Genomic DNA, 50,961 nt, shown 5'->3' with positions numbered 1-50,961 from the left:
TGGGCAACATAGTCTATCTCTACAAAAAAAAAAAAAAAAAAAAATTTTTAATTAATAAAACACAAGATTGGTTTGTGTGGTGAGACAGTATTGAATCCAACAAATGGGAACTGGATAGTGTGGCCCAAGATGCAATGGTGGCTGCACCATGAGACCCTTATCCATGTAATATTTAGTGGATGAGGTGCCAGGCACTGTTCTGGGTGCTGAGAATAAAGCTGTGCATAAGACTAAGGTTCTGTCGACAGAGACCGTGTTACACCAGTGGAAAAGACAGTCATCAAACTTATATCCTTGAGTCAGTGATGAGTTCTAGAAGGAAAGAAAAGGCTGATGTGACGGTGAGGAAGGGGTAAGTGGAGACTTCTCTGAGACTTGAGTGATTCCTCTTCCTCTGAGCTGAACCAAGCTGAGAAGAGTAAGATAGGGCCGGGAACTCAGGTCCGTTAGTCCGTCCTCCGAGGTGGGGCGGGCCAGCAGATTGGATTTCCGATCTGCTCTGTGAGAGCCTCGCCCAAGAAAGCCCAGAGCCACTTCCAAGATCCGCGCTCCCACGGCGGTGAGAAGCGTTTTCCCCCGGGACTGCTTGGCTTAGGACTGGGGACCCACTGGCTTTGGAGTAAGCCCTGGGACGGGCCTCGAGGGAAGAAAGAACTCCCGCGCTCCCCACACTCTACAGGGCCTGCGATCATCTCAGACGTTCCGGTTCCACGTGCAGAAACCCCGTCGGTCCGAGGCCCGGGTTCTAAACCGGCCCTAAGAGTCAAGGCTTCCACAGCTCGCCTCTGAGGCTGGCAAAGAGGCCCCGGGGGCGGTGCCTCGCAAGACCCAAACAAGCCCACGTGGCAGGGGCGGGACTCCGCGAGGGCGTCACGGCGCGCTCGTGCGTGGCTGAGGTCACGCGCCGGCCGTACCCTTGCCCGGGGGCCGTAAAGCGCGGAAGGTCGCGGTCTAGGCTTCCCCGGAACTTTTTGCTCGCTTCGCCCCGCCCCTTTCCCATCCCCGAACCCCGCTTTCCGGCCCGCGGCGACCCCCGGCAACCGTTGTGGCTGCCGCATTGCTCCCGCCGGGCTGTAGCTGAGCGCGGAGCCCGTGGGGGCCGGTGAGGTAAGGATATAGCTGCGGGGCGACTCTGGCCTCCCCGTCCGCGCGGGCCTAAGCGCCCTGGGACCCCTGGGTTCCCCTCTTTCTCCTTTGGTTTCGCCCGGGGGTGGTAGCCCCCGCTTCCAGTCGGTTCCGCCTGGCCTCTCGCGAAGGCGAGTCCAGGCGCCAGTACTCGTCCCCGTAAGGTTGTCCGCTCGTGCCTTGGCTTGTGTCCTCGGCTACCCCTGGGCCTGCGCACCACTCCTCCAGGCGCCTGCACCTCAGCCCCGATGCCAGAACGGCCGGGGTGACCTCGGGCTCCCCCCTCTCGGGCTTGCACACCCCTGCGGCGCAGAGCCAACTCCACCTCGTCTAGCCCGGTCCTCCATCCCTGCAGGTGGAACTGTTTTCCCGCGTTGAGACGTGCGGTCCGCTTGTGCTTTTAGAACTAGTAAGACTGCTGCAGAGTCCGGAGGAAGAAAGTCACCTAGAAAAGTCTGGGACAGGGCAGTGAGCTTCCTTCTTAATGTTTGACCTTTGGGGCCGATGTGTGATACCTCGGATTTGAATCAAGAAATCTCCAAGCCCATTTTCCGCATGCATGTAAACGTGATGTACGGGGATGGGAGCTGGTGGTGGAGAAGGAGCCAGCCCGACGGGTATGCTTTTCCAGTGGCAGGGACTTGTGTTAATTTTTTTTTTTTCTTTTTTCTGAGACGGAGTCTCACTCTGTCGCCCAGGCGGGAGTGCAGTGGCGCGATCTCAGCTCACTGCAACCTCTGCCTCCTAGGTTCAAGCAGTTCTCCTGCCTCAGCCTCCCAAGTAGCTGGAATTACAGGTGTGCACCACCACGCCCGGCTAATTTGTGTATTTTTAGTGGAGACGGGGTTTCACTATGTTGGCCAGGCTGGTCTCGGACTCCTGACCTCGTGATTCGCCTGCCTCGGCCTCCCAAAGTGCTGGGATTACAGGCCTGAGCCACCGCGCCCGGCCAACTTGTGTTAATTTCTTAAACTCGCGTGATCACCTGGTGTACTTGTTGAAAAATACAGCTCCCTGGAGTGGCAGGATCAGAATCTGCAGAGGTGGACCCTGGGAATCTGTCGTTTTTAAACAAGTGTCCCAGGTGGTTCTTTTGCTGAGGCAAGTGTGGGAAATGTTGCGTGAACCCAACCATGCTCATCCAGTCTTCCTTGTGACTGGCAGTCCACTGTGCACAACGTTGAAGCCATACAGAAGGACAACTCGAAGTTAGAACTAGCACCTTGGTCTTGGAATAAGCAGATCTGAGTAGAGCCAGCCGCAGTCTTATGGTTGTTTAGCAGAAGTTATTCTTCTTAGCAGAGAATATTATACGGTCATTTTCCAGAATTGTAAAAAATATATCATTTGTTTTAAACCAGATGATGTGCTTCATTTCTGTCTTTGACGTCTTCAGTTTCTTCTCCCCTGGCTTTACGTCCTTTGCTATCAAGCTTTGCTTTGGTTTTGCTGGCCAACCTTAGAGGCTTAGGTTTGGCAGCAAAGGCACTAGACTCTGGTGCCTTCTTTTCCTTGGTTGTCTTAAGCCCTTCTTTTCCTCTACCCTCATGCCCTCACCACTTCACTCTTTTGAAGGTCATCGTGAGCACGAGGTCAGAAATCCCTTTTTTGGCGCCAAGCGCCCTGAGCTTTTTTGAAATGGAGTCTCACTGTGTCACCCAGGCAGTGGCACGACTCTGCCCACTGCAGCCTCCATCTCCCTGGTTGAAGCAATTCTCCTGTCTCAGCCTCCTGAGTAGCTGGGACTACAGGTGCAAGCCACAACACCCGGCTAATTTTTCTGTTTTTAGTAGAGATGGGGTTTCACCATGCTGATCAGGCTGGTCTCGAACTCCTGACCTCAAGTGATCCACCCACCTTGGCCTCCCAAAGTGCTAGGATTACAGGTGTGAGCCACTGTGCCTGGCCTTTTTTTGTTTTGTTTTGTTTAAGACAGAGTCTCACTCTGTCACCCAGGCAGGAGTGCAGTAGCATAATCTCGGCTCACTGCAACCTCTGTCTCCCAGGCTCAAGCGATCCTCCTACCTCAGGAGTTCAGGACCAGCCTGGGCAACATAGCCCATCTCTACAAAAAAAAAAATTTAAAAATTAATAAAACACAAGATTGGCCTGTGTGGTGAGACAGTATTGAATCCAGCAAACGGGAACTGGATAGTGAGGCCCAAGATGCAATGGTGGCCACACCATGAGTACCTGGGACCACAGGTGCGTGCCACCACACCCAGCTAATTTTTTGTATTTTTGGTAGAGATGGGGTTTCACCATGTTTGCCAGGCTGGTCTCCAACTTCCGACCTCAAATGATCTACCCGCCTCGGCCTCCCAAAGTGCTGAGATTACAGGCGTGAGACACCGCGCCCAGCCTAAAGTTTTTTTTAATTCCACTAATGCCAAATTGGCAGGGTTCTGCTACTCAACAGTTTGGTAGGACCTTGGGTGAGTCACTTCCACTTATCTGTGCCTGTGTCCTCAAGTGTAGAATAGAAATGCTAGTATCTACCTCATAAGGTTATGAGGATTAAATTAGTTATATACATAGGCAGTATCTGGTGCATTGTAACTACATATAAAAAATATTAGCTTTAAAAATAATTCTTGGCCGGTCACAGTGGCTCATGCCTGTAATCCCAGCACTTTGGGAGGCCGAGGTGGGTGGATCACCTGAGGTCAGGAGTTTGAGACCAGCCTGGCCAACGTGGTGAAAATCCATCTCTACTAAAAATACAAAAAATTAGTCAGGCACGGTGATGTGCGCCTGTAATCCCAGCTACTCGGGAGGCTGAGGCAGGAGAAACACTTGAACCTGGGAGACAGAGGTTGCAGTGAGGTGAGATCATGCCACTGCACTTCAGCCTGGGAGACAGAGTGAGACTGTCTCACAATAAATAAAAATAAAAATAATTCTCTCAGGTATTCAGATATCTCCTCAAATCTGGGGGCCTACCTTTGATTTTCCCCCCGTCTTCTTTGTTCTCTGTTCTCATTCATGCATCAACATGTATTTCCTAGGTACCTATGCTGAATGCTGGGAAAACTGAGCAATTTATAAGGTTTCTGCTCTTAGTTCCATTATAATAGGGAAATAATAGGCCAGGTGTGGTGGCTTAGCCTGTAATTCCAGCACTTTGGAAGGCCAAGGTGGGCAGATCACTTGAGGTCAGGAGCTGGAGACCATCCTGGGCAACGTAGTGAGACCTCACCTCTACAAATATTCATAATTTTAAAATTAGCTGAGTGTGATGGCGCACACCTGTGGTCCCAACTACTCTGGAGGTTGAGGTGGGAGGATCACCTGAGTCTGGGTGGTTGAGACTGCAGTGAGCCGTGATCATGCCGCTGTACTCCAGCCTGCATGACAGACCTCGTCTCAAAAAATAATAAAAAATAACTACCATTTACTGAGTGCTTCTTAGGTGCTTGTACCATGTTCTTCCTGCCTTGTCTGATTTAGTCTTTGCAGCAACCATGTGAGTAGGTGTTCGTAGCCCGTGTTACAGATGAGGAGCTCAAAGCCTAGAGATTTAGTAACTTGCTGAAAGTCATAAAGCTAGTGAGAGGTGGGGATATTTTCAAACCCAGACCTGTCCGCCCCCAAAGCCCGGATTCCCTGCTATGCTGGCGTGTTGCTTCTCTGATTGGCAAACAGACCATTGTGCAGTGTGGTAAGTTCTGTGCTGGGAGAAGTGTAGTGTGTTATAGGAGAACAGAAGAGCCACCTAACCAAGTGTTGGAGAAGGAGGAGGAGAGTGTCAGATAAGATGTCAAAGATGGGGCTGGGCATGGTGGCTCACACCTGTAATCCCAGCACTTTGGGAGGCCAAGGCAGGTGGATCACGAGGTTGGGAGATCGATACCATCCTGGCTAACATGGTGAAACCCCGTCTCTACTAAAAATTAAAAAATAAAATTAGCCAGGCATGGTGGCGGGCGCCTGTAGTCCCAGCTACTCAGGAGGCTGAAGCAGGAGAATGGCATGAACCCAGGAGGCAGAGCTTGCAGTGAGCCGAGATCGCACCACTGCACTCCAGCCTGGGCGACAGAGCGAGACTCCATCTCAAAAAAAAAAAAAAAAAAAGAAGATGTCAAAGAGGCTGTGACCTGAGGAGATTACCTGTATTTGGGGGAGGGGTGGCAGGAACCCTGCCAGGAGGGAACGGCATGCACAGAATCTGGAGCCAAATAGAACATTCATGCCTCACCTGATATGTTTGAGGAATTACAGGTTGTTCAGTCTGGCTTGGTCAGAGTGTGAGGAGAGGAGAAATGAGACCACAGATAAGAACCAGACTGTGAAGGATCTTGCCCTTGATATGAAAAGTTTTGCCTTTTTCTTGAGGACATCAGAAAGTCATTAAGGTGAATGCGGTGGCTCACGCCTGTAATCCCAGCGCTTTGGGAGGCCAAGGCCAGTGGATCACCTGAGGTCAGGAGTTCGAGACCAGCCTAGTCAACATGGTGAAATCCTGTCTCTACTAAAAATACAAAAAGTAGCTGGGCATGGTGGCACACACCTGTAGTGCCAGCTGCTCAGGAGGCCGAGGCAGGAGAATTGCTTGAACCTGGAATTTAGAGGTTGCAGTGAGCCAAGATCACACCGCTGCACTCCCAGCTGGGCGACAGAGCGAGACTCTGTCTCAAAAAAAAAAAAAAAATTGCTGAGGAAAAGGAGCAAAAAGGGAGGGAAACATTGCAGGTACATGAAAGAGAGAGCAGTTGATGGAGCTAGGGTCAAGAGAAGAGAGGAGGAAGTGGGATCCAGGGCCCTTGGGGGAGATTAACTTTCCAGTGGATAAAGGAAGAGATGGTTGCAGATGCAAGTGGGTCTATAGGAAGGGTTTCAGGGATTGAGATGAGACAGGTTATCTGCTTAGAATGAGGGAAGAAAGGAGATGAAGTTGAAGGTTGAGAGAGGGGCAGCTGCGCTCCGAACCTGAATACAGACAGAGGTCTGCCTGTGGCTTAACATGTACTAGCCTAAGCCACCAAGGGGCAGGACAGTTTTCAAGTATAACCAAGTGGTCACGGGTCAGAAGCCAGGAGGTTGACAGTGAGGTCAATGGAACAGGGCTGGCCATTTGGCAGCGGCAGTTCCCCAGGAGAGCTGTGTTGCCAATGGGATAGAGGGTAGAGAGAATGTCAGCAAAGGGGTGGGTGTTTACCTTTGGGAAAGGTATTCTAGAGGGTGCAGTAGAGGGGCTTGAAGGAGAGGAAAGCAAAGAGCTTGGGTCACGGGAAATAAATTGGTCACGTGGAGATGAGATTGTGGAAACACTAGTCGGGTAGAGAAGCTTCTGTCTTGAGATGGTGCTTAACAGGGACCAGGAATGAGAGGCATGGTGGCAACCACAGGGCGGCCAAGACGATTTGTCTCCAGTTGGATGGGATGTCTGCCTGGACACAGTCTGTGCTTGCATTGGTTGCAATTCTGAGAGTCATCTCTGATGGATGGACATAGATGCCTTGGACAATTTGGGCTGACTGTGGAGCGTCTGTGGGTCCTGTGGCTGGCAGTGGAGGCGGTAAGGAGATGACTAGCAGTGAGCTGCCCTGAAGCTCCCTTGTCTATCGCCTCTCATCTCAAAGTCCTCATCCTCCTGTACACATGACTGCATGGACAGCCAGTAGGTGCTTTCTTCTTCAGTTTCTTGAAACTTGAACAGTCATCTGCTTTGCTGATAGATTAAGTTTGTTAAAACCCTGCCTTGGCCAAGGGCAGTGGTTCATGCCTGTAATCTCAATACTTTGGGAGACCAAGGTGGGAGGATCACTTGAGCCTAGGAAGTCGACTCTGTTTTTCTTATAATTCTACCATCCGCCCTCCACCATGGAGTCAGACTGACCTTTGGAAAACATTCCCCCACCCCCCACCACCAAAAAAAACAAAGAAAAGAAAAACATCCCAGATCATTTCATTCCCCTGCTAGTGATTCCCCTGCATTAGTGATTTTCCTTTGTACTTTGAATAAAATTCCAACTCCTGCTGATGGCACCCAAGGGCTGTATGTAACTGGCTTCCGCCTGCCTCTCCAGCATTGTCTTAGATCATCTCCCCACACTCCCTGTGTCGTGTACATGCCGGCCTCCTTTTTGTTCTTGGTCTGTCTTACCTCAGGGCTTTTGCACATGCTCATCTCAGTGTCTGCCAAATGTATAGCTCGTTCCTTATCCTTCAGGTCTGTTTCCAAATGTCACTTCCTTGGAGGCTATTTCTGACCATGCTATTTTAAATATGCCCCTAGATACTCTATCAAATTAGCTTTATTTACTGTTTTATTTGTATATTTATTTATATATTGATTGGTGCTCTCCTCATTCACACACGCAAACTCTCAAATGTAAATTTCATAAAGACAGGGACTTCCCCATTCTTGTTCACTGCTAGCAGAATGTCTGAAACTCAGTATGCCCTCAAATATTTGTTTTTTGTTTTTGGTTTAGTTTTTTTTTTTTTTTTTTTTTTTTTGGAGACGGAGTCTCGCTCTGTCGCCCAGGCTGGAGTGCAGTGGTGCGATCTCTGCTCACTGCAACCTCCGCCTCCCAGGTTCAAGCAATTCTCCTGCCTCAGCCTCCTGAGTAGCTGGGATTACAGGCACCCACCACCATGCCCAGCTAATTTTTGTATTTTTAGTAGAGACAGGGTTTCATCATGTTGGTCAGGCTGGTCTCGAACCCCTGACCTCGTGATCCACTCGCCACGGCCTCCCAAAGTGCTGGGATTACAGATGTGAGCCACTGCGCCTGGCCTAATTTTTTGTATTTTTAGTAGAGACAGGGTTTCGCTGTGTTAGCCAGGATGGTCTCGATCTCCTGACCTCGTGATCCGCCCGCCTCGGCCTCCCAGAGTGCTGGGATTACAGGTGTGAGGCACTGCGCCCAGCCACCCTCAAATATTTGCTGAATGAATGACTATCATTCTTTGTCAAATCCCTTTCTCATTAATCCCATGCACTGAGTTGAATGGCATGAAATATGTTTGGTTTCTCTGTCTAGTTTGAATTCCTGAGCTCTAGTCGGTGAGAGACGTGATGTTCTACCGGTTGCTGTCGATTGTTGGAAGACAAAGAGCCAGCCCAGGATGGCAGAACTGGTTCTCTGCAAGAAACAGCGCATCAGCTGCCGAGGCACGTTCCATGGCCCTGCCCACCCAGGCACAGGTGGTCATCTGTGGAGGTGGAATCATGGGCACATCTGTGGCCTATCACCTCTCCAAAATGGGGTGGAAGGATATTGTCCTTTTGGAGCAGGGCAGGTAAGGATCAGACTGCAGTTGGCTCATGGCTGTGCTGCACTAATCGTATAAGATTCCCTCTCCTTTCAGAGATACTGCCCCACCAGTAGCTAATCTAAATGTTGCTAAGTAGCATGAGAAGAAGCAAGGTGGAATCTCCTGAATTTTGTTTAATGGCTAATAATGCTCATGTTCTCTGGTTTTTAGAGAGTTGGCACATTTCCTTTTCCTTTGTTTTTTTTGGGGGTGTTGTTTTGGTAGAGAGGATCTCGCTTTCTTACCCAGGCTGAGCTTGAATTCCTGGCCTCAAGCAGTCCTCCCACCTTGGCCTCCCAAAGTGCTGGGACTACAGGCGTGACCCACTGTACCCAGCAACATTTTAGACTTTGACAAAAATTTGTGTTTGCAAATAATGTGGATTGCATTTAAGCAAACTAGACAACTGCTTGTGTTCACTTAATTGCTAGGTTCTTAATATTGTTCTCATTCCCCAAGAGAAATATGCTCTATAGGCTTAGTTTCTGTGTGCCTGCCTTCTTTTAGGTCAAGTATTTTCTGCTCTACTGGCTTGTAAGCTAAGTCCCCTTATATTGATTTGTAATAGTTACAGAGATTACAGAATGGATTCTTATAATCCATCATTAATTAATATTATACCACTATACAAGTAATGTTAGATTCATATAACAATATTGGCCAGGCATGGTGGCTCACGCCTGTAATCCTAACACTCTGGGAGGCTGAGGTGGGCAGATCACCTCAGGTCAGGAGTTCGAGACCAGCCTGGCCAACATGGTGAAACCCTATCTCTACTAAAAATACAAAAATTAGCTGGGCATAGTGGTGTGTACCTGTAATCCCAGCTACTCGGCAGGCTGAGGCAGGAGAATCGCTTGAATCCCTGAGGCGGAGGTGGCAGTGAGCGGAGATCATGCCACTGCACTCTAGCCTGGGTGACAGAGCGAGACTGTCTCAAAAAAAAAAAAAAAAAAAAAAGAATACAGGTCTTTCACTCTGATAATTCTCAACCTGTGTTTGGCTAATGTTTTCTTCTTCCCTTTTTTTTTTTTTTTTTTTAAAGATGGGGTCTTGGTCTGTCACCCAAGCTGGAGTGCAGTCACACTGTCACAGCTGACTGTAGCCTTGACCTCGTGGGTTCAAGCAATCCTTCTGCCATAGCCTCCCAAGTAGCTGGGACTGCTGACATGCACCACCATGTCTGGCTGATTTTTGTATTTTTCTGTAGAGATGGGATCTCCCTGTGTTGCCTAGGCTGTTTTCTTTTCTTTTTTTTTTTTTTTTGAGATGGAGTCTCGCTCTGTCACCCAGCCTGGAGTGCAGTGGTACAATTTCTGCTCACTGCAACCCCCACCTCCTGGGTTCAAGCGATTCTCCTGCCTCAACCTCCCAAGTAGCTGGGATTACAGGAACCCACCACCATGCTCGGCTAATTTCTATTTTTTTAGTAGAGACAGGATTTCACTGTGTTAGCCAGGCTGGTCTTGGACTCCGGACCTCAGGTGATCCACCCACTTTGGCCTCCCAAAGTACTGAGATTACCGGCGTGAGCCACCGCACCTGGGCTAGGCTGTTGTCTAATGATCAGACTTGGGTTAGAGACTTTTATAAACATCACTGTATTGAGATACAATTTGCATACCATGCCACTCATCCTTGTTAAGTGCCGAAATCTGTTCACACAGTTGTGCATGCACCATCATAACCAGGTCATACATTTTTGGCAGTAAGACCACAGAAATTAGGCTGGACTCTCAGCAGTGCACCACATCAGGAGGTGTATGGCTGTCCTGTCTCACCTCTGGTGGTGATAACCCTGGTCACTCAGTTACATTGGTGTCCTCCAAGCATCTCTAGCAGAGACCCTGTTTTCTCCCCTTGTAACGGGCCAGTGCCCTATGAGGTGAGATGGATTCTGAGATTATGCCAATATCCTGTTCATATCAGACCTCCACCTACCGGGCTTAGCATCCATTGACAACTGTTGCCTGAGTCAGCCACCACCATGATGGTTGACAAATGGTGGTTTTTTGATCATCCTTCTACATTTATTATAGTTGGCATATTGCTGTCAGGAAGAGATTTCCTTCTCCCCCATTTATTTACTCAGTTATATATCTGTACACACACACACACACACCCACCCACACACACACACACACACACTCCCCCACCCACCCACCCACCCACCCACACACACACACACCCACCCACACACACACACACCAGTTTAGACTCATGGATTTCTGTTTTATGCAGTGGATAGTTTTTTTTTTTTTTTTTTGAGACAGAATCTTGCTCTGTCGCCCAGGCTGGAGTGCAGTGACGTGATCTCGGCTCACTACAACCTGTGCCTCCCAGATTCCAGCGATTCTCCTGCCCCAGGCTCCCAAGTAGCTGGGATTAATAGGTGCGTGCCACCACACCTGGCTAATTTTTGTATTTTTAGTATAGATGGGGTTTCACCATGTTGGCCAGGCAGGTCTTGAACTCCTGACCTCAGCTGATCCACCCGCCTCAGGCTCCCAAAGTGCTGGGATTACAGGCATGAGCCACTGTGCCCGGCCTGCAGTGGATACTTTTAAGAGCAAAAGTGGGTTTTGTTTTTGTTAATGTTTTTGAGACAGGGTCTCACGCTGTCACTCAGGCTGGAGTGCAGTGGTTCAGTCTCAGCTCACTACAACCTCTGCCTCCTGGGCTCAAGTGATCCTCCCACCGCAGCCTCCTGAGTAACTGGGACCACAGGCATGCACTACCACACCTGGCTAATTTTTTGTATTTTTGGTAGAGACATGATTTCGCCATGTTGTCCAGGCTGGCCTCAAACTCCTGGGCTCTAGTGATCCGCCCACCTCAACCTTCCACAGTACTGGGGTTACAGGTGTGGGCCACCAGACCTGGCCTCATAATGCTTCCTTAATGTCAAAGTCTTTCTCCTATTTTTTGAAATCCTTTTTAATTTAATTATCAGGTATTTCCACAAAAAGTGATAAACTAATTTCAGTGTAAATGTTTCTAAGTGGGAGACCCTAGGGAGGTTCATTTTTGCTTTAATTTGTTGCTTCAAGATTATATAATACCTTAGAATTGATATAAGGCAGGCTATTTAAACCTCACACTTAAAAATAATTACACCAGCCAGGCACGGTCGCTCACATCTGTAATCCCAGCACTTCAGGAGACCAAGGCGAGTGGATCGCCGGAGGTCAGGAGTTCGAGACCAGCTTGGCCAACATGGTGAAACGCCGTCTCTACTAAAAATACAGAAATTAACTGGGAGTGGTTATGTGCACCTGTAATCTCAGCTACTCGGGAGGCTGAGGTAGGAGAATCGCTTGAATCCAGGAGGCGGAGGATGCAGTGAGCCAAGATCACGCCATTGCACCCCAGCCTGGGCGACAGAGCAAGACTCAGTCTCAAAAAAAAAAAAATTATGCCTCGGCCAAGTGCAGTGGCTCATGCCTGTTATCCCAGGACTTTGGGAGGCCAAGGTGGGTGGATCACCTGAGGTCAGGAGTTCAAGACCAGCCTGCCCAACATGGTGAAACCCTGTCTCTACTAAAAATGCAAAAATTAGCTGGGCGTGGTGGTATGAGCCTGTAATCTCAGCTACTCAGGAGGCTGAGGCAGGAGAATTGCTTGAACCTGGGAGGCGGAGATTGCAGTGAGCCAAGTTTGTGCCACTGCCCTCCAGCCTGGGCAACAGAGTGAGACTGTCTCAAAAAATAATAGCTATTATTATGCCTTATCCGTGGCTTGTGAAATGGTTTTACACTCCCCTTTATAATTGTTCCTCTTCTCCATCTTCACTATTATTCTCATAGATTAATGGTTCTTAAATCTGTCTGCACATTAGAATCAGCTGGGGAGCTTTTAACCATTACCAATGCCCAGACCTCTCCCCAGAACAAACCAGAATCTCTAGGGGTGAGGCCAGGCATCAATATTTTTAAAAGCTTCCCGGGGAACTCTAATGTACCCCCAAGGGCAAGAGCCACTGTCAAAGCTGCTCAAGGAGTGCTATCCTCAGCAGAGGCAGGAGAATTGCTTGAACCTGGGAGGTGGAGGTTGCGGCAAGCCGAGACTGTGCCATTGCACTCCAACCTGCGCGACGAGCAAAACTCCGTCTCTAAAAAAACAAAAAACACACAAAAATTAGCTGGGCGTGGTAGCACACACCTGTAATCTCTGCTACTCGGGAGACTGAGGCAGGAGAATAGCTTGAACCCAGGAGGCAGAGGTTGCAGTAAGCCGAGATTGTGCCATTGCACTCCAGCCTGGGTGACGAGCGAAACTGTGTCTTAAAAAAAAAAAAAAAAAAATATATATATATATATATATATATATATGTATATGTAAAAGAGTACACAGGAAAAAGACTGCTTCTCAATCTTCTTTTCTTTACTTTTTTTTTCAAGATGGAGTCTTGCTCTGTCACCCAGGCTGAAGTGCAGTGGTGCAGCCTCAACTCCTGCAACCTCTGCCTCCTGGGTTCAGGCGATCCTCCTGCCTCAGCCTTCTGAATAGCTGGGATTACAGACGCCTGCCACCATGCCCGGCTAATTTTTGTTTTTTTAGTAGAGATGGGGTTTCTCCATGTTGGCCGGGCTGGTCTCGAATGCCTGACCTCAAGTGATCTGCCTGCCTCGGCCTCCCAAAGTGCTGGGATTATAGGCGTGAGCCACTGCACCCAGCCCTCAATCTTCACTTCTAACAAAAAGCTTTCCTCTCTGGAGGGAAGTTAAGTTCTAGTTATATTCTCTGCTTCTGTAAGCAATTATGTGTTGGTAGGTTTGTGTATGTGTGTATGGATATTCATTTATTATATTTTTTCCCTTTTTTATATGAGTGGGAGCATACCTTACACACTGTTCTTCACCTTGCTTTTTCATTATGATTGTTCCATATTGGTACATAAAGACCTTTTCATTCTTTTTTTATAGCTGCATAATATTCCATTGTATAGATGAATTCCAAAATTTTATTTTATTTTAGAGATGGGGTCTTGCTCTATTGCTTAGTCTGAAGTGCAGTGGCACAATGCTAGCTCACTGCAGCCACAAACTTTTGGGATCAAGGGATCTTCCTGCCTCAGCCTCCCAAGTAGCATGGCTAACTTTTATCTCTATTTTTTTTACTTTTTTTTTTTTTGAGGCGGAGTCTCGCTCTGTCACCAGGCAGGAGCGCAGTGGCACAATCTCGACTCACTGCAAGCTCCGCCTCCCGGGTTCACGCCATTCTCCTTCCTCAGCCTCCCGAGTAGCTGGGACTACAGGCTCCCGCCACGATGCCCGGCTAATTTTTTGTATTTTTTGTAGAGATAGAGACAGTATTTCACTGTGTTAGCCAAGATGGTTTCGATCTCATGACCTTGTGATCCGCCTGCCTCGGCCTCCCAAAGTGCTGGGATTATAGGCGTGAGCCACCACACCCGGGCTTTATTTTTATTTATTTATTTTTATTTTTTATTTTTTTGGTAGAGATACGGTCTGGCTATGTTGCCCAGGCCAGTCTTGAACTCCTGGCCCCAAGTGATCCTCCTACCTCAGCCCCTCAAAGTGCTGGGATTACAGGCATGAGCCACTGTGCCTGGCCTAAACTATCCAAAATTTTAAATCTGTCCCATGTCATTGAACATTTTTCTCACCCTGTTGCCCAAGCTGGAGTGCAGAGATGTGATCATAGCTCACTGCAACCTCTACCTTCTGAACTCAAGGGCTCCTCTGGCCTTAGCCTCCCAAGTAGCTGGGACTGCAGGCATGTGCTACCATGCCTGGCTAATTTTGTTGTTGTTGTTGTTGGTAGAGATGGGTTCTCCCTATGTTGACCAGGCTGGTCGTAAACCCCTGTACTCAAGCAGTCCTCAGTCCTCCTACCTTGGCCTCCTAAAGTGCTGTGATTATAAGTGTGAGCCATTGTGCCCAGCTTGTTTCCATCTTTTGGTATTAGAAACAGTATTAAATGAGAAACCTTGACTTCGTATTCACAGATGACATCAATCTACCTAATAGCATTTTGCATCTATCCTGCAGGCTGGCTGCTGGCTCTACCAGGTTCTGTGCTGGCATCCTGAGCACTGCCAGGCACTTGACCATTGAGCAGAAGATGGCAGACTACTCAAACAAACTCTACCATCAGTTAGAGCAAGAAACAGGGATCCAAACAGGTAAGCAAGTATCTTCCATTTACTGCTTTGCCTGTCCCCGAGATTTATATTCCGTTCTGTATTTGGTCCTCTGCCAGGTGTGCCTGCTGCTTTGGTAATTAAAACTTGGGTTGGCCGGGCATGGTGGTTCACGCCTGTAATCCCAGCACTTTGGGAGGCCGAGGTGGGCGGATCACGTGGTCAGGAGATCGAGACCATCCTGGCTAACATGGTGAAACCCCGTCTCTACTAAGAAATTAAGAAAATATGTAAATTATCCTTACTGTACTTCTTTTGAAAATAAGATACCAAATTGCTTCAACTTTTTCTTCATAAGAATTAAGAGTCATTGCATTTTAGGAGGATTGTCATTGGCCCAAGTGTAATTATGGTTCTATATCAGATGTGTTGATTACAGACAACAGGAATTGACTCTGGCCAACTTGGAGCTTGTTGGGAGGAGCTTGGGGCCTGTGGAGATGGCAGGAGGCTGCCAGCTGGAGGCAGCCTGGAAGCCAGGATGTGGGGACTGCACTGCAGGCAGTCCCTCAGCCAGAACAGGAGCAGCCTGGCCTGGATGATGCTGCCCTTGAGATGGTGACCTCTAGCCATTCACCTACGTGCTGAAGACTGACTATCGCAGGAGGGTCTGATTGAATAAGCTTAGGTCACATGCCCACTGTTTGCCTATACTGGGGAAGGAGAAGGGAGAATCCGACCCTTGGTAGCTGATGTTATTGTGAGTGGCCTTTGCCAAGGATTACACTCCCCTAAGACTAGGAGGAGAAAGGGTGAAATTGCCTAAAAGGAGGGAAGAATAGGGGTGGTCGAATTCCTGCCCAAAACCGTCTTTTTTTTTTTTGAAGACAAAGTCTTGCTCTGTCGCCCAGGCTAGAGTGCAGTGGTGCAATTTTGACCCACTGCAACCTCTACCTCCTGGGTTCAAGCAATTCTCCTGCCTCAGCCTCTCCAGTAGCTGGGATTACAGGCGTACACCACCACGCCTGGCTAATTTTTATATTTTTAGTAGAGACAGGGTTTCACCATGCTGGCCAGGCTGGTCTCAAACTACTGACCTCAGATGATCCGCCCCCCTCAGCCTCCCAAAGTGCTGGGATTACAAGCGTGAACCACTACACCTGGCCTAGAATCTCATTTGATCCTCACAACCTCACAAAACTGTGAGCTGAGAATGTTTGGTTAGGGCATGGAGCCTTAGTGCAGCTGAAGTTCTTAAAATTTTGTGTAGAAGCTCAGAGAAGCTGATTTACCTGCCCAAGGATATTGAGTGGCAGTCCCAGGGTTCATCACAGGTCTTCTAACCTATAATCTAGTGGATTTTCCACTCTCCTATCCTACATTTGGTCTGATCTGTCTTATTTGGGCTCATTTTTCTTACAGGTTACACAAGGACAGGCTCAATCTTTCTGGCCCAAACTCAGGACCGACTGATCTCCCTGAAGCGCATCAATGCAGGGCTGAAGTACGTAAGAGTCTAGAAGCGTGTCCTGACTTTACCACACTGGCCTCTGCCAAAGAGCCTGTGAATGTCATTGTCCCTTGTGTTCTGTGGCAGTGTTATAGGTATCCCTTCTGAGATCATCTCCCCCAAGAAAGTGGCCGAGCTTCACCATCTCCTCAACGTGCACGACCTGGTGGGGGCCATGCATGTTCCTGAGGATGCAGTGGTATCTTCCGCTGACGTGGCTCTTGCCCTGGCAAGTGCTGCCTCCCAAAATGGTGAGCAGGTCTTTGCATTTTCTTAAGATAGGTTAGCAGGGAAGACATGACCTAAGGAAGTGTCTCACAGTAGGCAGTGACACCAACTCAAGTTTGGAAAGATTATCCTCTTTGGGATACTCAGCCTCCATTTTGAACACTTATAATTTTATTTATCTGTTAATGAGTGTTTTCCCTCAGGGCCACATTTTTAAAGTTCCAAAGAACTGCTTTTAGTGCTACTTAATGCCCCTTTTTTGGAGATGGAGCTTCACTCTTTTCACCCAGGCTAGAGTGCAATGGCACAATCTTGGCTCACTGCAACCTTTGCCTCTTGGGTTCATGTGATCCTCCTGCTTCAGCCTCCCGAGTAGGTGAGACTACAGGCGTGTGCCACTACACCTGGCTAATTTTTTTGTGTATTTTTAGTAAAGATGGGGTTTTGCCATATTGGCCAGGCTGGTCTTGAACTCCTGACCTCAGATGATCCACCTGCCTCAGCCTCCCTAAGTGCTGGGATTACAGGTGTGAGCCACTGTGCCCTGCCAATTAATGCCGTTTGGACTCAAGGTAATATTTTCCCCCACAGGACTTGAGAAGCTCAAGGTGAAAACACACCTTGGAAGTTTAATCCACACCTGAAATCATGAGCCCATGTTGCATTGAATGAGGGAAAGACTTAACTGGTGTCCAGGGTATCATATCCATGGTATGAGTAGGTTAGCACTTAAGGCGCACTATTTACATCCTCTCCTCTCTGCTCCATAGTTTATGATTCCAGGAATTTAATTATTGTGTTCCAAAGTCTGTTTTTAAACTGACTTGCTATTTTCAATCTTGGGCAAGGCCCATTTACATAGTCTCAGGATGTGATTCTAGGGTTTTTGTTTTTAAATGAAAGCATTGAGCCGGGCGTGGTGTCTCATGCCTGTAATCCCAGCACTTTGGGAGGCCTAGGCGGGCGGATCACCTGAGGCCAGGAGTTCAAGACCAGCCTGACCAACGTGATAAAACCCCATCTCTATTAAAAATACAAAAATTAGCCGAGCATGGTGGTGCATGCCTGTAATCCCAGTTACTTGAGAGGCTGAGGCAGGAGAATTGCTTGAACCCAGGAGGCAGAGAGCGAGCCAAGATCGCACCACTACACTCCACCCTTGGCGACAAAGCAAGACTCCGTCTCAAAAATAAAATAAAAAAATAAAGCATTGACTTGACTTTGTCAGTGTTTCTTCTGGGTGGAGAACCTGCTGCGCATGCCTTCATTCTGGAACATCAGATGAAGCACCAACTCTTTCTTTACCTTGGAACAGGTGTTCAGATCTATGACCGGACATCTGTTCTTCATGTAATGGTCAAAAAAGGTCAAGTTACTGGAGTGGAGACAGATAAAGGACAGATCGAATGCCAGTATTTTGTCAACTGTGCTGGCCAGGTAGGTCAGCACCAAACACTGATTTTCTTATTTAACGTTTGTCTCCAAGATTTTTTTGGTGTAGAGAAGTAAGATTAGTATTGTGATTGGTTATACAGATATCAGTAACTATGCTGTTTCTTGTAGGGTATTCTAAATCAGAAACCTATACTTAGTCTGCAAATAGAAGCATGTGTGACCTTGTCCTTTCTCCACACTGGGTTGATGGGTGCTGTCCTGGTCAGGAAGGCCAGCAAATGGTCAGGCATTGATGTGAATCCTTGGCGCTGGGTCTTGGTGTTACATTTCATTCTACAACCTAGCAAATAACATATTAGGCTGTTTTCTTGTGTCAGGAATGTGGACACTAATTTCCAGGACACTGCTGCTTTTAAAGCAGATTGGCTCTTGCCTTCCATGCTATGATCCTGAAGTGAACTGAGAAATACTTTGGCCATGTGAAGTTCATTTAGTGATTGCTATTTGGAGTTTGTAGTTGAGCCCAGGCATTTTATCAAAAGGACCTCCTTTGGTTCCCATGAGCTCCTTTGACTAGCTGGTAAATGTCTCTTCCTTTGATCTCAAAGTAATTTTTATGGCTTAAAAAATGTAGTATTGCTCCCCATCCAAATAATTGAACTAAAGCAGGCTGACTTCCCACACCTGACACTGTAGCAAGAGCACACATAAGCCACTTGGAATTAATCTCAAGAGGCTGAACTTGCTCATTTTTATTTCTGTTCCTCTTCCCACCCACAAATCAACCTGTCCATTTGTAGTGGGCATACGAGCTGGGTCTGTCCAACGAGGAGCCGGTTAGTATCCCGCTACATGCCTGCGAACACTTCTACCTCCTGACTCGCCCCTTGGAGACCCCTCTGCAGAGCAGCACACCAAGTGAGGACTTGCACTTTTTTAAAAAATCTTGTTTCTTTGCCAGTATCCTGTCCTCTGAAAAGGAAAACTTTCTGCTAAGGACAGACTGTGTCTGAAAGAGTCTTTCATTTCTAGAGCATGTTACAGGGAGGTGGACCCAATTCTGACTTTTCTTTATTAACTCTTTATGAAAGGATGGCCAAAATTTCCATTAATACATTTTTTTGTTTTTGTTTTTTGTTTTGCAAGCTAATTTTAGTCCTAAACAGAGGCCATTGAGAATATTTGGACTGTCTTGTTGACTTTTTAACTTGAATGCTATAGATTGTAGAAATGTCATAGGTAAATGATAGACTTAGGTGGGTTCGTGGTTCCAAGCACTATAGGAGAGGGTTCTCACATCCTTTTGACGGTCTTCATGCCTAGAATGGGCTCTGCAGTCCCCCTTTCTGTTAAACTTTCGCTTGGCACAGTGGGAGTTATGTGGTTTGCTTGCGGGGACTAGTCAAAGCTTCTAGGTAAGGGATGATCAGAGAAACAGTCTCCACTGAAAGGCTAAATGGGAGGATCTTCCCCCGTGACCTCAGAAGGTATTTTAAAGCTAATGAATGCCTGTGTTCATTGAATGTGTTCATTAATAAAGCCATTAATGGGTGTTTTTGTTTGTTTTTTCTGTCCATTTGGAAAGCTGACTTGCCTCTAAACCCTTGTTTTTTCTTCCACTCCCCACTCCATGTCATTTCTCCACCTCAGCTATTGTGGATGCTGATGGAAGAATTTATATTCGGAACTGGCAGGGTGGCATCTTGTCTGGGGGCTTTGAGAAGAACCCGAAACCAATTTTCACTGAGGGCAAGAACCAGCTGGAGATTCAGAATCTACAGGAAGACTGGGATCACTTTGGTATGTGAACTGCATTATAACAGTAGTGCCTTACATTTGTTTAAGATGTTATGTTTTTCAAAGTATTTTGAAGAATAGTTCCTTGTTTAATGTTTATAACATCGCCATGAGGTACAACAGTGGTTACAGAGGGTGAGTTTGCCTGGTCTAAGGATGAAGTTACTAGGTAGCGGATTCAGGGGACTAAAATCTTAGTTAATGGACATTTGCCTTATTCTTTTTTAATTTTATTCTTAGTTTTACTTTTTTTTTTTAAATTTCTTGAGACAGAGCCTTGCTCTGTGCTCAGACTGGAGTGCAGTTGCACAATATAGCTCACTGCAGCCCCAAACTCCTGGTCTCATAGCTTTTTTTTTTCTTTTTGGTAGAGACATGGTCTCGCCATGTTGCCCAGGTTGATCTCAAACTCCGAGGCTCAAGTGATCCTTTCACCTTGGCCTCCCAAAGTGCTAAGATTACACTTAGCACTTTGCCTAGCCCTTTGTGTGTGTGTGAGCCACTGTGCCTAGCCCTTTGTGTGTGTGTGTGTTTAGTCATCTCTATCATTTTGTGTGTGTGTGAGATGGGGTCTTGCCCTGTCACCTAGGCTGGAGTGCAGTGGCATGATCATAGCTCACTGTAGCCTCAAATTCGTGAGCTCAAGCGATCCTGCCACATCAGCCTCCCAAGCAGCTGGGACTACAGGTGCTTGCCACCATGCCTAGCTAATGTTTAAATTTGTTGTTGAGATGGGGTCGCGCTGTGTTGCCCAGGCTGGTCTCGAACTCTTGGGCTCAGTCAGTCCTCCTGCCTCAGCTTCCCAAAGTGCTGTGATTATGGGCATGAGCCATGATACCCAGCTGCTCTTTTTTTTTTTTTTTTTTTTGAGATGGAGTCTTCGCTCTGTTGCCCAGGCTGGAGTGCAGTGGCGTGATCTTGGCTCACTGCAACTTCTGTCTCCCTGGTTCAAGCGATTCTCCTGCCTCAGCCTCCAGAGTAGGTGGTAGGTGGGATTACAAGCGCGCGCCACCACTCCCGACTCATTTTTGTATTTTTAGTAGAGACAGGGTTTCACCGTGTTGATCAGGCTGGTCTTGAACTCCTGACCTCAGGTGATCCGCCTGCCTCGGCCTCCCAAAGTGCTGGGATTGCAGGCATGAGCCACTGCGTCTGGCCTTTTATTTATTTATTTATTTTTTTTTTTGAGATAAGAGTCTTGCTCTGTCACCCAGACTGGAGTGCAGTGGCACAATCTCGGCTCACTCCAACCACCACCTCCTAGGTTCAAGTGATTCTCATGCCTCAGCCTCCTGAGTAGCTGGGATTACAGGCGTGCACCAACATGTCCAGCTAATTTATGTATTTTTAGTAGAGATGGGGTTTTACCACGTTGGCCAGGCTGGTCTTGAAATCCCTGGCCTCAAGTGATCTGCCTGCCTTGGTCTCCCAAAGTGCTGGGAGAAAGGTGTGAGCCACTGTGCCCAGCTCTGCTTCTTTTTTTTTTTTTTGAAATGGAGTTTCACTCTTGTTGCCCAGGCTGGAGTGCAATGGTGCAACCTCTGCCTCCCGGGTTCAAGTGATTCTCCTGCCTCAACCTCCTGAGTAGCTGGGATTACAGGCATGTGCCACCACGCCTGGCTAATTTTGTATTTTTAGTAGAGACAGGGTTTCTCCATGTTGGTCAGGCTGGTCTCGAACTCCCGACCTCAGGAGATCTGCCCGCCTCGGCCTCCCAAAGTGCTGGGATTACAGACGTGAGCCACCACGCCCGGCCCCTGCTTATTCTTTATTCACCTAAAATTATTGCTGAGATTTTAGGTTTTAGGAGGAGACTTCTTTCAGTAGGACTTCATATAAAATTGAAGAGTTCTTTAGAAGACAGAATTGTTTTGTTTTGTTTTTCAGAATTGTTTTGTTAGTGTAGTCTTTTATTAAATTTTAAAATAATTTTATTTATTTATTTATTTATCCATTCATTCATTTTGAGATGGAGTCTCGCTCTGTTGCCCAGGCTAGAGTACAGTGGTGCGATCTTAGCTCACTGCATCCTCTGCCTCCTGGGTTTGAGCAATTCTCCTGCCTCAGCCTCCCGAGTAGCTGGAATTACAGGCGCCCACCACAACACAGAGCCAATTTTTGTGTTTTTAGTATAGATGGGGTTTCACTATTTGGCCAGGCTGGTCTTGAACTCCTGACCTCAAGCGATCCGCCCGCCTCTTCCTCCCAAAGTGCTGGGATTACAGGCATGAGCCACCGCACCTGGCCTTTAAGGCCTGTAATCCCAGCACTTTGGGATGCCAAGGCAGGCGGATCGCCTGAGGTCAGGAGTTCAAGACCAGCCTGGCCAACATGGTGAAAACCCGTCTCTACTAAAAATATAAAAATTAGCTGGATGTGGTGGCATGCATCTGTAATGCCAGCTACCTGGGAGGCTGAGGCAGGAGAATTGCTGGAACCCAGGAGGCAGAGGCTGCAGCTGGCTGAGATCGCACCACCGCACTCCAGCCTGGGTGACAAAGCAAGACTCTGTCTCAAAAAAAAAAAAAAAAATTGGCCAGGCGCGGTGGCTCACGCCTGTAATCCCAGCACTTTGGGAGGCTGAGACGGGGGGATCATAAGGTCAGGAGATTGAGACCATCCTGGCTAACATGGTGAAACCCCGTCTCTACTAAAAAATAGAAAAAATTAGCTGGGCATGGTGGTGGGCACCTGTAGTCCCAGCTACTCGGGAGGCTGAGACAGGAGAATGACATGAACCCAGGAGGCAGAGCTTGCAGTGAGCCAAGACTGCGCCACTGCACTCCAGCCTGGGTGACAGAGCGAGACTCCATCTTAAAAATAATAATAATAATAATAATAAAAATATAGTTACCTAGTTCCAAATTTAAAAAGATGAAAGAGTCTCTAATGAAGAATTTCCCTCTGACCCTTGATGGGCTTTCTTTTTTAAATAAATTCTTACGGGAAATTTCAAACTTTTAAAAGTGGATAGAAGCTGGGCACAGTGGCTTACACCTGTAATTCCATCACTTTGGGAGGCCAAGGTGGGAGGATCACTGGAGTCCAGGAAGTGAAGACCAGCCTGGGCAACATGGCGAGACTGGAGACTGCGTGTCTACTAAACAAACCTGGCGAGAGTAGTGTGATGAGCCCCCATGTACCCATTATCCAGCTCTGGTCTGGTTTCATCTTTTTCTGCTGTCCACTGGATTATGCCCCTGATGGTAGATTTCCTTTAAAGCAGGGTGAAAGTCTGTCTTTTGCAGCTATTCCAATGCAGAACACTGCCTTTTTTTTTTTTTTTTTTTTTTTTTTTCTCCTGAGATGGAGTTTCACTCTATTGCCCAGGCTGGAGTGCAGTGTCACGATCTCTGCTCACTTCAACCTCTGCCTCTCAGATTCAAGCGATTTTCCTGCCTCGGCCTCCCGAGTAGCTGGGATTACAGGCTTCCACCATCATGACTGGCTAATTTTTGTATTTTTAGTAGAGACGAGGCTTCGCCATTTTGGCCGTACTGCTCTTGAACTCCTGACCTCAAGTGATCCGCCCACCTTGGCCTCCCAAAATGCTGGGGTTACAGACGCGAGCCACCGTGCCCAGCTCAGAACATCACCTTTTATTAAAATCTCTGTGGCCGCCATTTAAGAGCTTTTCCACTCACACTGGTCCCTTCGAGATTATTATCTGTAGGCACGGTTTTCTTGCTATTCTCTGCTGCTTTCCTTTCTAACCAGTATCTTTTTTCCTCAGTCTTTATACCAGGTATTTTGCAGCTGTATCCTGTAATTCTACCAAGGTTTCTGCTTTGTGATAAATGGCCCAGTTGGCTCGTCTGTAAAAAAAAAAAAAAAAAACTCTTCCAGCTGGGCGCAGTGGTTCACACCTATAATCCTAGCACTTTGGGAGGCCAAGGCAGAGAGATCACTTGAGGTCAAGAGTTCGAAACTAGTGTGGCCATCATGGTGGAACCCCATCTCTACTAAAAATACAAAAAATAGCTAGGCATGGTGATGCACGCCTGTAATCCGAGCTACTTGGCAGGCTGAGGCAAGAGAATCACTTGAACCTGGGAGGCAGAGGTTGCAGTGAGCCGAGATCGTGCCACCGCACTCCAGCCGGGGCGACAGAGTGAGACTCCGTCTCAAAAAAAAAAAAAAAAATTTCAAGAGGTTTTCTGAAAGGAGAGGGTGTAAAAAAGTAGAGGGGTTGAAAGTGGTTTAATTCCTTAAAGGTGAGAACTCTATTTGGTTTTGTTGTTATTGCTCAGAGCCTCTGTTGAGTTCCCTTCTGAGGAGGATGCCAGAATTAGAGACTCTGGAGATCATGAAGTTGGTGAACTGCCCAGAGACCTTCACACCAGACATGAGGTGCATCATGGGCGAGTCTCCTGCAGTGCAGGGCTACTTTGTCCTGGCAGGAATGAACTCTGCTGGCCTTTCATTTGGTGGAGGAGCCGGAAAGTAAGTCTTTCTCACTCAAAGTCAGCTGTGAACATAAGTCAGCTTGCTGGGTCTCTTCTCTTCTAGAATTACTTGTTATTAACATGGCGTGTGGTATATTTAATCTAGTATGTTAAGACTAATAAGAAGATAAATGTAATTTTGGAGTTGTCCCCTTCTAAGTATGGGAGGCTCCCCATGTCCCAGAAATGTCATCAGGCAAAATGTTTTTGCAACTCATCTTTTGGAGTTAGCCGCAGATCCTGTGGGATGTTCTTTTATATTTTTTCAGTTGTAACAAATATTGGTCATTTGAGTGTGTATTTGAGTTTGGTAGCCAAGTATGTTGATTGAGGTAGGTATTTGAACTAGGTAATACACGGTTTGTTTGTTTTTTTAGACAGAGTCTTGCTCTGTCGCCCAGGCTGGAATGCAGTGACATGATCTCAGCTCACTGCAGCCTCCACCTCCTGGGTTCAGGCTATTCTCCTACCTCAGCCTCCCGAGTAGCTGGGATTAGAGGTGTGTGCCAGCACACCTGGCTAATTTTTGTATTTTTAGTAGAGACAGGGTTTCACCATGTTAGCCAGGCTGGTCTTGAACTCCTGACCTCAAGTGATCCACTCGCCTTGGCCCCCAAAGTGCTGGGATTACAGGCATGAACCACCGTGCCTGGCCACAAGTTTTTATTTAAAAATTAGACCCTAGGCCGGGCGCGGTGGCTCACGCCTGTAATCCCAGCGCTTTGGGAGGCCGAGGTGGGCAGATCACAAGGTCACAAAATCGAGACCATCCTGGCTAACACAGTGAAACCCCATCTCTACTAAAAATACAAAAACAAAATTAGCCAGGCGTTGTGGTGGGTGCCTGTGGTCCCAGCTACTCGGGAGGCTGAGACAGGAGAATGGCATGAACACGGGAGGCAGAGCTTGCAGTGAGCCGAGATCACGCCACTGCACTCCAGCCTGGGCAACAGAGCAAGACTCTATCTCAAAAAAAATAATAAAATAAAATAAGACACTAATGAACATTAAATAAGCCAGTCACAAAAGGACAAATACTGTGTGGTTCCACTTACATGAAGTTCCTAGAGTTGTCAGATCATAGAGACAGAAAGTACACTGGTGGTTGCCAGAGGCAGGGGGAGGGGAGCTATTCTTGAATGAGCACAGAGTTCCAGAAATGCAAGAGGAAAAGAGTTCTAGGATGGATGGTGGTGAAGGTTACACCGCAGTGTGAATGTACCCACTGCCACTGAACTGAATACTTACAAATGGGTAAGATGGTAGCCACGATGAAAAGTTTATTTTAAATTTATGAGACCAGTTCTCTTGAGTGATTTGTAGAATGGCTCTGAAAACAATTACAGAAGAGGAGTTACAAAAACATTTGGAGCAAAGGAGATGTGGTCACATAACTGTATAATCTCCTTGAGGTGACAGAAAAAAACCCATTGGATATTTAGAGTATATTTGTATGTGTTTTAGTCTTATTTCTTCATAGATGAGGCTTCTAACTTTTTTTGAAACAAGATCTTACTCTCACCCAGGCTGGAGTGCAGTGGCACCATCATAACTCACTGCAGCCGCAAATTCCTGGGCTCAAGGGATCATCCCGCATCAGACTCCAGAAGAGCTAGAACTACAGGCATGTGCCACCATACCCAGCTCTTTTTTTTTTTTTTTTTTTTTTTTTTTTTTTTTTTTTTTTGAGACAAAGTTTCGCTCTTGTTGCCCAGGCGGGAGTGCAATGGCACAATCTTGGCTTACCGCAACCTCCGCCTCCCGGGTTCAAGCGATTCTTCTGCCTCAGCCTCCCGAGTAGCTGGGATTACAGGCATGTGCTACCATGCCGGCTAATTTTGTTTTTTTTTTTTTTTTTGAGATGGAGTTTCACTCTTGTTGCCCAGGCTGGAGTGCAATGGCGTGATCTCGGCTTACTGCAACCTCTGGCTCCCAGTTCAAGCAATTCTCCTTCCTCAGCCTCCCTAGTAGCTGGGATTACAGGCTTGTGCCACCATGCCGGCTAATTTTGTATTTTTAATAGAGAAAGGGTTTCTCCACATTGGTCAGGCTTGTCTCAAACTCCTGACCTCAGGTGATCCGTCCGCCTCGGCCTCCCAAAGTGCTGGGATTACAGGCGTGAGCCATCTGGCTCACTTTGAAACTTTTTTTTTTTTTTGTAGAGACAGGGTCTTACTATGTTGCCCAGGCTGGTCTCAAACTCCTGACTTCAAGCAATCCCCTGCCTCAGCCTCCGAAAGTTCTGGGATTACAGGCATCAGCCAATGTGTCTGGCCGGCTTCTATGTTAAATACTTCCTAGGGAATCTTATCATCTGGGGTAAAATCCTCATAGTAGTATTTTGAGAGCAGTACACAGACCCATGTTCGTTTCTTCCGGAAAAGTTAAGGAAAGTGCCCAAAACTATTCAGCTGGTGTATGGCAATTTAGGATCTTTTGATTCTGTTAGTTCTCGATTTGTAGAATATTACTTTTATCTTCTCAAATCTCACACCTGAGCCCCAACAAGTGCCCTCTGTCTATATAGGTACCTCGCCGAATGGATGGTACATGGTTATCCCTCAGAAAACGTTTGGGAATTGGACCTGAAACGTTTTGGAGCCCTCCAGAGCAGCCGCACCTTTCTGCGCCACCGGGTCATGGAAGTCATGCGTAAGTGAAGCTTTATCACAGTTGCTCCTAGTTGCAGGTGTCTTCTCGGTAGCCCGTGTTGTCATTCAGAAGGAGCAAAGTTTTCCTCAGTTCTTTAACAAGTGCTTTGAGTTGGGCATTTGATTTGACTGTTCCAGGCCTGAGTAAGGGGCTTTATGCTTCTCGTGATATATACGTAACATTTTCTTTAGTGCATCGGACCTTGTTTCCTTCTGGGAACAAGAAAGTAGAATAGGAGTTACAGATGGTACATAGCAGCTTCCTAAATATTCTGAGCAATGCCGCCTTCCCAGTCTGCCTTGAGAGACCGTATGTCAAAGTGCATGCTTTCTCCAGTCTGCCTTGAGAGACCCTGTGTTGAAGTGCATGCTCTCTCACTCCCACTTAGTTTTTGAGAAAATGCTTTCTCACTCCCCACTTAGTTTTTTCTTTCCAAGTCAGAGAATTTGCCAAGTTATTCTCAGAGCTTCAGGCTTCCGTGAGTGACTTTCACCGTTAATCCACCCTACAGCAGCAAGATTGGGAACCACTTCCCTTATAAATACAAAACATACATTCCTGCTCTCACTCCCTTGTTCTTGCCCTGCTTCAACTTTGAAGGACTGGCCACTTCATCTTAATTTGCTATTCTGCCTTGATCTCTGATTTATTTTCTAGGAAGCCCTTAGAAAGCTTTTGTATCAGGAATTGAACCAAACCATGTGGGTTCAAGTTGTAATTTCATTTTCCTGTACTGAGGAGCTGTTCTCAGACTTTGCCAAATGGTATCTAAATATTTTGGGCATACTTATGCTCAGGACTAAGTTTCTGTGTTGGCTCTGACCACCATTCTTGGTTACAAGTAAACTGTTAGTTTGGTAGTTGAACAACATTGTCGGTGAGGACTCTGGATGGCCTTTAATGCCTGAGTGCTCACTTTTGGCCTGGGAAGAGGATGTACATCCATGGAGATGAAGGACCTAACAGCAATATATTTAACTGCTAAGGTTTTTTAATTTTAGCAAATATTTTGGTTAAAATGTTGAACTCGGCTGAGTGTGGTGGCTCATGCCTGTAATCCCAGCACTTTGGGATGCTGAGGGAGGTAGATCACTTGAGGTCAGGAGTTTGAGACCAGCCTAGGCAACGTAGCGAAACCCTGTCTCTACTAAAACCAAAACCAAAAAATTAGCCATGCTTAGTGGCACACACCTGAAGTCCCAGCTACTTGGGAGGCTGAGGTAGGCGAATCACCTGAGCTAGGGAAGTTGAGGCTGCAGTGAGTCATGATGGCGCCACTGTGTACTCCAGCCTGGGCAGGGGGACTGAGACCCTGTCTCAAAAAAATAAAATAAAAAAATCAAAGTTTTTTGTTTTAAAGTTGAACTATTATAAGCCTAGATTTCCCCACCCATAGTTACTTTGGAACCTGTACAAGTCATAATTGAGCTTGAGCTTCTCCTTGGTAATATGACACTTTTGGTAGCCAATTCTCATGAAATAGAAGTGGCAGGCACATAGAAAATGGGGAAGGCGCCAGGCACCGTGGCTCACGCCTGTAATCCCAGCACTTTGGGAGGCTGAGGCGGGTGGATCACTTGAGGTCAGGAGGTCTGGCCTGACCAATATGGCGAAACCCTGTCTCTACTAAAAATACAAAAATTTAGCCAGATGTGGTGGTACGTGCCTGTGACCCCAGCTACTTGGCAGGCTGAGGTAGGACAATCACTTGAATCCGGGAGACGGAGGTTGCAGTGAGCCAAGATCACGCCACTGCACTCTAGCCTGGGCGATAGAGTGGGACTCCATCTCAACAAAAGATTAAAAAAAATAGAAAAGAAAATGGGGAAGGGGAAGATAGAACCTAAAGTACCAGGAGATGGACAGATTGTCATCATGCAGAGAATCCCGCCTGGCTTCCTTCTCCTGTCTCCCAACCTCCCCAAGCCTTGATGTGCCTTTTGTTTGGAATGGTGTGAGATCAGGTCTTCTCTTTGCAGGCGACCACAGATCGCACTCTTACGGCTTTTTTTACTTATTGCTGTTGAAGATTGGACATTAAGGGAAATGAAATTTTTTTTTTGCCGAGACAGTCTTGCTCTATTGCCCAGGCTGGAGTGCCGTGGCGCGATTTTGGCTCACTGCAACCTCTGCCTCCTGGGTTCAAGCAATTCTCCTGCCTCAGCCTCCTGAGTAGCTGGGATTACAGGCGCCTGCCACCATGCCTGGCTAATTTATGTATTTTTAATAGAGATGGGGTTTCACCGTGTTGGTCAGGCTGATCTCGAACTCCTGACCTCGTGATCCACCCACCTCGGCCTCTCAAAGTGCTGGGTTTACAGACATGAGCCACCACACCCGGCCTAAGAGAAATGAATTCTGACCCTAGCTTTGTTGTGTGAATAATGTCATTGGTACAATACAATGTAACTTCTCAGATTTCAGAGCCACCTAATCAAGCTACAGTATGTACCCTTTCACTTCAGAAGTGAGTTAATTAATTATCAGGGAGGAAATGTGTGTAATAGTTCTGAGATCCTAACACAGGCACAATGAAGAATCGAATGCCATTTTTTCACATTTTGTTACCACCTGTGTCCCACTTAGTAACCTTCATCTCTGCTATGAAGCTTAGTAAGGTTTAGGACCCTGACCTTTCTCTCATCATTTCTACCTACTAATGTGGAATGCTGAATGTGAATACAGGCCGAGTCATGCCGTGACACATAGCTCTATACCTCCAGGGTGGGACGGTAGCAGCTTGGCAGGATTGTCTTTCCTTCTGGAGCATGCCTGATACACTGGGTAATTTTGAAAATTAGACTACATTAGCCTGGAAATTGGGCCAGGCGCAGTGGCTCACGCCTATAATCCCAGCGCTTCAGGAGGCCGGGGCGGGCGGATCACCTGAGGTCAGGAGTTTGAGACCAGCCTGACCAACATGGAGAAACCCTGTCTCTACTAAAAATACAAAAATTAGTGTGGCACGGTGGCATGTGCCTGTAATCCCAGCTACTCGGGAGGCTGAGGTGGGAGAATCGCTTAAACCCAGGAGGCGGAGGTTGCGGGGAGCTGAGATTGTGCCATTGCACTCCAGCCTGGGCAACAAGAGCAAAACTCCGTCTCAAAAAAAAAAAAAAAAAAAACTAATTAGCCTGGAAAGCTCTTTTGAATAGAAACAACTCCAGAGTCTAGTGGATATTGGCTACTCAGGTCTAGAATCTGTGTCTTGGGCTTTGATAGACTACTCTTGTCTGTTCTAGCTTTGATGTATGATCTGAAGGTTCCCCGCTGGGACTTCCAGACTGGTAGGCAGTTACGCACCTCTCCTCTCTACGACCGGCTGGATGCACAGGGAGCCAGGTGGATGGAGAAACATGGATTTGAGAGGCCAAAGTACTTTGTTCCCCCTGACAAGGGTAAGAAGTCACATTCTCATTTTTGCTCCTTTTTTTTTTTGTCCTGGGAATTAATAAAATGTATTTTCAAATGCATAGGCTAGAATGTGTTCACAGAAGAATAATAACCACGTGGACTACACTAAACTCTACAAGGCCTTGTGATTTTTCCATTCCGTAGACCTCCTGGCATTGGAGCAGAGCAAGACTTTCTATAAGCCAGATTGGTTTGACATCGTGGAGTCTGAAGTCAAGTGCTGTAAGGAGGCTGTGTGTGTCATTGACATGTCCTCTTTCACAAAGTTTGAGCTAACAGTAAGTATTTGGGAACCAAAATAATGGATTAGGAAACTTTGCATATTTATTGAGTGCCTTTTGTTTTTCATCTTCAAAACTGATTCCTGACTGGGTGCAATGGGTCATGCCTGTATTCCCAGCACTTTGGGAGGCCAAGGGGGCGTGGATCACCTGAGGTCAGGAGTTCCAGACCAGCCTGGCCAAGATGGTGAAACCCTGTTTCTACTAAAAATACAAAAATTAAGGCCAGGAGTGGTGGCTCACGCCTGTAATCCCAGCAGTTTGGGAGGCCGAGATGGGCGGATCACCTGAGATCAGGAGTTCAAGACCAGCCTGGCCAACATGGCGAAACCATCTCTACCGAAAATATAAAAAATTAACCAGGCGTGGTGGCGGGCACTTGTAATCCCAGCTACTCGGGAGGCTGAGGCAGGAGAATTGCATGAACTCACGAGGTGGAGGTTGCAGTGAGCTGAGATTGCGCCACTGCACTCAGCCTGGGCAACAGAGTGAGACTCCATCTCAAAAAAAAACACACTGATTTCTTAAGAATTCTGGTATATTTTAGTGTTTCATCTGTGTTGTAACATTTTTCTGAAATTTTAGCTCCTTGTTTCGGGTTTTTAATTTGCTAGAGAGGCCTGTTTATCATAAGAATCAATAGCTAGCGTTCCCTGGAGCTTCTTGCAGCGGAGTAGGTCTGCAAATGTTGTCACATGGGAATTGGCTGATTGAATTTTGTCAGTGAGGTTCATTGCTGGTGGGGCCATGTGGCCCAGCCAGGTGCTCTCACGTTCACTCTCTGTTTCATTCCCTAACCCTGCAGTCCACTGGGGATCAGGCATTAGAAGTTCTACAGTACCTCTTCTCCAATGACCTGGATGTGCCCGTGGGCCACATTGTGCATACCGGCATGCTCAACGAGGGTGGAGGGTACGAAAATGACTGCAGCATAGCACGACTGAACAAGCGCAGGTGAGATGAGCTGCTGTCCCGCTCTGCTCCATCCAACATGTGATTCCTTAGGGGTACTGTAGCAGAGGCTCTCAGGCGCTTCTCCAGGAGCCGTAAATCCCAGGGACTAAGAATCATGTGAAATCAAAGCCAGTTTATTAGCAGTCCTAAACAAAAAGAAATCACCAGGAGGAAAATAAAAAAAAGCCCACCAGATTATGTACCCTACTGGGAGAAGATGCCTTGTCTTTTTTTTTTTTTTTTTTTGAGACAGGGTCTCACTTTGTCACCCAGGCTGGAGTGCAGTGATGCGATCCTGGATCTCTGCAGCCTCAACCTCCTGGGCTCAAGTGATCCTCCCACCTCAGCTTTCCAAGTAGCTGGGACCACAGGTACACGCCACCATACCCAGCCAATTTTTGTATATTTTGTAGATGTAGGGTTTTGCCACATTGCCCAGGCTGATCTTAAACACCTGAGCTCAAGCAATCTGCCCACCTTGGCCTCCAAAGTGCTGGGATTACAGGCGTGAGCCACTGTGCCCAGCCAATGTCTTACGTTAGTAAATCTGTATAATTTCTTGGCACTAACAGGAAGCCAGAATTTTGTTTTGTTGTTAGTCCTAGAATGGTGCTACTGGCCTTCTGTGAAAGCTAAGAAATCATTTCCTAGAATTTGCCTCATTGCTTTGAAACTAAACAAGATTCGATTGCTTCCTGATCCTTTTTCTGCTACCTGGTTTTGATTATTTTGGGGTCTCACTTTTCAGTTTCTTCATGATCTCTCCAACCGACCAGCAGGTCCACTGTTGGGCCTGGCTTAAGAAACACAGGCCGAGAGACAGCAGCCTGCTCCTGGAGGACGTCACCTGGAAGTACACAGGTACGGGGGCTTCGGGCTCTGCCACGTGGAAAAGGCCAGCAGATGCAGATGTGTCCTCCACGTTTGCCTCTCAAAATGGACTCTCAAAAATGAACATTAGAGTTAGCATAGAAGAGGCTCTCTGGTCATAGAAAATTGATCTCTAGTGGATGCGGTGGCTGACGCCTGTAATCCCGGCACTTTTGGAGGCCGAGGTGGTAGGATCACTAGGTCAGGAGTTCGAGACCAACCTGGCCTATATGGTGAAACCCTGTCTCTACTAGAAATACAAAAATTAGCTGGGCGTGGTGGCGTGTGCCTGTAGTCCCAGCTACTTGGGAGGCTGAAGCAAAAGAATCACTTGAACCCGGAAGGCAGAGGTTGCAGTGAGCCCAGATCGCACCACTGCACTCCAGCCTAGGCGAGTGAGACTCCGTCTCAAAAAAAAGAAAAGAAAATTGAGGGCTGGACACAGTGGCTTACACCTGTAATCCCAGCACTTTGGGAGGCTGAGGCAGGTGGATCATGAGGTCAGGAGTTCGACACAAGCCTGGCCAACATGGTGAAACCCCATCTCTACTAAAAATACAAAAAGTAGCTGGACATGGTGGTGCACGCCTATAGTCCCAGCTACTCATGAGGCTGAAGCAGGAGAATCGCTTGAATCTGGGAGGCGGAGGTTGCAGTGAGCTGAGATCATGCCATTGCACCTCCACCTCTCAGATTCAAGCGATTCTTCTGCCTCAGCCTCCCAAGTAGCTAGGATTACAGGCGCCCACCACCACGCCTGGCTAATTTTTGTATTTTTAGTAGAGATGGGGTTTCACCATGTTGGCCAGGCTGGTCTTGAGCTCCTGACCTCGTGATCCACCCGCCTTGGCCTCCCAAAGTGCTGGGATTATAGGCGTGAGCCACGTCTGGCCCCGATGAGTACCTAATTTTTAAGGATGACTTGGTTCCCTGATTTTCTCACCCTCAACAGTCTCAGCTTAACCCCTCCCGCCCTCCCACCTAACTGATCTTGCCCCTTGGCCCCACCAGCATTTGCTCTCCCAGGCCCTCATTCTCAATTCCTTGTAGTAGCAAATAGGATTTACATCCTGCTCCTGGATTGGCATACTACAGAATGTTACTTAACAAAAGTCATGTTCTAGCCTGTCTTAGGACGGATGACATGTAATTAGCACAAGCCGATGTCACAAACACTGGTGTCCGGAATAATGCTTTCCTTATTTAGTAAGCATTAGGATATCTTTGAAGTGGATTTAGCTTCTCTGAATTTAAAGTCTGTATACTTTTTGGTTGGGCAGATCTCCTCCGGGTTCTGATTTGGGGATTGGGGCTTCTTCCATCATGTAGCCTTGCTGGGAAAAGGAGGAGAATGGGAATTGTGTGGGGCGGTTATGGCCAGCCCTGCTGCGTTCAGCAGGCCCTGTTGGCAGAAGTGTGTTCACCAGAATCGTGGTGCTTAGCATCCATCCTTGGAGTGTATAAGCAAAGGGACATACTCCTGTCTCAGCACCCAGGCCTGGCTATAGCTGAGCAAGTCTACAGTAGACCTTTCCCATTGGCTCAGCTGTTCAGCAGGAGAGCTGGACATCTCTTGTTCTTTTCCATTTAGCCCTCAATTTGATTGGCCCTCGAGCTGTGGATGTGCTGTCTGAGTTGTCCTATGCCCCTATGACTCCAGACCACTTCCCAAGCCTCTTTTGCAAGGTGAGTGCTGATAAAGTTCTGTTTCTTAAATGGGCAGAGAATGTGTCTTTCATAGTGGTGGCAGTTACATATTCTTACTATGGTGTTAACACCCACAAAGAGTGTCTTGGCTGGATGAGGTGGCATATGTCTGTAATCCTAGCACTTTGGGAGGCCAAGGCAGGTGGATCACCCAAGGTCAGGAGTTTGAGACCAGCCTGGCCAACATGGTGAGACCCTGTCTCTGTTAAAAATACAAAAATTAGCTGGGTGTGGTCTCACGCATCTATAATCCCAACTGCTTGGGAGGCTGAGGCACGGGAATCGCTTGAACTCTGGAGGCAGAGGTTGCAATGAGCCGGGAACACGCCACTGCACTCCACCTGGGTGACAGAATGAGACTCTGTCTCAAATAAAAGAGTGTGCTGGCCAGGCGCAGTGGCTCACGCCTGTAATCTCAACACTTTGGGAGGCCGAGCTGGGCGAATCATGAGGTCAGGAGTTCAAGACCAGCCTGGCCAACACGGCAAAACCCCATCTCTACTAAAAATACAAAAATTAGCCAGACATGATGGTGCATGCCTGTAATCCTAGCTACTTGGGAGGCTGAGGCAGGAGAATCACTTGAACCTGGGAGGCGGAGGTTGCAGTGAGCCGAGATCGCACCATTGCACTCCAGCCTGGGCAATAAAGTGAGATTCCATCTCAAAAAAAATAAATACATAAATATAAAAATACAAAAATTAGCCCGGTGTGGTGGCACATGCCTGTGGTCCCAGCTACTCAGGAGGCTGAGGCAGGAGAATGACTTGAACCTGGGAGGCAGATGTTGCAGTGAGCCGAGGTTATGCCATTGCACTCCAGGCTGGGCGACAGAGCAAGACTCTGTCTCAAAAAAAAAAAAAGAATGTGCTGCCCTTCGTTAGCAAAGAAGTGACTGAGTATATTTATTTATTTGTTTTGAGACAGAGTTTCACTCTTGTTGTGCAGGCTGGCGTGCAATGGTGCAATCTCGGCTCACTGCAACCTCCACTTGCTGGGTTCAGGCGATTCTCCTGTTTCAGCCTCCCGAGTAGCTGGGATTACAAGTGCCCGCCACCACGCCCAGCTAACTTTTTGTATTTTTAGTAGAGGCAGGGTTTCACCATGTTGGCCAGGCTGGTCTCGAACTCCTGACCTCAGGTGAACCACCCGTCTCAGCCTCCCAAAGTGCTGGGATTACAGGTGTGAGCCACTGCACCCGGCCTTATTTGTTTATTTTTTACACTCCAAGCTTTCCTTATTTAATAAGCATTAGGATATCTTTGAAGTGGATTTAGCTTCTCTAAATGTAAAGTCTGTATGCTTTTTGGTTTCTGTAGCACGGGATTAAAATTTGAAGTTACAGGATTATGATACACACAAAAATGCCTGTCGAAGTTAGGTCCCTTCTCTCCATGTAGTGTGGCCTCTTTTCTGTACACAGAGTAACTTCTGTGTCTGTGGCATCTTCAGGGAAGAAATGGCGTAGGTGAATCTCTGAACTTCTTACATAATTTTCTTTCCTATAAGTGGCTACCACAGCTGAGTGAAACAAACTGTAACCCAATGAAAGCAATGACAGCGGAATCCTCCCCAGGAAGCTGCTGATTAGAGAGGGCCAAACGGACAGACATCTTGGCAACCTGTAACGAGCAACTTCCAGGCGGTACTGATGGAGACTCTTTGAAGTTCACCCAAAGTTGGGATCCACGTACAAATTCACAGTTTTCCTCCTTCTCCGAGGCAAAGTGAAAGCAACAGAAAACTCTCCACTGTGAGCCATCAGTGGACCCCTCCCAGTGTTTGCTCTGCTGCTTGGAGGAGTGACCCATACACTCAACACCTGGCGAGTGCTGCATCCTGTCAGCCTCCTATGGAAGTGGTTCGCTTTGGTGCTGGTGGGCGGATCACTTGAAGTCAGGAGTTCGAGACCAGCCTGGCCAACATGGTGAAACCTCGTCTTTAATAAAAATACAAAAATCAGCAGGGTGTAGTGATTCATACCTGTAGTTCCAGCTACTTGGGAGGCTGAGGCAGGAGAATCACTTGAACCCAGGAAGTGGAGGTGGAGGTGGTAGTGAGCTGAGATCATGCCACTGCACTTTAGCCTGGGTGACAGAGCCAGACTTTGTTTTTGCTGTCCAGGACTTTCCACTTTCGTTTATAGAAACAGTGATTGCATCAGTGGCCGCTGTTAGGGAACTGAGCTGCTGTGTAACACGTTCTGAGAATCAGAAGCCCATCTTTGACCCCAGGATAGCAGATAAATCATGTCTGTGGGCATCGGGCATCATCTTTTGTATGGCAGGTGGCCAGGGTTTGTCTGCCGATTCCCCCAGAGAAGACACTCGCCTTGTCCTCATTGTGCCTGCTACCCCCGACTAACACAACAACCTGGCAAAGAGGAATATTTTGTGCTTGTCAAGGACTTTCCTCCACCCTCTACCATCAGCTTGGCTAAAACTCCTGAGATGGTAACAGTAGCAAGCAGAGATGTCACAGAGGCAGTGTTCCATTCTCGGTGCCTCAGGACCTGGAAGTTCACCACTTTCGGGATGAAATTCTTGCCTGGACGTCTGTCTCCCTCAACAGTAAACAGAGGGTGCAGCACTAATGAAAGGTTTCCCCAGGCGTCCCTCCCTTGACAAGCAATGTGAGTGCCCAGGCTGACTGCTGCCTTTGTCCCTGCAGGAGATGAGCGTGGGCTATGCAAATGGGATCCGGGTGATGAGCATGACGCACACAGGAGAGCCAGGATTCATGCTCTACATCCCCATAGAGGTGAGAGGGCACCCCTCCCTTCCCTTCCCACAACCACTGTGGGGTGCCGGCGCTCCCAGCAGTGCATTCACCAGCACTGGCAGGTTTGGAGAGCTGTATCTGATTGGGCCTTGGGAACTGAGGTAGGCTGCATTGAAGAGATTTGACCATTTTTAACTAAGTGATATAAGTTTTTTTGAATATGTGATACATTTAAAAAGTATTTGGCGCCATCTGATCAGTTCTCACCAACTGTCACCAATAATAGTATTACTTTTATATGTCATTTGAGATTTGTATGCATATTGCAAGCAAATTCATAATTAATTTTTTTTTTTTGAGACAGAGTCTCACTCTGTTACCCAGGGTGGAGTGCAATGGCATGACCGTGGCTCACTGCAGCCCTAACCTCTTGGGCTCAAGCCACCCTCCCACCTCAGCCTCCCGAGTAGCTGGGACTGTAGGTATGTGCCACCATGCCTGGCTAATTTTTGTCTTTTTTTTGTAGAGACGGGTTTTGCCATGTCGCTCAGGCTGGTCTCAAACTCCTGACCTCAGGTGATACACCCACCTTGTCCTCCCAAAGTACTGGGATTATAGGTGTGAGCCACCATACCCAGCCAAGCCCCCTTTTTAAAAACAGAAATGGAAGCATACTGCTATTCTTCATCCCGGTTTTTTTTTTTTTTTTTCCACTTCACAATTTTTTTTTTTTTAATTGAGACAGAGTCTCACTCTATCACCTAGGCTGGAGTGTAGTGGCATAATTTCAGTTCACTGCAACCTTTGCCTCCCAAGTTCAAGTGATTCTCCTGCCTCAGCCTCCCAAGTATCTGGGATTACAGGTGCACGCCACCACGCCTGGCTAATTTTTGTATTTTTAGTAGAGACGGGGCTTCACCATGTTGCCCAGGCTTGTCTCCAACTCCTGACCTCAAGTGGTCCACACACCTCAGCCTTCCAAAGTGCTGGGATTACATGCGTGAGCCACTGCGCCCGGCCTCACTTCACAATTTCTCTTAGAGCTCTTTCTTTGTTGGTACCTAAAGAAAAAGAGCTTCGTTCTTTTTTTCTTTATTTTTTAACAGTGGCATAGCATTCCATTGTGGTACTAATTCATTCCAATACTAATAGACATTTATGTTATTTCTAGTCTTTTGCTGTTACAAAAAGGTCTACAGGCTGAGTTCAGCCTAATCATATGCAAATAATAATAGTTTCTTCCTTCTCCACAATCTTTTTTTTTTTTTTGAGACGGAGTCTCATTCTGTCGCCCAGGCTGGAGTGCAGTGGTGCGATCTCGGCTCACTGCAGGCTCCGCCTCCCGGGTTCACCATTCTTCTGCCTCAGCCTCCTGAGTAGCTGGGACTACAGATGCCTGCCACCACGCCCGGCTGATTTTTTGTATTTTTCGTAGAGACAGGGTTTCACCTTGTTAGCCAGGATGGTCTCGATCTCTTGACCTCGTGATCCGCCCGCCTCGGCCTCCAAAGTGCTCGGATTACAAGCATGAGCCACTGCGCCCAGCCAGCTTTTGTTTTTCTTTTTCTTTTTTTTTTTTGAGATGAAGTCTCACTCTTGTCCCCCAGGCTGGAGTGCGATGGCACAATCTAGGCTCACCGCAACCTCCGCCTCCCGGGTTCAAGCAGTTCTCCTGCCTCAGCCTCCTGAGTAGCTGGGATTACAGGCGCATGCCACCACACCCAACTAATTTTTGTATTTTTCGTAGAGATGGGGTTTCACCATGTTGGCCAGCTTGGTCTCGAACTCCTGACCTTAGGTGATCCACCCACCTCGGCCTCCGAAGGTGCTGGGATTACAGGCGTGAGCCACCGCACCCGGCCCACAGTCTTTCTTCCTATAATTTCCTTCCTTTGTCCTATTGTGACAGGTAGCAATCAGTGATTGTAGGCATGCTTGTTTTCTTCTTGATGTTAGTCATATTACTTATAGTGATAGGTTTTCTCTTAAATTTTTTTTTTTTTTGGTGAGACAGGGCATCGCTCTGTCACCCAGGCTGGCTTACTGCAGCTTGACCTCCGAGGCTGAAGTGATCCCCCTGCCTCAGCCTCCTGAATAGTTGGGACTACAGGCCTGTGCCAACATCCCCAGCTGATTTTTTAATTTTATTTTTGTAGAGGCAGGGTCTTGCTATGTTGCCTAGGCTGGTCTCAGACTCCTGGACTCTAGTGATCCTCTCACCTCAGCCTCCCAAAGTATTGGGATTACATGTGTGAGCCACTACCCCGACCTTATTCATTACTATTTTTTAGCTCACCACAGCCTTGAACTTCTGGGCTCAAGCAGTCCTCCCACTTCAGCTTCCTGAGTAGGTAGGACCACAGGTGCCCAGCTATTTTTTATTTATTTATTTTTTAGACGGAGTCTCCCACTGTTGCCCAGGCTGGAGTGTAGTGGCGTGATCTCGGCTCACTGCAAGCCCCGCCTCCTGGGTTCAAGGGATTCTCCTGCCTCAGCCTCCTGAGTAGCTGGGATTACAGGCGCACGCCACCACACTCAGCTAATTTTTTGTATTTTTCATAGAGACAGGGTTTCACCGTGTTGGCCAGGATGGTCTCAATCTCCCGACCTCGTGATCCGCCTGCCTCGGCCTCCCAAAGTGCTGGGATTACAGGCATGAGCCACCGCACCCGGCCTATTTTTTATTTTTTGTAGCTGTGAGAGTCTCAATATGTTGCCCAGGCTGAACTCTGACTCCAGCCTCAAATGATCCTCTCATCTCAGCCTCCCAAAGTGTTGGGATTACGGGCATGAGCCACTGTGTGCGGCCCTCTTTTAACTATTTGAGCCACTGTGCCCAACCCTTTTTAAATGATTAAAGCACAGATATATCAGCGCATGAAATTTCATCTGCTTTTCCACACTCAGAAGTATTATAACAATATGAAGATGAAGAGATTGTTCAAGACTTGGGAAGAATTTAAACAGATGCAGCTGCCATGGTTGGCCTGTGCAGACAGGTTGATTCTGAAGTGCCACCCAGTGGTTCAGGTGTTGTCACCTGGGTGCTTCTGGTCAAACCTCATCAGGAAGGGGAAGCTCTGTGGCTCTAGCAGCTTCATCCTTGCTTGGAGGCCTTGGTTTCAGCTTTCTGATTTCCCTGGGCTGTTCCCATTCTTATGATTTTTCATGAGTCTAAGAGATTATTTGTGCCACGCTTGGGTTCTTTATAAGCTGGCTTTTGTCCGGGAAGCTTACGTTTGTCTCTCTGAGAAGAAGTCTTCCAAAACATGGGGGCAGATGGCAGATTCTCGTTTTGTTCACACTAAATCTCTGGTATTTAGTGAGAAAAATGAGTAAATGGTGGGGACCCACTCTTCTCTCTGATTTTCCCAACATTAGTCACGTAGTTGGATCTGGCCCAACACTAGTCACCTGGTTACATCTCTCTTCCTTGGTCATCCTCTTACCTAAAGGGCCGGGGACTGAGCTTGAGGTGGGAGAGCACCACGTTCCCTGGAGACGCCAGCTGTGTATTCTCCTCGTCCTGCCGTGCTCTGTGGGTCTCCTGTACCCACCTTGGCTGCTTCAGGTGTTTCCCTTACACACATACCACAGGCGAGTGTTGCATGCAATAGCTTAGATTCCTTTTTTCCACATTTAAAGTTGTCTTCCCAGCACGATGGCACATGCCTGTAATCCCAGCAATTTGGGAGGCCAAGGCGGGCGAATCATCTGAGGTCAGGAGTTCGAGAGCAGCCTGGTCAACATGGCGAAACCTTGTCTCTACTAAAAATACAAAAATTAGCTGTGTGTGGCGGCGGGCACCTGTAGTACCAGCTACTCGGGAGGCTGAGGCAGGAGAATCGCTTGAACCCGGAAGGTGGAGATTGCAGTGAGCCGACATCACACCACTTCACTCCAGCCTGGGCAAAAGAGAAAACTCTGTCTCAAAAATAAACAAATAAATAAAGTTGTCTTGATCATAGTGGTCTGTTTGGTAGATGCCTGTTCAGCTACAGTGGTGCAGTTTATAGAAACATACTGTGCTAGGATAAAGAACTGCAGTACCACTGAAGCTGATTCTTTGCTACGTCTTGCTTTGGATTTCATTTTACAGTTTTTAAAGCAAACAGTGTAGTCTCATTTTTGTTGGACTTTAAACTTAACAGCGTATGTTCAGACAGGGATTGAATATTTGCTTTCAGTTTGGAAAACCTTCTGTTCACTGATCTGATAATGTACATGTTTCTGAAACCAAGAAAAGAGCAGCTTGAGAGCCTGAATGCTGTGGGACATGAGCAGGCGAGCCCTGCCTTCCTGGCTCCCCCGCTGTCATCCGATGTGTGCACACATCTCGGGTAACGTGTGAGAGCTGGGCCTCACAGCTTGGGCCAGCATATGAGGGAGTAACAGTGGTTGGGAAATTGGAGCAAAAGAACAAAGCCAGAATCAGATGGAGACCGTGGAGGGTTAGTGGGCTGTTTTAGAAATGATGATGAGATTGGCCATTTACCAAATGGTGAGAGAGCTTCTATAAATTATTATTTATGAATTGCTGTAAGCTAGAATCACCACACAAGACATTTTAGAGAGGTGAAAAGACATGGATCCTGTTGTCATGGAGCTTAAGTCCAGGCTGGGGTGACCCCAGCTCGTCACTCCTGGGCTGTGCCCTGAGCCTGTCAAGGATGAGAAATCCTGGGAGTTTTATATGCCTCCTCTCTTGTCCATGTTAATAGTGTGAGCCATCAGCGCTTCCAGACATGCTCCATGCTTAATTCTGAAGGTCTGCTGCTTATGAACTTTGTCTCTTCCTATAGTACGCCCTGCATGTATACAATGAAGTGATGAGTGTTGGCCAGAAATACGGAATCCGGAATGCTGGATATTATGCTCTTCGCAGTCTCCGAATTGAGAAGTTTTTTGCCTTCTGGGGTCAGGATATAAATAACCTCACCACGCCCCTGGAATGTGGACGAGAGTCGCGGGTGAAATTAGAGAAGGTACTGTGTTTATCCAGGCTCCACTTTCACTCAGCATCCCGAGTAGTGAATCTGCACTAGACTAGGAAGAAGAACTGATATGACAGGAAAAGAGGAAAAAGATTGAGGCCTCAATGTTAGCATCAGGTAAATGAGGACAAGAGTGTCCTGAGAATGAAAACTTTATAGGATAAAATATCTTCAAATGAAAACATAATAATGGTGGCTTACGCCTGAATCCCAGCACTTTGGGAGGCTGAGGCAGGCGGATCACCTGAGGTCAGGAGTTCGAGACCAGCCTGGCCAACGTGGTGAAACCCGTCTCTACTAAAAATACAAAAAGTAGGCCGGGCACGGTGGCTCACGCCTGTAATCCCAGCACTTTGGGAGGCCGAGGCGGGCGGATCACAAGGTCAGGAGATTGAGATCATCCTAGCTAACACGGTGAAACCCCGTCTCTACTAAAAATACAAAAAATTAGTCGGGTGTGGTGGCGGGCGCCTGGAGTCAGGAGAATGGCGTGAACCTGGGAGGCAGAGGTTGCAGTGAGCCGAGATCACGCCACTGCACTCCAGCCTGGGCGACAGAGCGAGACTCCATCTCAAAAAAAAACAAATTTACAAAAAGTAGCTGGGCGTGGTGGCCAGCACCTGTAGTTCCAGCTACCTGGGAGGCTGAGGCAGGAGAATCACTTGAACCTAACAGGCAGAGGTTGCAGTGAGCCAAAATCGCACCACTGCACTCCAGCCTGGGTGACAGGTCAAGACTCCGTCTGAAAAAAAAAGAAAACATAATAAATAGACAATACTTGGTCAGGTGCAGTGGCTCACAACTGTAATCCTAGCACTTTGGGAGGCCAAGGCAGGAGGATCACTTGAGCTCAGCCTGGGCAATACAGCAAGACCTTGCTTGTCTCTGAATTACAATTGAAAAACAAACAAAAAAACCCACTTATTTCTAGTGTTCTGCTGTCTAAAAGACTGAGTGCTTTCTGGGAAGCTATTCCAAGTTAATTATGGTGATGCATTAACATGCCACGAATATTTGTATAAACTAGTCATCTTATAGTCAGCTGCCTAATTTTTGTGGTTTTTTTCTTTTGTTTTTAATTTTGAGGTGGGGTCTCATTCTGTCACCAGGTTGGAGTGCAGTGGCGCGATGTTGACTCACTGCATTGCCCTCTCATGCTTAAGTGATTCTCCCACTTCAGCCTCCCAAGTAGCTGGGACCACAGACGCGCCACCACACCCAGCTAATTTTTTTGTATTTTGGTAAAGACAAGAGTTTTGCCGCATTGGCCAGGGTGGTCTCGAACTCCTGAGTTCAGGTGATCCACCCTCCTTGGCCTCCCAGAGTGCTGGGATTACAGGTGTGAGACACCACACCCGGCCTAATTTTTTTGGTTTTTTTGTTTTGGGCGGATCACCTGAGGTCACGAGTTTGAGACCAGCCTGGCCAATGTGGTGAAACCCCGTATCTGCTAAAAATATAAAAATTAGCTGGGCATGGTGATAGGCACCTGTAATCCCAGCTACTCGGGAGGCTGAGGCAGGAGAATTGCCTGAACCTGGGAGGCAGAGGTTGCAGTGAGCCGAGATCATGCCACTATATTCCTACCTGGGTGACAGAGCAAGGCTCAGTCTCCAAAAAAAAAAAAAAAAGGTAATAACTCATTTTGGAAAATATAAAGAAGGAAATTAAAATCACCCATATTTTGTCTATTTAAAGGTAATCACTATTTTTTTTTTCTTTCTTGAGACGGAGTTTCATTCTTGTTGCCCAGGCTGGAGTGCAGTGGCGCGATCTCAGCTCACTGCAATCTCTGCCTCCTGGCTTCAAGCGATTCTCCTGCCTCAGTCTCCCGAGTAGCTGGAAGCCACCCAGCTAATTTTGTATTTTTTGTCTTTTTTGTCTTTACCAAAATACAAAAAATTAGGTGGATGTGGTGGCGCGTCTGTGGTCCCAGCTACTTGGGAAGCTGAAGTGGGAGAATCACTTGAGCATGAGAAGGCATTTTTGTATTTTTTCTTTTTTTAGTAGAGATGGGGTTTCTCCAAGTTGGTCAGGCTGGTCTCGAACTCCTGACCTCAGGAGATCCCCCCGCCTTAACCTCCCAAAGTGCTGGGATTACAGGCGTGAGCCACCGTGCTTGGCCATAATCACCGTTAATAGTTTATTCTAGTCTTATTTGTTGTACATATGCATATATACGTGTGTATGCATTGAATATAGATGTGCATGCTCTTGTTGGGATTATATTAAAAAGTCTTTTTTTTTTTTTTTTTTTTTTTTTTTTTGGAGACAGAGTTTTGCTGTGTCACCGAGGCTGGATTGCAGTGGTGCAATCTTGGCTCACTGCAGCCTCTGCCTCCCAGGTTCAAGCAATTTTCCTGTCTCAGCCTCCTGAGTAGCTAGAACTATAGGCACACTCCACCACACCCAGCTAATTTTTGTATTTTTAGTAGAGATGAGGTTTTGCCTCATCTCTGCTAAAGGCGTGAGCCACCACGACTGGCCAATATAAAAACATTCTTCTAAAGTACTGTACTGATAAGGTATTTTATTAAGTGAGTGAGTTTTTTTCCTAAATGTTTTTTTTCTATCTGGTCTTGTGACTTTATGTTTATAAAATAGGAAAAAAAATGTGTTCCTCTGTTGTTAGAAAAATTACCGCGGCGTCTTTTACATTTCACATGCAGTTTTTCACATGGTAGAAATCGCACAGTTTCCCAAAAGCTGACAGGGTTGTGGGAGGAGGCAGCTGTGCCCCATTGCAGTGACACCAGGGGACCCTTCCCACGGTGCTGCTTTCTGTGCCAAGGGTCTGAGTGTTGCTGGATGACTCGGCGTTTCCTTTCTTTCTTAGGGCATGGATTTCATTGGTCGCGACGCCCTCCTGCAGCAGAAGCAGAATGGAGTGTATAAACGCCTCACCATGTTCATCCTGGACGACCATGACACAGACCTAGACCTTTGGCCTTGGTGGGGAGAGCCCATTTACCGGAATGGGCAGTATGTTGGCAAGACCACCAGCAGTGCCTACAGCTACAGCCTGGAGCGCCACGTTTGCCTGGGCTTTGTGCACAATTTTTCTGAGGACACGGGGGAAGAGCAAGTGGTGACAGCAGATTTCATCAACCGGGGAGAGTATGAGATTGACATCGCGGGATACCGCTTCCAGGCCAAGGCCAAGCTCTACCCCGTCGCCTCCCTCTTCACCCAGAAGCGCCGAAAGGATGACATGGAGCTGAGTGACTTACATGGGAAGTGATGCCACCAGGGCAGCCTCACCTCCTCCCCATCATCTTGTCCTAGAGTGGGCGTCACCTTGGAGCTTCTCTTCCTTCCGCCTCCGTTCCTCTTCTGGAGCCTTTGCCTCCCATCTCTTATCCCCTTGATATAATTTTAAACTTGACCTACTTTAAACTTTTTTGCTCTGCAGCCTTCCTTGCCCTTCCACCTCCTCCTCCTAATATTCACTCCGGGCTTTTCTTCCCTTCCCACCCCTCACTCAGCTTCTCATGGTGGCAGGAGGTGTGTCTGACAGGACAGAAGCAAGCTCCACTGTGGACATGAGTGATGGTGACAGCTGCTTTCAAATTCTGCATCTCAAAGCAGGGCAGGCTGGGGTGGTGCAGGTCTCGGGGCACGAGTCCCTCTCCCTTGGGTTCCATTTTCTTGGAGCAGCCTATTAGTTCTGGTGGGGTTGCCGTGTGTCGGATGCAGCCCTGAGGGGCAGCTCTTGCCTGCAGCCCAGCAGCTCGTTCTCCTGTTCCACTGTGCTGTGGGCTGGCACTCGATACCTCTGGCAAGAGGATGATCATCTACCTCACTGATGAGAGGCATCGCATGGACATTCTCTGGTCTGTAGTGGAGACAAGCAGTTAACCTAGCACCATCCTCATCCTCCCTGCAGAAGCCATTAGCAGACCTTTGGGCCAGGGCAGCCTCCCTATAATTTTCTTCATCTCTTGCTAATCTCTGTAATAAGGTTGCTTTTTCTTTCTTAGTTGAGTAAACAAGTAAGCCACAGTGTTTGAAAGGGAAAAACCATGTTGCCTTGTGTGCTGCTTTTCCCAGTCAAAAGGGTCTGACCTCAGAAAGTCCCCACCAGTGATGCTGAGTGTTCTGCTATGGAAACAATGCTGCTTTTCTCTCAGCTGTCCAAAGTTCAGCCGTTCCTCCCTCCCCTTCTCCCAGTGCGTTTGACTTTGTCAGGTCAGCCTCACTTGTCCCCTTCACAGTTGGCCCATAAAGTCATGTTTCTCTCCCTTTAGAATAGGGAGGGGAAGGGATCAGGTGTGTTGTCCTGGGCCTTTCAACCTTGCGGGCTGTGCTGAGTTCCAGAGAGCTGCCGGAATTCCAGGTTTGACTCTCCAGCACAGAGTAGAGCTACAAAGAGGTGACCCACGTTAGTTCACTGAGAGTTCTGAGTCCAAGGGGTGTACGTTGCATAAGGCTAGAGACCGCTTGTCCTCGTTTCCCCCCAGGCTCTTTGTTTCCCTCCACCTACCCTTCCATATCCTCTGGAGCAGAAGACAATGTGGGTGCCCAGGAGTGCCCTGCGCTTTCAGGCAGTGTCTCTGTTTTCCCAAGGTGAAACTTAGATATCATGGACTGTTGTCCAGCCTCAATGCTTCATTTTCCCCTTGCATATCAACTGCCGTAATCTGACTTTTTTTAAATGCAAACAAACTGCTATAAGACATTTTGGTTAGTAAAACTCTAGCCTTTGGTGTCTTGGAAGCATTATCTCTGATAGGTCTATAAGTGTATTAAGGGAGATCCTTCCATTTCATTAGAGCAGCTTAAAATGCTCAGGTGTCTGCCTTCTCTGGTGTTTCTTTGGGATCTCTGTTTACCCACTTAACGCTGGCTCCTTCTAGACATTTCTTGCCACTTCCCCAACTAGACCACTCCCAGTGATTACTGACTTTAGTGCCCACCTTTTTGGAAGGTTCTAGTTGGCTTATTAAAGGAGCATATGATTAGAATTCTGTTTGGGGGTCTGGTTGTCTTGGAGCAAGTATGTACTTAACCTCTAGGTAGAGAGGAGGAGAGGTGTTGCCGGCTGGAGGGCTGACCAGTGAACAGCAGCTGTGAAGGCCTTGGGAGAGGAGGAACAGGCCCTTGGGCAGATGCAGGCATTACCAGCAAGGAGCAGACTTACCTCCGAAGATGGAGACAGGTGACTGAGAGCTGCAGGCCTCCCCTGCTCCTCCAAACACGTAGCATTTGCACCCCTCCAAAGCCATCGTTGTAAAGGAAAACGTATTTGTAATTGAATCCAGAAGAATTTAGTTACACATAGACATAACCCTTCAACCTTAACTATGGCAATACATTTGTGCTTTAACTGTTACATAGTAGTATCACCACTTACCAGGATCCAAATCGAAAGAATAAAAGCTGTCTCCATAGTTTAAAATCGAATAGTGCCATCATCACAGTATATTAGTCAAATAGAAGCTTCATCAGAAGTGTATATCCCACATAGAGTTTTAAGACTTGGATTCTCTTCTGCCCTTGTTAATCTCCAACTAATTACTAGAGATTGACACGTTTTTAATTAGCTGTCTTTTCTAAGAAGTCAGGAAATCTGATGCTGTGTCCAAAATTATGTACTGTTTGTTGAACTAGAACCAGAAGTCCTGGCCTCCTGTTAAATGACGTCAGTTTCCGCCTCTGAGCAACAGACTGCTTGTCTTGCTAGGAGAGGAGGATGCGGGGGTGAGCACTCAGGCTGTCCATTGAAACCCCTTGTCCATGAATAGGGTCATACTCCTAAGACTGATGGGGTGTTGATCTTCTAGGACATCACTTGTTTATTGAGTGCCCCAAACACAGATTTGTCTTCTAGCACTTTAGAGTTCATCCTTGAAGTCTCTCCTGGTTCATTCAAATACAAGCTGTGTGAGTCTGGTGGTTTTCTGTAATTGGTCTAATGTGAGCTCTTTGAACAGACAGATCTGACAGTGAATGACTCTCCCCTGCTTCTGGCATAATTGCTTTGCCTCTGTCTAGTGTCCAAGCATCTTAGCTGTTCAAGAGGAGAGGGCAGTGTAACTTCCTGACCACCGGTGTCAGATATCGGAGCATTCTGGACTCTTGAGAGGCAGTGGCCTCTTGAGTGAACAGGGGAGGCCAGTAGATGCCCCAGATCCAGAGCCATGGCTGCAGATCCAGCAGGAATAAGGAGGGACAACCACAGCCTCCTCATCCGTGTGTCATTTCCAAGGGTTTGCCTTGTGTCTCAGCTCATTCTGGGCAGCCTGTTTGTCTTCTGTTCCTAGAGATTTGAAGGATTTTGGACTCTTATGAATGGGTGACTGGACTTGGCTTTACAGAGTTGGGTGCTTTTTTCTCTCTGCAATTACCTGTCTTAGCATTTTGTGCTCACCATGAAGGATGGTCTCTGCCTTCTCTTGTCGGTGTATGCCATCCGAACCTAGGAACACAAAGTGTATTGGCCTCAAACAGATGGAGACCCAGGGTTGCCAGTTTTCCGTGGGCCTTCCCCTCTCTTGAAATGTCCTTAATTACCTCCCCTTCGTTGTCAGGCCACGTGTGACTTCTGTTCTTAGCACTGCCAGGGTCCTTGACTTCCATCTAAGCTTGCATCAGGAAGATGTTCCTTCTGTGATCATTGGTACTGAAGCCAGAAAAGCTCTCATTCGGGAACTCTGAAGAGCAAAAAGGGACAAACACTAACTGCTGAGCTGGGCCATTTGATCTCCTTTCACCTTGCATTGCTGTCATAGCACCTCGTATGAGGGCAAGACAGGCTCTAGCAGAGAGAACTGCACAATGACCACTGTATTTTTCACGCTCTTCCAGGGATCCCTGTCCCCTGACATTGAAGAGATCTCATTCAGGCCAGAGACACAGAGACCACATAGCTCAGTGATTAAACCCCAGTTTCACTCTGGCCCCAGGAGTGGAGCCTGGCCACTCCTGTTTGGTTCTCATTGGGAGGCACGCTGGCCCTGGATCGTCTCCTCATGCACACCCGGAATTTTACCTGCTTGCTTGCTTTCCTGGACTGATGTTTGCAAGAAAGTAACTAAAACATGAAAAGTAAACCTCCAGCTTCCACAGTGTATTACCTGCCGTTGCATGCATTTGAAAGTTAGCCGCCTCCCTTGCCACCGTCTTGGTGGCAGTAGCGATGCAAGAATGATGGGAGCTTTCCGAGAGCGATCAGTGCTGCACTGAAGACAGGACCCGTAGCCTTCATTTCTGGCTCTGCGTCTCCTCTGGCGTTGGACACATTTCCTGGCATTTGGCTGAGTCTACACCACTTTTTGAGAACCTGAAATAGAAGGGAATCTTCTGTGACCCGCAGACTCCATATTGGCCCTAGAAGACTGGCCTGGTGGAGGAATTTGCATTGGCTTGCTTTCAGGAGTTAGGTACAAGATTCAGCTTTATATCTCTGTTGCTTCTTGGCCAGTGTAGTCAATAAGGGTCTTCTTTAACATCTAAGATAGAGGTTTGGTTGGCCGGGCGTGGTTGCCCACTCCTGTAATCCCAGCACTTTGGGAGGCCCAGCGAGGTGGGAGAATCACTTGAACTCAGGAGGCAGAGGTTGCAGTGAGCCGAGATTGCACCACTGCACTTCAGCCTGGGTAACAGAGTGAGACTCGTCTCAAAAAAAAAAAAAAAAAAAAATCTAAGATAGAGGTTTGGTCAACAGTGCTTAATAATAAATAAGAACCTCCTGCCGTTCTAATTTTCCTGCTGCACCCCATCCCCCACACACCCCTCACGAACATTGATATAAGCAGTATTAACACAGTATAAAGAATGTTCACCTTGCACATGTCATTTCAGGCACATGGATTCAGGAGAAGCACAGGTGAGTGGAAGAAATGGTAGACTTGTGAGGCTTGCTCCAGGCCCTGTGTACACGCAGTAAGTGGTGAGCCATGGGTCTTTCCGTCAGCGCCTCCCTCCCTGCCACCACTTCAGGCCAACACTTTAAGGTGCTGAGTTGTAAGGCTCCTCCATTGTCAGTACAGGGCTCACCTTTGCAGCCCTGATCACTACCAGTACACTCTTTTTCAAGACAACTGAGTATTTTTGTATGCCTTTGCCTTCCCTTTGTCCATGAAACATCAAGAGTTGTTTGTGGTTCTTGACTTCTCTGAGCAGAGTGTCTGCATCTCTTGGAGAGTTACACATTTCTTCATGGGCCATTTTTCTCATTCTTGGATGCACCTGTTTTTATCCTTTGCAGACCATCTTCTGCCTTCTTATTTTCCTGTCTGTCAAAGACAGAAATTACAGGAGATAGGGAGGATTTTTTAGCATCTCTTTCAAAAGATCTATGTTAGAATTTCCTTTGCACACCAAGAACTGGAGCTTAGAGCCCCGCTATTCTCTAAGCCAGGTTCTAGTGCCTTACACTCCAGAATGTCAGATGGTGGGTGCAGATTGGAAGAAAGAGAAAAGTTCATCTCGGTGTGTGGGTTCCCATCCGCCCCACATAGCCTCTCCTTCCTCAGAACAATGGGCGTGGGGTAGAAAGCTCTTTCAGTGAAGAGTTTTCTAGCAGCTCAGTTAACACTTTACTCTCCAGTCAACACTTGGGATGTATAAAAACGCCATTGTAACTACTGTAGAGTCCTGTGACTCATGGTTTGTGTTTGTCAATGTGTAGTTCAGCTTAGCCCTTCCCTGTTCCTGTGTAGTTACAGTGTGGCCCTGAAGACATCCGAGGCACTTCAGTAAGTGCGATCTTTTCTAGAGATCCTGGGTGACTTTGGGTGCACAGGGTGACCGAGCATTTCTGCCCCTGTGAATGTGGCACTAACACTGTGCACTGTCTCCACCAAGCAACGTTTCCACTGAGTTTCTTCTCATGTTACTAGGTTTGTAAATGAATAAACACATTTTAACTACTCTTGCACGGCTCTTTGTGAAATGTTCTTCATCAGTAGCGACTTAAATGTGTTTGCCACCACAAAGCATAAACAGTGTGCAGAGGAGTGTGTGTACCTCCCTGTGTGTACCACAGTGTAAGGGAGGATTTGGGGACGGGGGTAGAGAAGATGTAGGTGTTTATCTTACCCTCCCTGCAGCGCTGGAGTGGCTGGGGGGAAAAGCTTCCCGCCTCCTGAACTTCCAACCGGTCAACTGCCTACAGCTGACCTCATAGGAGGAATCTGCCACCTGATGTTCCACGTGGGCATGTGTGCGCTCAGGTTTGTGTGGAAAGCAAGGGGGGTCGTGTTCTCATGCTGTGGAAACAACCCTGAGAGAAACAGCCAGTGCTCTTTTTCTACACCAGCTTCCATCCACAAGTTAGTCCCTGGACTTGACCTATTCAACTAATTTTTTTTCTTTTTTTTTTTCTTTTTTTTTTCTTTTTTTTTTTTTTTTTTTTGAGACAGTCTTGCTCTGTTGCCCAGACTGGAGTGCAGTGGTGTGATCTCGGCTCACTGCAACCTCCACTCCCAGGCTCAAGTGATTTCCTGCCTTAGCCTCCAGAGTAACTGGGATTATAGGCACGCGCCACCATGCCCAG

At 47.4% G+C, this 50,961-nt stretch overlaps 1 protein-coding gene across 3 annotated transcripts; it reads left to right on the top strand.

The window, feature by feature from the left end:
- Positions 1-895: 895 nt before the first annotated feature.
- PDPR (pyruvate dehydrogenase phosphatase regulatory subunit) lies at positions 896-50,340 on the top strand. Of its 3 annotated transcripts, XM_054454268.2 has the most exons (18): positions 896-1,107; positions 8,115-8,373; positions 14,403-14,536; positions 15,917-15,998; positions 16,092-16,255; positions 17,548-17,669; positions 18,428-18,545; positions 19,278-19,427; positions 23,675-23,867; positions 26,397-26,521; positions 29,764-29,919; positions 30,080-30,213; positions 31,022-31,170; positions 31,919-32,031; positions 33,632-33,726; positions 36,418-36,507; positions 41,271-41,453; positions 44,299-50,340. In XM_054454268.2, the coding sequence occupies exons 2-18, from the start codon at positions 8,150-8,152 to the stop codon at positions 44,701-44,703; spliced, it is 2,637 nt and encodes an 878-aa protein (XP_054310243.1). In that variant the 5' UTR covers positions 896-1,107; positions 8,115-8,149; the 3' UTR covers positions 44,704-50,340. The 3 variants fall into 3 exon arrangements, with proteins under 3 accessions (XP_054310243.1, XP_054310244.1, XP_063510604.1); XM_054454269.2 differs by lacking the exon at positions 36,418-36,507 and having other exon boundaries at positions 913-1,107; XM_063654534.1 differs by lacking the exons at positions 896-1,107; positions 8,115-8,373; positions 14,403-14,536; positions 15,917-15,998; positions 18,428-18,545 and having other exon boundaries at positions 16,122-16,255.
- Positions 50,341-50,961: the final 621 nt, after the last annotated feature.

The sequence above is a fragment of the Pongo pygmaeus genome, chromosome 18 (genome assembly GCF_028885625.2).
Source record: "Pongo pygmaeus isolate AG05252 chromosome 18, NHGRI_mPonPyg2-v2.0_pri, whole genome shotgun sequence".
NCBI lineage: Eukaryota > Metazoa > Chordata > Mammalia > Primates > Hominidae > Pongo > Pongo pygmaeus.
This window is presented reverse-complemented; position numbering and strand designations above follow the sequence as displayed.

Excerpts from the sequence above, each read along its gene's own strand:
- PDPR (XM_054454268.2), top strand. The coding sequence starts at position 8,150 with ATGTTCTACCGGTTGCTGTCGATTGTTGGAAGACAAAGAGCCAGCCCA. Across the intron at positions 19,428-23,674 it reads GGAAGACTGGGATCACTTTG|AGCCTCTGTTGAGTTCCCTT; the intron begins GTATGTGAACTG and ends GTTATTGCTCAG. Across the intron at positions 36,508-41,270 it reads TGCTCTACATCCCCATAGAG|TACGCCCTGCATGTATACAA; the intron begins GTGAGAGGGCAC and ends CTCTTCCTATAG.